Source organism: Sorex araneus, chromosome 2, assembly GCF_027595985.1.
Source record: "Sorex araneus isolate mSorAra2 chromosome 2, mSorAra2.pri, whole genome shotgun sequence".
In the NCBI taxonomy this organism is placed as follows: Eukaryota; Metazoa; Chordata; class Mammalia; order Eulipotyphla; family Soricidae; genus Sorex; species Sorex araneus.
In genome coordinates this window covers 309,023,553-309,084,599 of record NC_073303.1, presented here as the reverse complement: position 1 = coordinate 309,084,599, position 61,047 = coordinate 309,023,553, and the positions used below count along the sequence as shown (strand labels likewise).

The window sequence follows — 61,047 nt, the reverse complement described above, 5'->3', positions numbered from 1 at the left end:
TTTTGGATATATGGCTATGGCATTCACCCATATTCCCAGTATAACTGACGCTTTGGTGCCTCTTCATCCATTACTACCCATTCTTATCTTCCTCCCTTGATTTCTTTCCTTGTCTGTCCTTCTCTCTAAACATTGGGATAAAGGGTGACCTAGGCATCCACCTTCTACTGCAATACATTTCCTCATGCAGTACTCTATAAACCACAGATAAGTGGGATCATGGAGGATGTGCATTATTCTGAAAACTGGGAGGATTAAATATACTGCCCTTCTAGAAGGAGAAAAACCAACCACTCTTCTTTGAGATCACCAATGATATTAAGAGATAATTCTTAAATTTTTTAAAAAACATTAAAAATGATTAAAAAAAAGGAATAAATTACACAACTCCTAATGCAATAATGGACCTAAGCTATTAATTTTACTTGCTGAAAACTGATGGGGAGGTTTGAAATAGATCATATCTGAAAACAATGATTGATCTTAGTATTACAAGAAAATAAAAAGAGGTAAGCAGACATTCTGTATTCCATGAAATATAAATAGGAAGGGTACCACACTGTGAATAAAATATTCTTGCCAAGAAGACAAACAATCTGACGAGGTCCAGTTTTACTCTGACTACAATGGAAAACAGAGGGAAAAGATAACTTGAGATTGTGGCGATGCCTGTCAAAATCATCAAACATTAGAGTATCAGGAAGTCTATAGGATAAATGACAGTTTCTTTTACAAATGCAAAGAAAAAAAGAATACCTATAGATGGAAAGACTCAAGAAACGTACCTGGTGTAGTTGAGGCATCTTGATATATATACATTAACTATATTTTATTTTTTGGTTTCGGGGCCACACATGGCTCTTCTCTCAGAGGGGTTCAGGGGCGCTAGCTATCGAACCCAGGCTGGTCATATGCAAGGCAAGTTCCTTACCTGCTGTACTATTTCTCCAACCCCTGAGATGTATCGGCTATAAAAATGGGCAAAGAAATCTTTAAGAGACTAGCAGGGAAATGTGAATGCTGAAGAGATGGTTGATGGGAAGGGAGCTACTGTTAATTGTTTAAGGTATGACACTGGTGTTGTGCTTCTGAATTACTTAGGACTTGTTGAGAGGGACACACCAAATTGAGGAGAACCCATTTTGTCTGCTTGCCTTGTCCCAAACTGAAATCCCATGGGGTTGACTCTTGTCAAACAGAGTCAGAATCTAGTGTACAGTTGGAAATAACACAGAGACAAGGGTCGGCCTTGAGCTCCTCTGAGGTGGAGAGATAAGGTATCTGCATATCCCTAAACCACAGGACCCAACATTACTGTAAGCATTGGACCCAAACTACGTTAATGAAACTTCAAAAGGTTCCTGCAAAGGAGACCAGTTGGAGAGTGGGAGGAAACCTGTGGTCAGTGGTGGAGGGACGTAGGGTCACGGGAGGTGGGACCATTATACGCCTGAAGAAGAAACATGATTGTTGACATTGAGGCCCCTATGGCTTTCTCTGCATGGGCCCTTGGTTCAGTAGAAGTCCTCAGCACTAAGGAAGATGCAGGACAATTGGCTGGTATGGTCAGTGATCACTGCAGAGTGTGATGTCAGTGAGGGCCAGTGGTAAATTGAAGAGCTCATGCTCTCACACTCTACCCTGAGGTATTCAAACTCAGTGATGGGAGAGACGGAGGGAAAAGGGACAGAGACAGAGAGACAGAGAGACAGAGACCAAGGGATCATATTCTAGCACAGCTCTTTTTTTTTTTTTTTTTTGCTTTTTGGGTCACATCCAGCAATGCACAGGGGTTGCTCCTGGCTTTTGCACCCAGGAATGAACTCCTGGCGGTGCTCAGGGGACCATATGGGATGCTGGGAATCAAACCCAGGTCGGCCATGTACAAGGCAAATGCCCTACCCACTGTGCTATCACTCCAGCCCCTCTAGCACAGCTCTTGAACTCTTTAGCTAAACTCACAGTCCTGGCAGTTGATCAAAAAACCATACTGGAGTGGAATCTGGCCTTTTCTTGTAAGTAGAACTTCTGGCCATATCCATCATCTCTTGGGCAGTCAGGGGAGAACTCTAGCACCTTGTCAGAGAAGATTTTGAAAAGATTATGCTTATCAAATGAACAAAGCCAGTCTGAGTAGGAAATGCACTACCAGAAAAAAAAAAAAAGCAGCAGCAATCCCCGGGAGAGGAGAACCTGACTGTGTTGATTTAGTGATAAGAATCTGTACACGAAGGGTGGCAGCCAGCACAGGAAATCCATTCCTGCAGAGAGCCAGCCGTGCCGCAGTCAGCACTGATAGCCCGTGGCCACATTGATTGGCTCCAAAGGGCATCCCTTCCACAACAGGCAAAGGGCATCAGACTGCCTTCCCGGAAGGCTTTCCTAGGCTCCCAAAGGGATTAAAGTTTGGGGATTAAGGATGAAGAAAGAGGCAGGAAACCACCTTCTCTTCTCCTGCCTGTGACTGACTGACTTTGGTTTGATTTAAAATAATTCTGAAATTCTTCCTAAGCATTAAAGAAATAGTCATGGGAGAAACACTGACACTCCCTTCCCTGCCCACCTGTCCCAAAGAGGGTTTAGAGTGTGTGTGTGAGTACCTTGTTCCTGGATGAAATTATTAACTTATTTGATGGGTTAGCAGGAAGGCTCACTGTCATAACCACTGCATGTAAAGAACAAAGGCTTCTTAAGAATGTCGTGCAAAGACTTATACCATGCCCAGTGGGAAAACACAAACTACCACCAAGTACATGGCCTGCCCAGCTAGGGCAGGTATTATTCAAAGCTCTAAGACCATACTAAGACATGTAGTCAATGTCAATAATTGTGACCTGGACAGACAAAGCTTTATTAATATGGAAAGTGAATACAACTTAGAAAAAATACTGCTAACGACCAAACCCAGGTCCTCAAGCATACAAGGGAGTGCTCTATTGAAGAGTTATATCCTGGCCCCTGAATAGGTTTTAAGAGTGGTCCAAATTTCAGTAGGTGTTCAGGAAGAGAAAGCCTTCCTATCTGATTCTTCCATGGTGTACTAGAAATTTCCAGAGCTTACAAGTCTTTATGTTCTTCAGAGAAACTTCCAGGCTCAATGACTTGAAAGTATCACTCTGTGTGTGTGTGAGTGTGTGAGTGTGTGTGTGTGTGTGTGTGTGTGTGTGTGTGTGTGTGTGTGGTGTATGTGTTGCTGGGTGTTGAACCCAGAGCCCAACAAGGCAAGTGCTCGACCACTAAGCAGTCCCTGGCCTGATTTTAAAGGACACAATCCTGGGTTAAGTCAGAGGTTATATGATGTAAGACTGTCAACTCCAGACAATGTAGGCTGGCTTAGAACAACATTCTGAGCCCATTTGGTAATGTAGAGGTAGGAACAGGGAGAGAACACAGTGAGAGGATGCCACATGGACATCGATGCTATGGAGAAAGCCAAGAAGCTGCTATCAGGCTGTCTGGGAGCCCAGGGCCTTTGAGCTCCCAGTGATAGTTCTCCTCTCATCTGTAAGTAACTTAAAGTAAACAAAAGAGATATCTGTTCCTTAGCCAATTTAATTTTGATTGAATTACATGGACAAGTGAATGAAACTAGTAAGAGGATTACTCCCTCCCACACACCTCTTAGCTCTAAAATTCTCCTATTTCAAGAGGTAGTACAGCAGGTAGGAAGTTTGCCTTGCATGCAGCTGACCTGGGTTCGATCCCCAGCATCCCAGATGGTTCCCCAAGCACCTCTAGGAGTAATTACTGAGTGTAAAGCCAGGAATAGCCTCTGAACATTGCTGGGTGTGACCCAAAAAGCAAAAAAATAAAAATAAAATCCTCCTATTTCAAATACCTTTGTAGTCATCTTCGTATTTACAATGGGGACATTGAACTGGCATCTGTTGAGGTCAGGAATCTACAAACGGTATATGGACCCAATCTCCCAGTTTCTCTTTCTTTTGCCTCAAACTTCTTCTTCCCTTCCTCCTTTCTCATGTCAAGGATGAGATGGAGGCTCTGAGCACAGACGTGAGAAATGAAACCAAACCAGGTTGGAGTCAGCACATGGCTACAGGTGAATGTAGTCTATAAAGTCTGGACTTCTGAAAGGAGTGGGGGGCAGTGTTAATAACGGCCTTTCCATAATATTTATAATACTCAAAGCTGTTGAGACTAGACAGAAATTTCTTTCCTTGGCCCTCACAAATGGAATGTCACATCATCCTCAGCAAATGCCACTCTTCAGAAATCTCTTTTGCTAGGGCTGGAAAGATATCCCAGAGGTCAGGGCCACATGGCTTGCACACACAGGCCCCCACACTCTATCTCTGGCACTGCATGCTCTCCCCACTTTCCCAGTCCTTTTGGAAGTGGCCCTGGTGACCCCCTAGCACTGCCAGGCAAAGCAGAGCATTATATCATCTGGTCCAGTTGGTTGAGTGGCCCAAGAGGGTCTCTGAGTTCTATACCCCAAAATCACTGTATCACTGTATCACAGTCATCCCGTTGTTCATGGATTTGCTTGAGCAGGCGCCAGTAATGTCTCCTTTCCTCCCTGTTGCGTTCAGGGTCAGGGGAATGAGGCCCATTATTATTACTGGTTTTGACATATCGAATGCACCACGGGAAGTTTGCCAGGCTCTGTTGTGTGAGATTCTACATCGCTCTCTTCCGGGAGCTTTGTTGTATAATTTCTGGATCTTGGCTGTTAATCGATTACATGGCACCAGGGGCAGTTTGTGGATGTGACTTCTAAGCTACTGGAAAGCTGGCGATCTGGGTGAAGGAGGCCCATTCCCAATCCGAGCAGGCTTGGAGTTCTCAGTCATGGGTCCCGCATACCTGGGTTCCTCTACTGGTTCCTTCATGCATGAGGCTCGTCCGAGCATGTTGAGAGTGGCCTTGAGCATGGGTGTGGCTGGGTTGTGGAGGTTTTCAGCTGCCAGGGCTCTGCTTGGGGCGGGGAGGGAAACTCAACCCACCCAACCCCCTTCAAGGGGGGCCCGGTGAAGACAGCCTGGCGTGGGGGCAGGAGATTGTACCCCAAAATCACTGTATCACTGTCATCCCGTTCCTCATCGATTTGCTCAAGCGGGCACCAGTAACATCTCCATTGTGAGACTTGTTGTTACTGTGTTTGGCACATCGAATACACCATGGGGAGCTTGTCAGGTTCTGCAGTGTGGGGCAGGATACTCTCGGTAGCTTGCCGGGCTCTCCAAGAGGGGCAGAGGAATCAAACCTGGGTCAGTTGTGTACAAGGCAAATGCCCTACCCGCTGTGCTATCGCTCCAGCCCCAAATAAGTAAATAAAATGATAATAAGTAAAAATCTTTTAGACTAAAGGAAAATGTGATGCCAAAACCCTGTTAAGGAAGGTGTCTCTCCTTGTTTCAAGCAGGAACATTTCTGAGGGTTTGATTTGCTCCAAAGAGAAAAGCCGAGGAGAAGCGACATAGCCTGCCCAGGACCCAGGACTCTGCCAGCCTTCCAGGAGATCAGCTGAACAGTTCTCCTGACAACTGTGCTTTGATAAGAATTAAAGAGCAGCAAGGTTATATCCTGAAGGGCAGAAATTCAGTACAGCCTTACCCACATTCTGACATTTTGATATGTGGTTGATCAAAGAAGCAGATGTTATGATTGGCATCCTCAGAAAGCAGAGAGCCAGATCTGGACAAGTGACACCAGATCTTCCGGTTGAGGTAGAAGTCCCAGAGACTGTCCAACCAAACATGGGGCAACTGGTGGCATGCTACAGGTCTGTGGGACACTTAATTCTAGTGTCTATTTCTTTTGGCACAGTGATCTCTGCCATGTATATTTCATGAAGTAGTCGGGAGTCTACTTAGTGTGGATGACTATTTACAACAAAATACTTTTCTAAAATTTTTTGGCAAGTCATCCTTAGTTTTCCTAAAATTATCCCAGTGCAGTGTTTATTTTATCTATTTTTAAATGTGTATGACATACTGAATGCCTGGCACATGTCCATCCAGGAGAGAGTGACTAAAGATCGGGAGAGAAATATTATATAGAGCTTTATTTGACAAGCTGATTTATTTAAAAATCAACAAAATGGCTAATGGAACCTCAGGGTATTAATTTCACATTTATATTAAACTTTAATGAGCTCATGTGGTTTCTTTAAAATCTATACTACCTGTGTAAAGAAAACCTTTCACTAGAAATCCAGTCTTTTGGGTTTTGGTAACAGACCAATATTTATATTCCATGGAGGCCAATTCTGGTGAGCTCTAAAACCCAAGATACTTAATTTGGTGAGTATAAGATTTTATTATCAACACTTATTTCCCATGCTGTCAATTGAAAGAATACGTTGACAACCCACAGCAGCAAATTTAACTGGTAAATAGTGGAGACATTGATGGATAAAGCAAGAACACTGTCAATATTTTTCTTAGAAAAATAGTCTTTATACCATATTTGCAAATGATCATTGTACAGTTCAAGGTTTTGACATATAACTTTGTGTTTATATGAGAAACAGTATATGTCAATCCCAATGGGCCAATTCTATGTTTTTCTACTAAGCTGTGAAAAGAGAAAATCTAACTGGCCTAATTAGTTAGGTCTGGGTCAGGTCTTTTGCATCCAGCTAAGCCTCGGGTGCTGGGCGCTCTGCTCACATCCCCGCTCCTGGTCCATTCATTCAGCGACACTCTTGGTTTATGGGCTTTCTCTCAGGTCACAGGAAGAGCATCTGAGCAGGGTGGCTTCTGCTGGAAGAGGGTGGCGAGGCTGCTTGGATCATGGTTGATGTGTTTTATTTGAGAAATGTTCAGCTTCTTGTTTTGTGGGCAACAACCACCTACATCTTTGTTATATATTCCTTTGCATTTGTTCACTAGATTGGTTAGCAAGAATTTCTAGAATTTCATATTCTTTGACTCATATTTCTAGAATATTGAGGATACAATTTCGGGGCTGGAGCAATAGTACATCGGGTAGGACATTTGCCTTGCACGCAGCCAACCCGGGTTCGATTCCCAGCATCCTGTATGGTCCCCCAAGCACCGCCAAGAGTAATTCCTGAGTGCATAAACCAGGAGTAAGCCCTGTGTATTGCCGGGTATGACCCCCAAAAAAAGCAAAAAAAAAAAAAAGATACAATTTCTAGTATATTGAGTCGAAGGATATAAAAATAATTTGTAATATCCATCCTGTCATATTTCCCCTTTACTTTTCTCTTAGTATTTTATGTTTCAGCAGAGTCTGGCAAGCTCCCCGTGGCATATTTGATATGCCAGAAACAGTAACAATTGTAGGTCTCATTCCCCTTAGCCTGAAAGAGCCTCCAACACGACACTGCTGGGAAGATGGAGTAAAGAGAGGCTGCTAAAATCTCAGAGATAGGATGAATGGAGACGTTACTGGCACCCGCTCGAGCAAATCGATAAACAACGGGATGACAGTGATACAGTGATTTTATGTTTCACTTACTAGATGCCAAGAATATAATACTCCTGCTTTCCATGTGTGAACATTAATGAGAAATAAAGTTTAGCTTCTCTCTAGTCAATTCACACAAAAAAGAGCTCCTTGATTTATTGAATAACTCCTCTGTTTGTTTACTTTGGTTTGGGGGCCATACCCAACAATGTTCAGGAGTTACTGTTGACTCTATACTCAGGAATTACTCCTGACAGTGCTTGGGGTACTATATGGGATGTCGGAGATGGAACCTGGGGTTCAGCCATGTACAAAGCAAACACTCTACTCACTGTACTATTGCTTCAGCCCCTCTGCTGAAGCAATAACTGTTTATGAGAGAATTTTCATTTTATTTGGGGAACTATGCCTATCTGTAGAATGTTAGTTACTTTAAGTAAAGGTTAAAATGAGGGCTGGGAATGGCGCAAGCACCAGTGTATACTTTGCATTTGCAAGGCCCTGGGCTTGGCCTTCAGTACCACATGTCCCCACCCACTGCCTCAACACTGCTTGGTGTGACGCAGTGACTCCTGAGCACTCCGGCAACTGCAGCTATGGCCTCCACAAAAATTAACTTTTAAAAGAAGAATAGAGTGGTTTGACTGCTCCTAGGAGACTAGAATATAAAAGAGAGAAAGGGAAAAATCTAGGTGCTCTTTTCACTCAGCCTTGCAAAGTGGATAATATGAAGGAGAAAACCCAAACTGCCCTCAGAGTGGTCGGAGAACTGAGCCAGCCTAGAGGGTCCCCGCTGGCCTCCGAGGAAAGAGGCTTTCTGTCTGGTGACAAGCTGAACCTGCTGCCAAGCAGGTGTTGGCCACGATGGAGGCCAGAGAAGTCTCCTCTTGACCTTCTCTTCACTCCTGACTCTCAAGCTCAAGAGGACAGAGACACACCTGAGAATCAATTTAAAATGCAGCTTTCTGCACTCTAAGCCCTGAGATCTAATTTGGTAGTTCTGGGATTCAAGAATTTACCTTTTGGTGGGCGGATTTGGGGCTATTCCTAGTAATGCTCAGAGCTTACCCCTGGTGCTGTGCTAAGGGATCACCCCGGGAGTGCTTAGGGGACCGTGTGGTGCTGGGAATCGAACCAGGGTCAGGCACATGCAAGGCAAGTGCCTTAACCCCTGTACTAACTTTCTGTTCCCCAAGAATCTACTCCTCCTTTTGGGCAACTCTGAGCAGTACTGAGGGATTACTCATGGCTCTGTGCTCAGGAATTATTCCTGGAGGGACTCAGGGAATCATATGGGATGCTGGAGATAGGGACCAGGTTGGCCACGTGCAAGGCATATACCCTACTGTCTATATTATCAAAAATCTACATTTTAAAGATACTCATCAGATGAACTATGGTGCAGTTGCTTAATAAATCCCATATGGAGGAAAAAAAACATTTCGGGCATTTTTGGGGTGGGAGGAAATCACAATGAAGTTTCTTTTAAAAAAATAGACGTCCTATGGGAGAGTAGTGACACCCAGCCCAGTGCAGTGAGTGGCCCGCATCACCGCTGGGTGTGGCTTCCAAACCAAACCAAACGAGCCCAAAAACTTTCTTTTGAAAACACCGATCATGCTACTGTGTTTTAGTAAGTGAGTTCTGAGGCTTGTCAAACAACATTTTTTTTTTTTACAAAAAAATCATCATGATTTACAAAGCAATCCATAGCAGTCTCAGGCATTCAATGGTCCAACCCCAAACTCACCAATAGTGTTGGCGTCCTTCCACCAATGACCCAAGTCAAACAACTTTTTTAGTTCGCTTGTTTTGGGGCCACACCCAATTGTGCTTTGGATTTGCTCTTGACTCTGCTCTCAGTGATCATTCCTGGTGGGGTTTGGGGACCACGTGGGGTGCTGGGGGTTGAATCCAGGTTGGCCGTGTACAAGGCAAGTACTTTGACCACTGTGCTACCACTCTGGCTCCTCCAGCAGCATTTTCTTTTTTTTTTTTGGCCTTTTAGGTCACACCCGGTGATGCGCAGGGGTTACTCTTGGCTCTGTACTCAGGAATTACTCCTTGATGTGGTCGGGGGACCATATGCAATGCTGGGAATCAAACTTGGGTTGGCCGCGTGCAAGGCAAACGCCCTACCCGCTGTGCTATTGCTCCAACCCCCCAACAGCTTTTTCACAAAGGATATTGGGTCCCGTTTATAGAAACAAGAATGATCCTAGGATCAAGGAACTAGCTCAGTGGACTGAAAGCATTCTTTGCCTGTAGGAGGCCAGGATTTAGCCCCTGGCACCACTGGGAGTGACTCCTGAGCACAGAGACAAGAGTAATTCCCAAGCACCACCAGGTGTGGCCCAAAAGACAAAAAGAAAGAATGTTTATATTCCTACTGTCCGTCATTTTTGGGGGTGGCATCTTCCAAGCAGTGCTCAGGAGGCCCAGAGCTTTGAAGGCCCAGATGTGGCGCTATTTGACCCTGTAATGCTAGACATTGCCTCGGCCACCCTGGTGATTGGGGGCATCCAGGGTCATATCCAGCAACGCTCAGGGAGCTCCTAGTACCAGGGATCAAACCACAGTCAGCTGCATTCAAGGCAGAAGGCTTACCCACAGCACTCTCCCTCTATTCCCCCTACTTGCCATCTGTTTTTTTTTTTTTTTTTTGATCACACTGGCACAGGGGTTACTCATGGCTCTGCACTCAGGAATTACTCCCGGCGGTGCTCAGGGGACCATATGAGATGCTGGGAATTGAACCCGGGTTGGCTGCATGCAAGGCAAACGCCCTACCCGCTGTGCTATCGCTCCAGCCAACTATGTGCCATCTTTTTTTTTCTAATTTTTTATTAGCAAATCACCGTGAGTTACAGTTAAAAACTTATGAACTTTCATGTTTGCATTTCAGTCATACAGTGATCGTTCACATCATTCCACCAGTGCCCATTCTCCTCCACCAATGTTCCCAGTATCCCTCCACCACCCCCACCCCACCCTGCCTCTGCAGCGGGGCATTCCCTTTTGTTCTCTCTCCTTTTGGGTGTTGTAGTTTGCAATAGAGGTATTGAGTGGCTTTTATGTTCGGTCTATAGTCTACTTTCTACGTGCCATCTTTTTAACAAACTCATCGAGCCAGGCCAGAATCTTTTATGTATCTCTGAGTTTCTCCTCATCCTTCCCGAGGAAATAACATTTCAGACAAGGGACGGGAAAGGGAGTACTGTGGAGTTCATTTGTCTCTCAACAAGAACAGGATCAGGCTGATGGTATCTGGGTCAAATTAGAAATTGGTTCTTTGCCTTGGAGGTCCAGACCCTTGTTTTGTCAACAGACAAGATGAATCTGGTCTGTGTGTAGGTTCCAAGCTACCAGCCTCACAGTGCACACAATCAGCATGCCATGCATTTGTTAACAATCGCAAAGGAACAGAAACATTTGCACTGGTATGGACCTCTGCCCATGCAAATGGTTTGGGGAGCTCAATCGGAATCGGATCGCTGCTTCAGATGCAAGAGATCAGAGTAAGGGAGCTTCAACACATACTTTTCTTATTGGGTACCTCAAGGCAAATACATATCCACAATGGAAATAACTCTCCCCATCTTGCTGACCAGTTATGTCTTTTGAGAGTTACACCTATTTTGATTTTGTAGATTTCTTATGCAACCATTTAAATTTCACTTTGACCAGAGAACCATTTTTTAAATTTTTTTTAAAGCTGTCTTGGTTGTCACATAGCAGAGAACAATTTTTGGCAGGTAGCTAGTAGGTCTAGCTCGGTAATGCAGGACCTGCCTTTTAGTCCTGAGGCTCCCACTCTGATCCTGGCAACACTCCTTATGGTACCCAGTGAAACACGAAGCGTGATCTCCAGTGCGTTGTAACTAGGCATGTGCAGAGAAAGGATGTAATTAAAGAGTGTGATTCCAACATGCATCAAACCACGTGTAAGCACTGATTATCGCAGCAGCAGACACAACGGAAAAGGAAAGGAAATGGGGGAAATAAAAATAAAAAACAGACTTGGAGAGGCTAGAGAGACTAGGAGGCTGGAGCGCATGCATGCAGGAACACCTGGTGTGATCCCTAGCGCCATGTGGCCTCCAGAGCCCTGTTGGGTATGGCTCGAAAGGATTAAAAAAGAAAAAAAGCCTTGGGAGGAAAAATAAGGGAGACAGGGAAATAAATCTAGGTCCGGTAAAAAAAGTAATTGTCTCTATAAGTGTTTCACAAGCCAAGGGGAAGGGTTTGCCTTAGCTGTGTGATTTTTTGAGCACAACTCTTCTTCCTTTTTTCTTTTGGTTTTTGAGCCATACTCAGCTGTGCACAGCGCTTACTCCTAGCTCTGTGCTCAAGGGTCACTCCTAGTAGTGCTTGGGGATCCAACTAGAATGAACCACATGTAAGGCAAGCACATGTACATTCATAAGCCATTACCTGTACTATCTGTCAGGTCCCTTGAACACAACTCTTTCCTAACTTATTCCTCTGTAAAATGCAGTAATAAAGACCATTGTCTCCAAAGTTTGTGGTGGGGATTAAATTGGTTTTCTTTTTCTTTTCTTTTTGGGTCACACCTGGCGATACACAGGGGTTACTCCTGGCTCTGCACTCAGGAATTACCCCTGGTGGTGCTCGGGGGATGCTGAGAATCGAACCCGGGTCGGTCGTATGCAGGCAAATGCCCTACCCGCTATGCTATCACTCCAGCCCCAAAATTAGTTTTTATATGTGAAGACTTTGAACAGAGTCTAGCAAATACTGTAAACATGTTAATGTTATTATTCTATTCTACCAGCACTGTTTCTTAGACTGTAGATTATGTGCATTAGTGGTGAATTGAAATACAGTACAGAATAAAATAAAATCTCAGCGAGTACTACATGTTATAAGGGTCTTATGATGGGTGTGATAAATATAATACAATGGTTGGTACAAAGCTACCTACTGTATTTCAGAATATACTCTTTTTTGACAGAATTGAATCAGTTCATACAGCTTATCTGAATGAGCAACTGGAAGGGTAAAGAAATGAAAGATGGACGCCCCAGTGAAACTGGCTGTGCCATTGCCCTGGCCCCAAGGGGGAATAGGTTTTAAGCATCTAGTCTTCCTCTAACAGAGGGTGTGAAATTCGAGCTGGTGTATTTTGAAAAAGTTGTAATTAGGGGCCAGAGAGATAGTACAGTGTGTAGGGCATTTGCCTTACCTTGCATTTGCCAACTCAGGTTCAATCCCCAGCATCTCATTTGTTGCCTGAGCACTGTCAGTAAGTCCTGAGCACAGAGCTAGGAGTAATGCCTGAGAATCACTGTGCATGTCCTCCCATCCTTGGCTGCCAGGATCACACATATTATGTTTGAGCTCATGACCACAGGCTTGCAAGCCAGGCTGCTAGTCCCTGGGCCAAGATTTTTTTAAATGCAATCTTATTTGAGGTGTGTGTGTGTGTGTGTGTGTGTGTGTGTGTGTGTGTGGTGCAGGGGGGTGCGGGATGTCCAATTCAGGACTTTACACGTACAATTTATGTGCTCTTTCTGTCCACTGAACGACATCCCTGGCCTTAGCAGTTGGGAGAAAGGGGCCACAAGGAAAAACCTCATCAATGAGGTGAGGGAACTTTGTACTGACAAAGAACACTAAGTAGTACTAAATAAATATAGGAATAAAGTACATTGGAAAGAGGGCAGGTATGAAATAGATTAAAGTGCTATGTAAAAATGAAAGGGCATCATAATTTTGAGAAGTTGAAATAAATGTATAGCTACAGAAAAAAATGGGATGGATAGGAACCTGTTGAGATTTTGTACAACTGAAGGATCATGTAACATTTGACTTCCTCAAAGAAATATTTTAAGTAAGTTTTTTGTTGTTGCTGAGAATCAAAGGGCTAGAACCACTAGGGTATAACTAAATTCTTTTAAAAAAGAGCTGCAGGATTGGGGTGTGGTGAAAGAAGGACTCTCATCCTCATCCACTCCAATTCAACCTTTCTGGAAAACAGTATGGAAATACCTCCATAAACTCCGAACTGAGCTGCCGTATGACACAGCGTTTCTGGGTATCTACTCTCAGGACATTTATTCAAAAAGACATATGTACACCATTATTCATTGCAGCACATTAGCTAAGACATGGAATCAATCTAGGTTTCCAATGATAGATGAATGGATTGTGAAGATATAGCATATTTATAGAAAGCAGCTGTGAGATAAAATCATGCAATTTGCTGCAACATGGAACTGGAAGATACTAAGTTATATGAAATGAGCCAGAAGGATAAACACAGGATGATCTTGCTTATATGTGGTATACAGAATAATGAGATGATGATGATGGGATGCAATGTTTGAAAGGGGGAAGCCTAAATCACCCTTGGCCCCAGATTATAGGGAGAAGGAAAGAAATCAAGGAGGGAAGAAGAGATAGACAGGAAGCAATGCGGAGTGGGGCTCAAGGGGATGCAAGCAGATTGGTGATGTAAAGAAGTGGAAGAGCTAGATATCCAAACCACAGAGCCAACAATGCTGGAAATAAGAGATTCAAACTTCAACAACCAAACTTAAAAATGTGCCTGTCAAGGTAGCAGGCTGGGATGAGAGATAGTCGGTTGGAAGGAACCCGGAAACCCTGGTGGAAGGAGGAAAACATTGGTGGTGGGATTGGTGCTGGAGCAGTTATGTTTGAAGCCCAACTGTGAATAGCTTTGTAAATCATGGAGCTTTTAGAAGCCGGCCTCACATGCTGGGGGAAAAGGCAGGTCAGATAGAGAAGAGACCACCAAGTAAAAGGTGCTAGGAGGGCTCACTTGGGATATGCGGGCTGAAAGTAGATTATAGACCAACATGATGGCCACTTAATACCTCTATTTCTAACCACAACATCAAAAGGAGAGAGAGAGAGAGAGAGAGAGAGAGAGAGAGAGAGAGAGAGAGAGAGAGAGAGAGAGAGAGAGAGAGAGAGAGAGAGAGAGAGAGAGAGAGAGAGAGAGAGAGAGAGAGAGAGAGAGAGAGAGAGAGAGAGAGCAAAAGGGAATGCCCTGCCACAGAGGCGGGATGGGGTGGAAGGGACAGGGTGGGAGGGATGCAGGGACCATCGGTGGTGGAAAATGGGCACTGGTGAAGGGATGGGTACTTGATCATTGTATGACTGAAACACAGCACGAAAGTTGTAAGTCTGTAACTGTACCTCACGGTGATTCACTAATAAAACAATTTAAAAAATCATGGAGATTTATTAAAATTTAACAAGTAGAGTCATACATTTATAGGTTAATTTAAGAAATGTGTAAATCAAGAAAAAACGGAAAAATAGAAAGGGGATCAGATTATAGGAGAACCTAGAAAGTTTTATTCTGATGCCCTTTCTTTGGGATTTGCTGTTTAATTTGACAGTTAACTTTCTGTCCAGTGCTATAGAAACAGAAAAAAAAAAAAGAGTACAGCAGGTAGGACACTTGCCTTGCAAGTGATCAACACAGGTTCAATCCCTAGCACCCCATAAGGTGCCTGGAATTTGCCAGGAGTGATCTTTGAGTGCAGAGCCAGGAATAAGACCTGTTCGACCTGTTCACTGCTAGGTAAGGCCCCCAAACAAAACAACAACAAAAAGAGCAGGTGATATATAAACATAAGACACTGTATGTGTTTAATTAACATTTGACTTTCTCATCCTCTGTAAAAATTAATTAACGCAGTACATATTTTACTCTATTTTTTTCATTTCCTGTCATATTATTTCCTATATTTCATGCCTAGATACTAGGTTATTATCAATATGGATCAGTAAGTGGAGATAAGAGGAAGGCACTTGCTCCAAACCATTTATCAAGCTGAAGGGTGAACTGGTCTTAAATTTATAACCTCTAAATTCATGGTTTCTATTTTTTTTCCAGTCAACCATAATCATTGAAGACATTCTAGGCCACCTAGCAGTCTGGAATTGGATTTTTGATCTGTATTGCTCAATGAAAGAAGAAACAAAGGATAGTGGACCGTGCCCCTTCCTCAATCATTGGGAATTATTTTTTTCCAAATAATTTTTAAGCCATATGCAAAGCAAGTACCTTAACTTCTGTGCTTTCTCTCTGGCTCATTTGGAAATTTTTGTATGCACACGGGCATCCGGACTCTTGCTTAGCTTTACTGGCAACCAAATAGATGAAGTAGGAGACCATTGCTATTAATCTAATGCCTATTTGCTAATCAACACATAGGCTGTCTTTTAAGTACCATTGAAACCCACTATTCATCACTCCACAGCACTTATTTTTCCTAAGGCCTTTATTCAGTGTTCCTTCAGTTGTTTCTCAGATAAAGAACCATAATCATGTTTCAGAATTTTTCTTTAACATATACAATCCTATCTACTGATAGTTCTTGTAAAATCCAAATTTAAGCAAAAAATATGGCTTACAGTGAGAGTCACTAAATTGCAACAGATGTAAATGCATCTCTGTCTAATCTCACTTGTGTTCGAATCCATACCTCTGAGGCCAAGACCTTGGGAATTCAGGGACAAAATGAATTTTAACGTGGTACGTTTTGTTGAATTTAACTTTAACAAATTGGGGAAAAAATGCTCTCAAAGCTCACTTGATTCTGGCAACATTTTTCCTGTCGCTAGTCCTCAAATTATTGCACATAAAATTACAGGCACATAAGATCCTTCCTTAAAAACAGATTCCTGGGGAAACAGAAGAACAGAGAAGAGGGATCTGTTTGCATTTTTCAGAGTCTATTGTTCAATTTATTTAGATCTTTGGGTCTTTGGGTAGACCAGCAAGCACTATATTTTTTATGGCTGAACAAGGGAGTGCTAAACATTTAGCATTGATTGTAGTTTGAAATTACTTTTTAAAAAGATCTGTCATTTTGGTTTCTAAAAATTGTCTCTGCTCCTAGACACAGGAGCCAGGTGCTGGAAGTTGACCGGATGCCAAGTGTCAGGACCGTCCAGTTTCCTACACCAGATCTTCAGCCAGGCCTTCTGAATATTCTAGCAGTAAAAAAAAATCTATCCCCCAGACTCACAGATGCTATTCTCTCCCCACTGGCTCTGCACAGAACATCATTATCTTTGCCTAGCTTCTGTCTCTATGGCAATAACAGATGGGAAGTGCTGCGGAATTATTCATGTTCTGGAAAAGAGGTAGTCAAGGAGAGAGGGTGGGGGGTGGGTGGGTGAGGGGGCGCGACCCAGGAGCGCGGCGGTGGGGGTGTCGTGAAGGGAACTTGGGAGTGGGGAGGAAGGAGAGGTTTGTGCGCTTTCAGGCCCGCTGGGAGGAAAAAAAAAATCTGCGAGCACCGGAGTATTTCTAACCGGCCGGCCGGCTGCAAACGTGGGCTCCCTGGGAGCGACCTCAGAGCTTGAAAAAATCAGGCTCAACTGGGCGCAGAGGGGCCCCGAGGAGAACGCGCGCACAGCCGCGTCCTCTGAATTGCGAGCCCCGCGACGCGGGCCCGGTTTCAGTTCCTGATCCGGCGGCGGGTGGAGCAAAGGGGATTTCTTCGGGTTTCGAAATGTGACGGGGCAGAGCGCGGTCGGGTTCCGGGGGCCGGGGGCGCCCCCTCCGCTCGCCCACGCGCCCCCTCGCACCCCGGGCTCCCCGCCGCCAGACAGCGGCGCCCCCGCCGGCCCCGCGGGGCCCCGTCGAGCGCGGCGTTCCCGCCCCCGAAGGCCGGGCCGGGAGCGCGGCGGGGCCGGGGGCGGCGGGGCCGGGGGCGGCGGGGCCGCGCGGGTCGTGCCCGGCTCGGCCTAGCGCGGGCCGTCCCGCGGCGCGGCGGGCGGCGCGGGGTCAGCCCGGGGCCTGGCCGGCGTCTGGGCGGGGCGGGCGCGGCGCAGCGCCAGCAGCTGGCCGGGCGGCCGGGCGGGAGGCCCCGCGGGGGGCGGGGGGCGGGAGGGGCCCGCGGGCGCGGCCGGCCGGCGGCCTCCGGGGCGGGGCGGCCCAGCTGCGGCCCCGCGGAGGGGGGTCGCCCGCGCCTGACCTCGGGCGGCGGCGCGGGGCCCGCGGGGCCCTGTCTCCGCCCCGCCGGCTGCCGGGGTCGCGCCCAGTGCACGGCGCGGCCGCCCTGCCCCCTCGCTCCGGGCCGGGGCGCCCCCGGGTCTGGCCCGTCCCCGCGGCGCGGCGGGTGGGGCGGGGGCGGGGCGCTGGCGGCCCAGACAGCCGGCTGGGCGACTCGAGGAAGGAAGGAAGGGGGGCGGCGGGGGGTGGGGCGGGAGGGAACATCCTGTCTGCGCCGGGTGCACCGCAGACAGCGCCGCGCGCCAGCCGCCCAGACGGCGCGCGGGGCCCGGAGCGCCAGGCGCGCGCCCGGGGGGGAGGGGCGCGCGCGCCAGCCGGCGGGGCGCGGGCTGAGCCCCGCGGAGCCACAATAGGCCAGACGGCGCGCGCGTCCCCGAGGGCCCCGGGCGCGCGCGGGGCCTCGGCCAGCCGGCCTCCCCGCCCCTCCCCCCGCCCGCCGCCCGCGCTCTGCCCCGGGCGGCCGGAGACGGCGGCGGCGTCTGCGGGAAGCCGAGTGTCTCCGCAGTGACGTGGGCGGGCCGAGGGCTCGGTGACGTCAGAGGCTGTGTGTAGCGATGTGTGTGGGGTTCGGAGTCGCGCCGGCACAGGCTGAGGGAGCGGGCGAGCGGCGCGGCGGCGGCGGCGGCGGCGGCGGGCGCAGGTGCGGCCCCGACTCGCGGCGGGGTGGCGGGGCTGGGAGTTCGGGGGGGACGCGGCGGGAGACCCGGGGGTGCGCGGTCCTCCAGGGCGGCCCGACGGCCGTGCCGGGGCCCCTCGGGGACTAACAAAGCCCGTCGAGCTGCCCGGGGCGCCGAGGCCGGAGTCCGGGGTTCGGGGCGCGGGTCCCGGGTAGGGTCGCCGCCGTGGGAGGCTACGGGCGGGCGTCCCGCCGCGGGTCCCGCCTCGCCGGCCCGGACGACGCTGCACTTGACCGGAGCCGTCGGCCCGGGAGACCCGGACGCCCGTCGCCCCCCCTCCCCCCCGGCCCCTAGTCTGTGCGCCCCGGGGATGCGCGGGGCTCGGGCCGCTCGGCCGGCGCGGGGTCCCGGCTGGGCGCCTCACCTGCGGGACCCCCGCGCCTCCGGCCCCGGGCAGGAGCGGGAGGTGCAGCGCTCAGGAGTGCGAGGGTAACACCCCAAAACTTCCCGGGGAGAGGGTGCGCAGGGGGATTTCCACAGTCCTCGGGGCCCCAGCGGAGGGACCATGTGGGGGGGGTACTCGGCGTTGCCCGGGACTCGGGGTACGCCCGGGGGGCCCCCTTCTTCCAGGTCCCACTGCCCTTCTGCACCCCCCGGGGTGCTCCGACCTTCTGGTCCACTTTCTCCCGCCCACTCGGGTTCGAGATGGGTGGATGCCTTTGCGGGGGCGGAAGGCTTGGGCTTGGGGGGCTCCCCCATCCCAGGTCATGCCTCCTGCCCTTCCGTTGGCCTACGTCGGCTAAGGGGTTCCTGTTGTGGGCCAAAAAAGTCAGTACGCTCCTTGGCTAGTGGCCTTGGTCCTTAACCCTTTGGGGTCTGCTTTAAGGTAAACTGCTGGGACTTTGGAAAGAAAAAATTCTATTTGTTGGACTTCGTTTGGATTTTCTCTCCAGAGGGAAGTGGAAGAAGAATCTTTTCTTTCCCCTTTCTTCCTCCATTTGCATTCTTTGTGAGGTCTGTCTGCCTTGTGCTTTTTGTCCCAGATTAGTCTGGTTCAAGGATGGAGAGTCCCAGGCTTTTGGCTCCCATTAAGCAAAATCGCCAGCCTTTTAAAGGAAAAGTTAATTTTTGTTTACAGCCACTCCAGAAAAATAGATAAATTAATGCACTTAAGATCGCAACTTAGTTACATATGGTAGTTATGTTCACTTGAAGTATCAAATTTTTCTGCATGAAACCGGTTTCTTTTTTTAAATTAGGAGAGAGATAATAGATGGTTTTAGATAAAATGACATAACTGAGAAAGCCTCTGGGTGCGATAGTGTGTTTGAGGTTGTGCCTATGCTGAAATATAGTTCCTTTTAGGTGTTGTCCTTTTTTCTTTCCTTCACCCATTCTTTAAGTGCTTTCCCTTTTAAGTGAAGGTTCTTTTAGTGAACTGGTATTAGATTTAAAGAAATCATTCAAGTGTCACCTTTGGTAAAGTGAACTCAGTTTAAGATTAAGAAACTGGTTTCAGACTGACCTTCTGGCCTCTGGAGCAAATTCAAATTTAACTTCCCATCCCCCTTCTCTTCCAGATTAATTGAAAGAAGAATAAACAGTAATTCTTGAAGATAACAGAGCAATTTTATTTGTATCATTTTCAATTAAGTTCAAGTGGAGTCAAAGAGTTTTATTGGTTTGAAGATTTATAAGCGTTCATTTTATCAACACAGACCAACAGATCATTTTTAGAGACAGTACTTCACTCCCCCACTTTTTTTTTCGCGTCTTCAGTGCCAAAAATTAATTTTGGGTGCAGCATATTGACTTGCTTGTGTCTAATTTTATGACACGAGGAGTTGCATACATATCTCTGTCTTTTGCTTAAAAAACAGATTACATTTACCTAGACATCTTGATTTGAGAAAATTACGAACTTTTAATTTTGTATATAATCTGAAGAATTTTTTAAAAAGCTTTTTCCCAGGCTGACTGTTAAAATTATATTCTTTCTTGCTAGGGGCAAGGAGAAATTTTATAGCATTTGCCCTGAAATTTAGAGTGCAAACAGAACACAGTTACAGCATCTATTGAGTACTTCAGGGAAATTTGGAAAATATTTTTGAAATTTCTTCTTAGGAGAGTTGAGTCACCATAAATATTGGTGTATGTTACTCTCTTTCCTTCAAATGAAGAATTAAGTAACAATGCCAATCTCAGACTTAGTTATTTAACACGATACTTTTTAGCGATGGAAAACCTACAGGCAGGTTTCTCCTCAGTTCAGTGCTCAAGTCAAAAACTGAATGGGATGGAAGATGATGGCAGCCCTCCGGTGAAAAAAATGATGACGGACATTCATGCAAGTGCAAAAACGATGATACACAAAATGCCCACGGTGAAGAAGGAACACTTGGATGAGTATGGGGAAGCGCCCATGGAAACGGACGGAGAGCATATCAAGCGGGCCTGTGCCTCGGTGCCTGAGCCTTTACATTTAAATCCCAGTCTGAAGCACACCCTGGCACAATTTCACTTAAGTAGTCAGAGCTCTCTTGGTGGTCCAGCGGCATTTTCAGCGAGGTATTCCCAAGAAAGCATGTCACCTACTGTCTTTCTGCCTCTTCCGTCTCCTCAGGTCCTTCCTGGCCCACTACTCATTCCTTCTGATAGCTCCACGGAGCTCACACAGACTGTGTTGGAAGGGGAGTCGATTTCTTGTTTTCAGGTCGGAGGAGAAAAGAGACTTTGTTTGCCTCAAGTCTTAAATTCCGTTCTCCGGGAATTTTCACTCCAGCAAATAAATACAGTGTGTGATGAATTGTATATTTATTGTTCAAGGTGTTCCTCAGACCAGCTTCATATCTTAAAGGTCCTGGGAATACTTCCATTCAATGCCCCATCCTGTGGGTTGATCACGTTAACTGATGCACAAAGACTATGTAATGCTTTATTGCGACCACGCACTTTCCCCCAAAATAGTGGCGTACTTCCTGCTAAAAGCTCATTGGCCCAGTTAAAGGAAACTGGCAGTGCCTTTGAAGTGGAACACGAATGCCTTGGCAAGTGTCAGGGTCTATTTGCACCCCAGTTTTATGTTCAGCCCGATGCTCCATGCATTCAGTGTCTGGAGTGTTGTGGAATGTTTGCGCCACAGACATTTGTGATGCATTCCCACAGATCACCTGACAAAAGGACTTGTCACTGGGGCTTTGAATCAGCCAAATGGCATTGCTATCTTCACGTGAACCAAAAATACTTAGGGACACCCGAAGAAAAGAAATTGAAGATCATTTTAGAAGAAATGAAGGAGAAATTTAGCATAAGAAATGGAAAAAGAACTCAGTCTAAGGCAAGTTTTTTTAAAAACAATTTTGAATAATGGTGGTGGTTTGCTATGAAATCAGAAGTTATATTTAGAAGAGAAAATCTGTTAGAAACACGAGTGCTCATGCAACAACAAAAGTGGCCTCTGATACATGTTTGTATTACACATTCTAGGCTATAAGTGCTTTTTAAGGTGTTATCTCACTTGATCTTCTAAATGACCTTGTGGGAGATTATTCCCATTTTACAGATAAAGAAATCGAGGCTGAGAAAGATCAAGTGACTTTATGTAGTTAAGGAGTGAGGATCTGGGGCTTTTTTGACAACTCAACTAATCCTGCTTTTTGGTGACTAAATCTGTTGTTTTCTTAGGACTCAAGATAATTTACACTTTGGTGTTATTTCCACTTGCAAATGGTATAATAGCTAGCCAAAACAATTCTGGTGGGCTCCTAACACTGAAGGTACCTGTAGGATTTCTGATGGTTTTATACTTATATATTCAGATTTGATCATTGAAAACCATGGAAACAAGTGGAAAAGAGATTTATCTGAAGAATTTGTGATTTTATCACCAGAGCTCTTTTATTTTTTAAAGGAAAATTTTAATTATGATGACTAGAGAAAAAAAGGTTATTTTAGACTGAATACTAGTATAGAATACTACCAGACATCTTAAACTTATTTTTTCCCTGTTGTGTTATCTAGCAGGCTTAGCTCTCAGAAAATATCTTTGTTCTAAGGTTTGTTTGCCTGGGTTATAGACAAAGTTTGAGTTGTTAAATATTCATTGTTGATATTGTTTATAAGCATATATTCCTACTTCATTAACACTAAGCGTTCAAAATGTTCCAGGCATTCTTGAGTAGTTTTTCTTGTGTAATTTTGAGTCATACAGTTGGTCATATTTTATCTTAAGAATCTAATTTTCCACTCTTAGTTTTTATTTCTTGAAATTATCTGTGTTCTATTTCACAGAAGAAATGAATCAAATTTATATTAAATGACTGGAGGTTATTCAAAGCTGCATTGGGTGTTGGGTTCAGAACTAAGATTTGGTATCCTCAGGTTTTTGGGGAAATTTATTGTCTTTGGGTCTCACCTGGCAATGCACAGGGGTTACTCCTGGCTCTGCACTCAGGAATCACCCCTCGCGGTGCTCAGGGGACCATATGGGATGCTGGGAATCTAACCCGGGTCGGCAGCGTGCAAGGCAAATGCCCTACCCGCTGTGCTATTGCTCCAGCCCCGGAAATTTATTGATAGTAGTGTTTAGTAAAACCTGTTTGTTATTGAACTTTAAGAAAAAGAATACTTGTATATTCTAATTCAGAGCAGTTTGCTACTTCCTGCTTTCTGAAGGGTCATCTTCTTTGAAACTACCTGTGGCTGTTTTCATTGTTCAGATGCAGTTATTACCGGATTTTGAAGCAAGATTGGCTTCAAGTCAGTATTCAAATTGCTGCACTTGGGGCTGGAACCATAGTCCAGTGGGTAGGGCACAGGCCTTGCATTCGGCCAAGCTGGGTTCAGCCCTCAACATCTTCTGTAGCACCCTGAGCACTGCCAGGGGTGATTTCTGAGTGCAGTCTGGAGTGACCACTAAGCATCACTAAGCATCACGGAGTGTGGCCCCAAAATAAAACAAAACAAAATTGCTGGACTAGTTTACAGCTGGACTGGTTTAGAGAATGTTTAGAGAATACTTGAATTTTCATAATGTGGAATGCCCCTTTTAATAATTAGAATATTTCACCCTACCCTAGTTAGGGTCTCTATGCTTATTCATAGGTTATCATTTTGTTTGCCAGATATTTTTGCTATAGTCTTGTTTCTCTGACATAAATATTTTGGGAATAAAGTGCCTTACATAATGTTCTTGTTCTGTGTTTGTGAGAAAAAAAATTCTAATCTGAGAACCATGAATTTTTTTCACTAAGATGAATTTGCTTAAATGAAACAGAATGTGCTAAGGTTTGGTTAAAATTGAAATCATCCTTCATCTGGATACAGTCCTCAATTGTCTCAAAACTTAATATGAATTCACTTTTTATTTAGGGAGGGTGTGAGATTTTTCACCGTCTTTTTTGCTGCATTTTTTGGTTGTATTTCTCTTGCATTTTAATTTTACTTATATTTTGGTGTTCCAATTTTAGTGAATTTTAAGCTATTTAAGAAAGTTTCCAGCAAACAGACACTTAGAGTTTTGGCATTCAAATGTGATATACATCTATGTCTTATTATACTTGCCACTTAACATTTAAAAAATTTACTCTTCAAAACTTTGTGAGTTAGTTCTCATTTGAAGATCTTTGGACAAGATTTTTCATCAGAGAAACTAGTGCTGGGAGGGTCACATGTTCTTCACTGTGTAACTGATAGTAGAATCAGTTGAATGTAGATCTTCTGACTAAAACTTTAGTAATTTTAACTACTATTCCCCAAAGAAAGCTTTGTAGCAGAAGCTGAAGTTTGGAGTTGCTAGCTTTTCATATCCACTTACTTTTTTATATTTGTTCTTAAATTCTGTATTAATTTGTATATACAGTATTTTCATTGGGAAGGAGGCAAGGAGATAGTCCTTGACTGGGGAACATTTTTATTATTTTTTGAGTCAGTGAATTAGTTGCCAAACCATATAGACTGAGAGAAAGTTTGAAAAAAAAGTACTATATTAAACATGTTAATCTTTTATGCTAAGTATTAATACTCATATAACTTGCTATGTTTACAAAGTTTATGTAGACCAGCTATGGTTTTGGATTTAAAATCAGAAACTCCATAGGCAGTTGTTTGAAACAATTATTATTTTGTTATAACTGTTGAATTCTTTCTTCTGTTCTTTTTTGGTCCATACCCAGTGGTGCTTAGGGTTTATTACTGGCTTTGTGCTCAGGGGCTCCCTGGTGGGCCTGGGGGAATGACTGTGTGTAGGGCCTGGGATTGAATTTGGGACCACTGTGTTCAAGGCAAGTGATCTACCAATAGTACTATCACTCTGACCCTATTGAATTATTTCTAAGAATGGAAATGATAATAGCAATGATCATATTATTTATATAACCAATAGATATATTTAATTTTTGTAGTTCGTAGCTATATTTATATGGGAAAAGTTAAATTTTCTTTTTGACTTTTTTAATTGAATTTCTCTGTTCTTTGTATAAACTAAAGATATAATCTGGCTTTCTTCCTCAGCTCACTATAAAAAACATACTTGATTTTAAATCTCCCTAGGTTGTTTTGCAAAATTGTGTTAATACACTTTCTTCTTACTTATTTGAACTTTTTGTGCTTCTTACTAGAGAATGGCTATTAAATTTTTATTATTTTTAACATGTGATAATTGCTATCACTTGGTAACATGCTTACAATAGTATAATTATCTGTGGCTTTGATGTACAATTACCACATCTTACGACAGCAATGTCCTTATGTTACTTCTGGTCCCTCTTCATTTCCCCCGTAATCCCCCCTTGCTTAGTAATCTCAATCTTGTAATCCAAGGGCATGGGTTTGTCATCATTCACTATTGTCTATTCCCATGTTTTGTTTCTCTGTACAACACGAGTGAGATTATCTGGTATTTGTCTTCCCTCTGACTTATTTCACTTAATGTGATATCCTCTAGTTCCATCCAGTTTGCAGTCAATTACAAGAATTCATCTTTTTTGTTGTTGTTTTTTTTTTCTTCTACTTTTTGTTATTGGGAGCGTTCAGGGTGGTATGGAGTGATAGCACAGCTGGTAGGGCGTTTGTCTTGCATGCAGCCAACCCAGGTTCAATTCCTCAGCCCTTCTCGGAGAGCCCGGCAAGCTACCGAGAGTATCCTGCCTGCACGGCAGAGCCTGGCAAGCTACCCGTGACGTATTCAGTATGCCAAAAACAGTAACAACATGTCTCACAATGGAGATGTTACTGGTGCTTGCTCGAGCAAATTGATGAACAATGGGACGACAGTGCTATTTTTGTTAAGAGCTAGGGACCATGTCTGGTAGTGCTCTGGATCAAAATTTGAACCAGATTTATGGCTGCATCTACTTGCTGGGCAAGCTCCTTAACCTTTACTCTTTCTCCAGCCCAAGATTTCATTTTTTCTTACTAACTTGCATAGTATTGCATTGTATATATATATATGTATATATATATGTGTGTGTGTGTGTGTATAATTGTTATTGAAAATAGTTACTGTAATTTAACTCATGTTATTGTTATTTAAAATAGTTACTGTAACTTAACTGCATACAAATGCAGTAATGTTTCTGAATTTTTCGCATAACTTCAGTGGATATTTGATTTAAATCTAATCATTTATAACGTTGAATCTTACATTTCTATTCTTCTTTGGCTCACCATAAAAAACATACTTGATTTTAGATCTCCCTAGGTTGTTTTGCAAAATTGTGTTAATATACACTCTTTATATTATTTGAACTTTTTGTGCTTCTTACTAGAGAATTATATTTCTATTACAGAAAATGAAATTGTTAAATAAATTAATCTTTGTTGGTAAAATTTGAAGGGTGCTATTAAAGGACTTCAAAGGACTGCAGTGCCCACTCTGCATGGTTTCCTAGCACTGCTGGATACCAAAAAACAAAAACAAAATTATTTTCTGACACATTAGAAAAGCTCATTTGTAGTCTTACTTACAAAGAAAAATAGGGCTGGAGAGATGCGAAACAGGCGGAATGTGTGCCTGGCAAGTGGTGACCTGAGTTAGATCTCTGTCCCTGCCTGGTCCCCTGAGCAGCCCCTGGTCATAGAAATAAGGAGTCGCTCCTGAGCACCACCAGGTCTGTCCTTAAAACCAAGCACTGTAGTACTGTCATCCCATTGCTTATGGATTTGCTCGAGCGGCCACCAGTAACGTCTCCATTGTGAGACTTGTTATTGGTTTTGGCATATCGAATGTGCCATGGGTAGCTTGCCAGGCTCTGCCGTGCGGGCGGGATACTTTCTGTAGCTTGCCAGTCTCTCCAAGACGGACAGAGGAATCGAACCCGGGCTGGCCGCATGCAAGGCAAATGCCCTACCTGCTGTGTTATTGCTCCAGTCTTCCTCAAAACCAAAAGAAAAAAAGAAAGAAATATAGAGGTAATTTTTTACTTTTAAAGCATGTAGCTGACAGGGGCTGGAGCAATAGCACAGCGGGTAGGGCATTTGCCTTGCACGCGGCTGACCCGGGTTAGATTCCCAGCATCCCTTATGGTCCCCCGAGCACCGCCAGGAGTAATTCCTGAGTGCCTGAGCCAGGAGTAACCCCTGTGCATCGCTGGGTGTGACCCAAAAGGCAAAAAAAAAAAAAAGCATGTAGCTGACAATCTATACTTTACTAAGCTAAAGATGGTGGTGTTTACCTTTGTTTCCTTATAATTAAAATTTAAATTTCTGACATAGATACAGCTCTTAGGTAAGAAAATAAGAGTTTTCACTTAGAAAATAGACTAACAATGCAATAGATGATGAGTTTTTTTTCTTTAAGCATGTCAGAACTTTCAAACTATTTTTAGTTTTGCTTTTTTTCTCTCAGTCCCTCATTTCTGCAAAGGTCATTGGAATAATAATAGTTCAGAATTTTCCATACATTTCTTTTTTTATTAATAGTTTATATTTTTAATTAGTCAACGTGAGGGTACAGTTACAGATTTATACATTTTTGTGCTCATGTTTCCCCCATACAAAGTTCGATAACCCATCCCTTCACCAGTGCCCATTCTCCACCACCAGTAATTCCATACATTTCTTGTGTGCCTCTTATACTTTGGTTTAGCAAGAGAGATTTTTGGTACTAACATAAATGAGATCCAGAAATATGTGTGGCTGCCCAGAGTATCAGGACAGAGCATGTTCCTAATAGTTGTGGTAGATATGGTGATAAGTTATTACATTGGTGGTGGTATACTTCATATTTTATGATTAGCATAAATTTTGGTCAAGAAGGTATGATAGGGTCAGAATCAAAACACTAAAAATTTTTTTTAAATTAAATCACAGTGAGATACACAATTACAAAGTTATTTATGATTGGTTTTCAGTCATATAATGTTCCAACACCTGTTCCTTCACCAGTGTACATTTCCTACCACCCAATGTCCCCAGTTTCCCTCAAATGAAGTATTTGTGTATATATGAAAGACTAATAATGTTTTTGTCTAACTTTCTCAAGTTAATAACTCTTAATGAGTTTTCTTGTTTTCTCCTAACCCAATTTAGTGCCTGGAGCCCAGTGTAATTTTTTTAAAGCTAAATTTGAAAAACAAGATTGCATTATATTTTAGAAATTTTAATTTTTAAAGATACAATTTATGGGCTAGAGCAGTAGCACTGTGGGTAGATGTTTGCCTTTCATGGGACTGACCTGAATTTAATCCCTCGCATCCCATTTGGTCCCCAAACACAGCCAGGAGTAATTCCTGAGTGCAAAGCCAGGAGTATCCCCTGAGCATTGCCAGGTGTGTCCCTACCCGCTCCCCCCAAAAAATACAGTTAAGTTTTAAAGATAATTTTCAAATTATTAAATAACTGATTAAGTGAGAACATGGATGTGAAATCACTTTGGAAGTTAGGAGTATAGAAATAGAGGTAGGCATTTAGGAATTTTACCTTATGTGAAGATCATTAAGATAATTTATAGTATTGGGTTCAAATGGATTCCGAACCCTTAGTTATTTGTGCACAATGATGATAGTAGTTTAATATTTATTTACTAAAATGAAGTTTGCAGGAAGAAAGTATGTGAATGTTATGCTGAATTAAAAGGATATTTTAGTGAGATATTTCGAATGGCTTTGGGAATAGTGCCCCCTTATGGTTAGGAAACAAAGAAGCTCCATTCACATTCATATTTTGCCATTCAAATGTAGTTAAATACTTTAAATACTTTAAAATACTTTTTAAAAGACTCTTGAAAAAAATTGCGACGTTTATCCTTTGGATCTGAGAAGGGTGAAAAAATTAAGAAACTTTAAAGCAGCAAAGAAAACAGTGTTGACGTGATCCATTGACTCTCTAAGCAGCCAGTAGTGATTGGCGACCACATGTACCTTAGAGTTGGTGTGGCTGGCAGGACAGGAAAGTCATCACCAACTGGTTGACCTTAACCCTTCCACACTTCTGTGAGTAGAAAGTAACTGGAGCTATTTTGTTCAAGTAAAGAGGAAGATTGGTTGGTAATGACTTGGATCTGTGTTTGTTCCACATGCAGAATTTTGTCTTTATTGGGGGTTCTTATACATAAAGTGTAATTCTATTTTGTTGGGGTTGGGGAAAATTTTTGCTTACAGGCCCTGGGGTGAGGGAGGAGTCAAGAGGTTACTTGTAATTTTGTGGTGCCAGAGGTAGAACCTGAGGGCCTTATGCTTACAAGCAAGATGGGCTGTACTACTAGCTTTGTCCCTTGCATGTGTTTTTATTTGTTTTTCTTTTCTTTTTTTAATTGTAGTTTGTCACCCATGCAGTCTTTTTCATCTGGGTTCCATGAGAGAATTAAGTCCTATAGAAAATGATGTGAGTGGTGGTTATTCCATTTTCCCACGGATGGTGTATAGTATCATTTTAAAAGCTTTGGAGAGATGTTAATTCATTGCATGTAATGAATGCCTTGTGCATTTGGGCTTAATTCTCTTGAGAACCCCTAGTTGAGAAGAGTTAGGAGGGTCATGAAATCAATTTAGTGTGTCACAAGAATTTTGAAAAATGCATGAAATAGACTAAAAAACAGTACATTACAGTAAGGTTAATTATTTACATTTTGATATTTTCAATTCATATTATTGAAAAGCTAAAATTATCCAGGATGATCACGTTTTAAGACATGCTGAATGGGATAGAAAAGCTATATATATATATATATATATATATATACACATACATGTATACAGTGCATATATATATATAAACAGACACACACACATATATAATGCTTATATGGACTAAAACTTTTGACAAACGTTTTCATGAAAATATGTTTATGACATGGGAAATTCCAAGTAATCCTAACATTAAATGAACTTAATGCCACTAAATTTCAGTACAAAATTGTTATTTTGAAAAGTCCCAGGAATTGAACTAAATAAATAGTTTTGTAATAGAAATGTAAGGAGGGAGAGATGGGTCTGGGCGGGAGAGGGGAGGGGAGAGTGGGGGGTGGTGAATGGACCAAAAGAGGATTTTTATCAGTTTTCCTCTCTCAAGTTGTAAAAGGGAGTGATGATATACCACTGACTTAATATGGTTTTATTTCTGCTAAAGATTTAAGATAATAATCACGTTAAGAAAAAATTAGCATTTGCCTTTTCTTTGGTTTTAAGCACTTTCAACCTAAAATTGGCTTTTTTTTGAAATAGGTGGTCTGATCTCTCATGAGTGGCAAGTGCAGACATCATTTACATAGAAAGTCAGTCTTTGATAAGTTAGCAGAGGTGCATCAATTAATATTATTCCAGTTTTTCATTAGGTTGATTAATTCTAATGATTACAATGAAGTGAGGCATAAGATTAAGGCTTTAAAATCTTCTAAGTAGCTATTAGCTACCTAGTAACACTATTCCTATTTCAGTTGTTGAAACACTCATTTACAGCATGTTGGAAGTATGAAGGAAAAACGATCCTTTACTGAGGGATTCAGTTTTCTTTTACTGAGTTGTTGGCAGCTGTCTGGTAGAGTGTCTTTTGTATCCTCCTGAAATCATTTATTGACCACTTGAATGTCTTGTAATATACACAGTAAAAAGGACCTGACAGGTATATTCATTTTTATATACCTAAGCAGTTATAGTTAAGTCATGTGCTTAGTTAAATTGCTAATGATTTAGGTTTGGCATGTGCAAAGAAATCTGTATTTAGTATGCATTTAATTTTATTTCCTGTGTAAGCACCATTAAAAAGATAAACTATTAAATTTATTAACCTATTAGTACTTTATGTGCTTAATTCTTAAAATGAATACCAAATGTAACACTTTTTAATAATACTTTAAAATTCTGTTTTAAAAATAATTTGCCCCACATATTTAAAATACTCATTCTGGTTTGGGGGAGGTTATAAATTCCACGAACATTTTTAGACATTGTTTTGGTTTTTAAATTCATCAATATTTCTTATCTGGGCATAAAAGATAATGATATTAATATGATAGTATAGTTAAAAGCTAAAAACAAAGGCTATTATTGAAGATAAGGAATTCTAAAGGATTTTGATGAATTAAAAAATATATACATATTGGCTTGTTTGTATATATGAAAAGTGCTGACTGGGTGGCATTGCTTTTGTATCTAGAAATTGATGACAAAATGCTTATTTTTGTAAATACAACCATGTTCTCTAAATTATTTGTTAATTATAAAACTGGCAAACATACTACCCAAATATAATGCATCGAAGGTCATGCATTTATCACATAATAAGATAAAATTTAGAGGGGCTTTCATAACAGGTATCTTCATTTTTAATTATTTAAAATAAATTCTGTATATTTTTGAGATTGTTTAAAGTTTACGTTTATAGACATTTGCTGTTTTGAGACAAGAAAGAACCCTTGCAATGGAATAGTATGTCTGAAATATTTCTTACATGTTTTAGATGAGGATGCCATCTGTTCATCTTGTGGTAGATAATGGTGGGAGGTTGGGTGATAAGCATTTAAAGTGTTAGCAATCTAACTTAAGCTACTAAGTGATTTATTTCTTTCCTTTGCCAAGTAATGCATTCTATTTTAATGTTTAAATATGCAAAGGAATAATTACTCTCATATTGAAAGATAATCAAAGTCAATGTTCATATCTTAGTATCAAACTTTTATTCCTCTTCAGTAGCAGGTTATCCCTGTGCCATTTTAATTATATTGTTCTTTTTTGGAAAACCTAATTTGTATGTTGACACAAATGCAGACGAGATGAGAAAATCTGGTGTGCCTATGAATGTTCTGCTGTGTAATATGCTTTTCTTAATTGTTTTTAACATGCAGTTAGAATAATTTGTTGTAGTTCCCCCCCCCCCTTTTTTATCTTGTGTAGTACTGTGCAGTTCTTCATATTATTTGATTTTTGGAGCTGGTCTCTCTAAAACTGTAGACTGTTGGGCTTTTTTTTTTTTTTTTTTTTTGGTGGTGGGGGGATATATCTGGCTGTGCTCAGGGCTTACTCCAGGCGCTGTGCTCAGGGATCACTTCTGGCAGGGCTTGGGGATCCTGTGGGTTCTGGAAATCAAATCAAATCTGGATCTCCTACATGCCAGGCAAGTAAGTGTTCTACCCTCTGTCTTACCTCTCCAGCCCAAAACTCTTGGTCTTCTATGACATGGAGTATATGGATAGAGAATATGAACTATGATCTATGAATTTTGTGTTAACAGAGTAACCTTACTAAAAGCTGAAAAAAATTGACATTCAAAAATCATTCAAATTTTGAGTCTCCTCTGTAGACTAGTATGCATCTTCCCTTCTGAAAATACAAATGTTAAGTAGAGCAATTTTTGATCTCAAGCTGTTCAAACAGGCTCAATAGCCACTAAGGGATTTAAAAAAAATTTTTTTTAAGTTAAAAAAATTATTGAGGGGCCGGAGCGATAGCACAGCGGGTAGGGCGTTTGCCTTGCACGCGGCCGACCTGGGTTCGATCCCCGGCATCCCATATGGTCCCCCAAGCACTGCCAGGAGTAATTCTTGAGTGAAAAGCCAGGAGTAACCCCTGTGCATTGCTGGGTGTGACCCAAAAAGTAAAAAAAAAAAAAAAAAAAAATTATTGAATCACTTTGAATTATAGTTATTCATAGCTTTCAGGTATATAATGCACCAGTCCCTTCACCAGTGTCCACTTCCCTCCAACGGTGTCCCCTGTTTCCCTCTTGCCCCCAGTCTGCTTCTCTTGCAGGCACTTCGCCTCTCCACCATTATCTGGTGTTCACTTCCCTAACTCAGCCCCACACTTCCACCCACATGTGTACTTCCCACTAAAGACAAGTTCTCCTGCTTTTTGTTTCCTCTGCCTTCCGAGCATTGTCCCCTTAAGTTTTTTGTATGTGGCGTTTGAGAGATCATTCTGTGTCTGTCCCTCTCCATCTAACTTCATTTGGATTACTCTCTAGATCTGTCCATGTATCAGCAAATTGCACGACTTCATCTTTTCTTATTGCTGAGTGGTAATCTACTGTGTATATATACACACTATAGGGGTTTTGTTTTTAATTTTTATTTTTAATTTTGGCTTTTTGGGTCACACTCGGCGAAGCTCAGGAGTTACTCCTGGCTCTGCACTCAGAAATTACTCCTGGGGTGCTCGGGGGACCATATGGGATGCTGGGAATCGAACCCAGGTCGGCCGTGTGCAAGGCAAACGCCCTACCTGCTGTACTATTGCTTCAGCCCCACACCATAGTTTCTTTATCCAGTCATTTATTTATTCTTGGACATTTGGATTGTTTCCAGATATTGTGATAGTGCTGTAAGGAACATAGGAATGCAGATCTCTCTCTCTTTTTTTTTTTTGGCAGGATTTTTTGAGTAGGAAATTCAGACATTGAAGTTGGGGTCACTCCTTGGGGAGTCGGGGAGCCAATCCTAGTGATTCTTAGCCCAGTAGTGTGATCTGGGCTCTGGTCCTGGTAGCATTTTGCTCAGAGATCAGCAGAGCTATACCTGTTGGTACCTGGGGCCATTCAGTGCTGACAGCAACCTTGAATGTCGAGCTTGGCTGGGGATGTGTTCCACTCCTGAGTTAATCTTTCGGACCCCTGTAGTAGGGAAAGTTTTTTAGTAACTCGGTCTGTGACTCAGTAGGTTGGTGTGAGAATAGGAAAAAAAAATAATAGAAGGTAGAGAGGTTAAAGTTTAAAATAAGCGATAAACTAATATGCTAAGGTAACATTTGAAGTTTTGAAACATTGTTAAGAACATACACCGAGTTTGGATCATAATTAAAAGTCAAATTTATGTAAACCAAAATAATAGCCTTTCAAAATGAACTAAAATGATAAAAGCTGTCAGGTTTCAAGTCACGATCTTTGAAAAAGTTTAGTATTTGTTGTTCTGATTATTTGAGATCCCAAATATCCATAATTAAAATATTTTAAATAAGTGAATTGAACTCAGTAATTTTATTTGAAAAAACTAGATGATTTATTAGGCATTACATCCAGAATTATTTTGTTACATTAGTTTAATATGGAGCTTTATTTTCAGAATAATGAGTTTAACAAATAACTTTCAGAAAAAAGATTCACCTTATATAAGTTGGCATAATAGTTCATCTTTATTTACATGAATAAAGATGAACTTATATTTATTTTGAATTCTAAATGTCTTAGTTTCCAAACATTCTAAATTGTATATGGTCTGGCTTATAGGTATGTACTGCACCTATATGATTTAGAATGCGATTTAACTATGTCATGTTGATCCAGGACTTAACATCAATTAGTATACTGTATTTTATGATAAGGGTCGGGGACACTGGAGACCTTAAATTATTTGCCCTCACCTTCAGCTTTTCTTGCGTTTTGAGTAAGTACTTATGTTTGCCTTCTGTAATTCTTTTCTCACGTCTAGGGTCTTAGCTGTCACCTTGCAGCTATCATTGTATATTTTTATTTCCAGCAGTTTCCTTTCTGATTTATTGGTAAATCTAAGGTGAATGTTAAGAAACTGTGTAATTAAGTGATTAGTTACACGTGGGGCTGTACAGTCTCTCCAGTTCCAAACTGGATATTTTATGAATTTATTTTGCTTTCACCAAACTGTAAATAACATCTTGAGATGTTTTCATTCCATTTTACTTAGTTTCTGCAACTGTACTATAGGGACATTAAGGCAAATACTTTTTTTAACTTTTGTGGCTGTCATGGAAGTCTGTTTTCTTACTTGTTATTAAATGAGGTTGTCATCTCCCAATACTGATTTCCTGGTTGCAGAACGGAATCAAGCAGGGACAATCCAGTACTTGTGTTTGTACCATCCTTCCTTTATCTCATTCCTACTTACACTCTCCCTCACTCAGCTGGGCCTGTTGCTTACCTGGATGAATCATGTCTGTTGGTCGTGCCCTTCTGCCTTTTCTACTCTGAGTCTTTTTCACCTTTTAAAGTACTTTCTGGATGCTGGATTACAGGGATTAAGGCAGATGCCTTGCATGAGCATTGCTGAGTGTTGCCTGGAGGCTTTCGAGCACCACTGGGTTGGTGCAGGTGGTCCCAAGCACTGTGGGGCCACAGCAGCACCATAGCCTTGGACTCCTACCTGGAACTGCCACCTGATTTGCGTAGAATCCCCAGGGGTGGTCCCTGAGCTCCTGACAGCCACTTAGGAGACTTCCCTCCTCCAAAGTGATTTTTGCCAAAAGAATGGGAATTACTGAACTATAAAATAGGTCTGTGTGTTGGGGCGGGGGAGGGAAGGCAGTGTGTAAGAGCAAATCAAAGGATGTATGAATTTAGAAATAAGTTACTTTCTTTCTCAGTGTTTTTAATTCCTTGCCTTCTTCCCTTCTCCCTTCTCTTTGAGTGATGGTAGGGGTTACACACAGAGCTGGATGTGGTGCTTGCACCCTTGGCCATGGTGTTCAGTAAGGTGTGCACTCCTTTAGTTGGTATGATTGCATGTTGACTCTCCTGGGGTTGTTCTTCCGGCCTGTGTGCTATAGGAGAATCTCAGCTCTCCTGTAAAATGGGGGTAATGATGCTTCTTTAATGAAGTATTCATTGGAATTAAGCAGGGTGTAAAATGTTATTATTAGGTAGATGGGTCATTAAGTAACCACTTAACCTTCTTTCCTTTACCTAACAGTACGGATTCTTCTTCAGGGCTAAGGCTTTTCATATATATGAAGAAATATAATTTACTGATAAATATTGTCAACAGCGTAGTTTCAAATTCAGTTTGACAAAGTGCTGCTATTGCAAGTCAGCTACTTTGCTAGCAGATTAAGTAAAGTTGGAGTTATATATATATTTAACTGCTTGTCGCTTTTGGTATAGTTTATATAGAGTCTTGAATTTTGGGTGACTAAATAGTTAGGGGGAAACAGCTTTATTAGAAGCTTTCTTATTTATTTTAGTTTAAAGGCCATGCCTACCAGGTGGCTTTTGAACAGTACAATTCATTTTTATTTGGAGTTCTCCAGAGGTACCTTGTGCCTTGTCAAGTTCAAACATGAAATTAACTATCACACCTCCTTCACAAATCTTTTCCTTCTGCAATTTTCTATAGATAGATACACCACCAGGATTGGAATTGCAGTCATGGTATCCTGTTATAAAGCAGGAAGGTGATCAGATTTCTCAGACACATTCATTTTTACACCCCAGGTGAGTATTTGCGTCTTGATTTCAGTTCATTGATTCATTCATCAATTTTGTTAGAAAAAGAATAAAAAGAGAATGTGAAGTGAATTGTAAATTGTATTGAGTATTTGAGATAATCTGTTATTGGTGTTTCTATTTCTAGGAATAAAGTGTTCCTGGAGCTAAGAAAGTAGGGTAGCTATAGACTTTCTTTGTATGAATGAGACCCTGGGTTTCATCCCTGTTATCAAACAAAGAAAGAAAAAAAAAAGGTCATTTCTTTTTGCCCCACAGTAAAAAAGTATTGGTTTAATTTAATTTTCTTTCAAGAGGTAAGACATTGAGTTTGGCTTGCAATTTTTATATTTTAAAAAGAAAAAAATAGAAACTTAGATTTAATCATAGTAACATTGACCATTGTAACCGCATTATTTTTGTATTTTTAATAAAGATGTACCTTAGGTTATAAACTATTGAGTCGTAGGTTTATTATCTGTTGCTATAAGTATATCTTCAATATTCTTGCATGGTGGTCAAGAATCTTAATCTTTTTATATTTGCACAGTTTTCTAACATTTTTATTTAGAATATGGGCAATATTAAACTATCATTTTTTATGGAAAAATGAGTTTTTTATTCTCAGTTTGATTGATAAAGAAGAAGAATAATGGATTTTCTATACTTTTTCTATAAAGAAAATGAGATGAAAAGATTATATGAGATTATTAAAATCTTAATATTTAAGATTATTTATGGCTCAACCTGGTAGAACACATGCTTGGGATGTGTCAGACCCAGGTTTTGATCTCTGGCGCCATGTGCTTCTTCAGCATGGGCCTAAGCTTGCTGTGGGTGCCCGAGCGGTGGTACAGTGGGCAGGGTGCTTGTCTTGCACGTGGCTGACCTGGGCTGTATCCCCAGCATTCCACATTGCTCTGAGCACCTCCGGAGTAATTCCTGAGTGTAGAGCCAGATCCAGGAGTTACTCCTGAGCATTGCTGGGCGTGACCCCTGCCTCCTCCCCCCCAAAAAAAGGAAAAAAAACTGGTGGGGTGGCCTGGGTAGCCTTCAGTGGTTGCCTCAGCACCGAACTGTCAGGCTAACACCACTTTCTAAGCCTTTCTTTCCTCATCTCTCCAGTCGCTGGGTTGGCCTCTTTAAATTGGAAGAGTATTTCAGTTATTTGAATAACCAGTTACAAAATAACGGTTGGCTAAAGTCTTTTAGTTAGAGCTTATATAGATATTAGTTGCATCTGATATCATAGTTAAATATTTAATTTAGATGTATTCCTTGAGTCTCTTAGATAACATGCTGAACAATTTTAGGTGAGTCTGAGCATCACCATCATGATCACGAAATCTTGTTAGTCATCGATTTCTCAAGGGGGCTCAGTAACCTCTCCATTCGTCCTTTCCCTGAGATCTTAGAAGTCTCTCTCGACTCGGCCCTCCCAACAATGTCACACTGGAGGCTCTTTCAGGGTCAGGGGAATGAGATCCAGCTTGTTACTGGCTTTAGCATATGAATACACCATGGGAAGCTTGCAAGGCTGTCCCATGTGGGCAGGAAACTCTCAGAAGGATGCCAGTTTCTCCCAGAGGGAGAAGTAGGCTACAAGATATCGCAGGGCCGCTTTGCGGCCATGCACTTCTGGGAGCTTGCTTTTAAGTCTCTGGATGTTGTCCCTTGATGGGATTACAAACACCTGGGTTCCTCTGCCGGTACCTTCATGCATGAGGCCTGTCTGGACCTGTGGAGAGGGGCCTCGAGCATGGCTGTGGCTAGGTTCCAGTGGTCTTTGGCCACCGGGAGCTCTGCTCGGGGCGGGGAGGGAAGCTGGAGCCCATCCCCTCCAAGGGGCCCGGGGAAGACAGCCAGGCGTGCGGGCAAGAGACTCTCTGAGCATGATTGGTAGTTATCCCTTCATTCTTAGTTTTGCACAATTAATTATTGCTGTTTTATCAAATAAGTAAGAACTTTGCATCATACCTTAATGTCTTATGTGTCTTATTTCTTCTTGCCTTCCTTTGTTTTCAGCTACTACTTATACATGTGTGATAAAGTGGTTGCCCCAAATGTGTCACTCACTTCTGCTGCATCTCAGTGTAAAGAGGTCACAAAGCCAGAGGCAAGTAGATCTACACCAAGACATTCGGAGAAGCCTCACAGTAGTGGGAAACATCAGAAAACAGTGTCTTATCCAGACGTCTCACTTGAGGAACAGGAGAAAATGGATTTAAAAACAAGTAGAGAATTATGTAGTCGTTTAAAAGGTAAATATTCAGAAATTATCTTTTTAAAAACAAATGTTGTTATGTATTGTAAAGGTATTTAGTATTTAGTATAATTTTTTCTATTAATGAAGATTTTACTTAGGGAAAAAACCCATCTTTCAAAACTCCTGCATTGTTACTTTGAGCCTTAAGTGCTATAATTTTCTAGAAGGGTGTTAGCCCTGGAGGCTAAAGAGATATTAATGTATAGACTGCATGCCTTTAGAGTGTACCTTGATTCTTACCTTACTTTCATAACCTTCCTGCCCTTTTTCACCTGTCAGATTTCTTTAGTAGGTTCTTATTTTTCTTTCTGTCTTGCTGTGAACTGAGAAGCTTTTTTTTTTCTCTGTTTTGGGTCACACCTGGCAATGCACAGGAGCCACTCCTGGCTGTGCACTTTGGAATTACCCCTGGTGGTGCTCAGGGGACCATATGGGATGCTAGGAATCGAACCCGGGTTGGCCACGTGCAAGGCAAACGTCCTACCCGCTGTGCTATCTCTCCAGCCCCCTGAGAAGCCATTTTTATCAATAATACTAAGGGTAGTTAGGTATAGGATTTAGGGGACACGGACTATGCAAGGACTGAATTTCACAGCTGTGGGGGTCAGGCAGATGGTATAAGTTCAGAATGCTGGCTGGACACCTTACACAAAGGAGCTGCTTAGTATGGTGCCTTTTAAATAGTGTGTACCAGATAAGACCTCTCTACCCAGTGTTGCTTGTGTTAGCCTCCATGGAGCAGCAGAGCTTTGCTTACTGGCAGGCAGTGTTTGAGGAGTCAGCAATTAGGAGTTCTATAGTTATTTAATTCTTTTATATACAATTTTGCTTCTTGAGGGTTTTCTTTTTTTTATAATTTTATTTTTATAAAGTTGTTTATAATAATTTATTACATTCAGTATTCCAGCACCAGTCCCACCACCATTACACCTTCCCACCACCATTAATTCAAATTTTCCCACCACCACTCAAGCCTGCTCCAAAGGCAAATACTAAATAATTTATTTTGTATTGCTTATTAGGAATAATCTGCTAAAAATTATCCAAAAAGGTTTCCTCAGAGGAAAGTGTATGAAAATTGTTGTATCTCACCTTGGAGCCATTAAACCCTTGTATATGAGATTACTAACATGTGTTAGTAATGTGTGTGTGTATTTACATATATACATTTATGTATATATTATATATAAGACATTATATATAATATATACATATATATATTTTAATTTATTTTATTGAATCACCATGTGGAAAGTTGCAAAGTTCTCAGGCTTATGTCTCAGTTATACAATGCTCAAACACCTGTCCTTTCATCAGTGCCCATATTCCACCACCAAAAAAAAAAAAAACACAAACCCCAGTATACGTCCCACCCCCCACCCCTCAAACCCCCCCCTGCATAACTGATAAATTTCACTTCCTTTTCTCTTTACCTTGATTACATTCCATATTTCAACACAAAACTCACTATTGTTGTTGGAGTTTCAACACAGAACTCACTATTCTTGTTGGAATTTATCCCCCAAGAATACGGCCCTATCGACAGGGAAATATTTGATAATTAGTTTTCCACTGATGAGAATGAAGACATAACAAGTCACGCGCCGCACGGTTTACAATTTCTGTATTTTAGTAATTAAGTCCAGGGAGATTTAAGTTGGAAATTGAATCATTTCCCTTCCTGGAGCAGCATGGAGCAAAAGCTTAGCTCACAGTCTGGATACATGGTTGCAAGCACTCGCTGGAACCCCAAGTCATATAGCTGGCTCTGGATCCTGCTCGTGCAGCAGCCAAGCGGCTGTGCAAAGGCATGGCCACCCGGGTCGAATCTCGGCAGAGCTCGAGCCGGCTCTGGCCCTGGCCCGAGACTGCCCAGGTGTCCCCATACATACATATTTTTAAAATCAAGATCTGTTGCCTTTTACTTTACACCCCATCAAATGTGTTGTGCTACTTTAGGTACATCGGTAGCATAGGTATGAGATGTTGCTCCAGGAATTCTAAAATTTTAAACAGGTTGCTATAGCTGGAGATAAATACTGAACTGGATGGTGCCTTTGGGACCCAGAGGCATCTCTGCAGCTTGTTGCTCTCTTCTGAGATTGATCTGTGAGTCTCTGGATCATGGCCAGAGGTGCCAGGGGCAGTTCGAGGGTGTGACTGCCAGGCTCCTGGAAGAACAGAGAGATGTGGGGAGGTCACCCATTCTCTTGGGGGTTTTCTGTACTTTAAATTTTTTTAATTGTAGTTTAGTAACTATTACAAAACGTTCATGGTTTCCTTGAAGTTGCTGCAGCTCAGCACCACCAACGTGTCCTTAAGCCTCACCAGTGCCCTTACATTGCTTCTAAGCCTGCCTCTTCATTTCTCTTATCCCCCGAAAAAAATGCACTTTCCAAGATTTTTTATATCTCTATTTCTTACTTTAAATATGGTGAACTGTTAATTAGTAATTTCCTGTTAAAATTTATTGTTAAAATTCTCAGGTTAATTCTTGTGACTTCAACTTTTTTGACATAATTTATATACCATCTAATTTAGTATTTTAAGGTGTACAATTTAGTAAATTTCACAGAGTTGTACAACAATCACAACCATATAATTCTAGAACATTTTCACGACTCCCCACAAAACATTATAATCAATTAGGTTTACCTTTTTTTTTTGGCTTTTGGGTCACACCTGGCAATGCTCAGGGGTTACTCCTGGCTCTACACTCAGGAATTACTCCTGGCAGTGCTCAGGGGACCATACAGAATGCCAGAGATCGAACTCAAATCGGCACGTGTAAGGCAAATGCCCTATCTGGTGTACTATCACCCTGGCCCCAGAATGACTCTGAGTATTTTTTTCCCCCCTCTTTTTGGGTTTTGGGGCCATACCTCACTGCTAGTGGCTGCTGCTTTTGGTGTTTGGGGATTTCTCCTGGCAGTTCTTGGGACGAGGCAGAACTGGGGATTGAACCTCAGCTGAGGGCCTTCTCCACGCTAAGCTTGCTCACTAGCCCACTGAGTTGTAGCTCTGGCCTTTTATTTTCTGTTTGCAGATTTATTTACCTATTCTGGATATTGCATGTAAGAGGGATTATATAATATGCAACCATTTCTTGTCTGACTTCTTTGTTACTTTCAGTCTATGTTATAGCATTTATTAGTATTATTTTTTATGGTTTAGTAGGCTATTGGATATGTCTCCTTTTGTTTATACATGTATCAGTTAATACCCACTTTTTGGCTATTATGAATAATGGTACTTTGAACACTTACAAGTTTTAATTTACTTTGGAAATTAATTTTCCAAATTAGCTGTATTCCCACCAGTTTATGAAGGTTCCATTTTATATCCTTCCTTCAACACTTTTATTGTGTATCTTTCATAACCCCATCTTGTGGTTGTAAAGTGGTATAATTTGGATTTTGATTGGCATTTCTACAGTGACTAAAGATGTATGTTTTGTGTATGTTGAACATTGCAAATCTTTCTTGGAGAAGTACCTACTCAGATTCTTTGTTTTATAAAGGTTAGGTTATTAAACTCATTCTTTTTTGGTGGTGGTGGTGGGGTTTGGGGTTATATCCAGCATTGCCTAGGGATTATTCCTGATGGTGCTCAGGGAACCATACACGTGTGGTGTCATAAATCAAACCCTAGTTGACTGCATGCAAGGCAAGCAAGCACCTTACTTTACTTACATCTCTGGCCCCAATCTTATTCTTGATATGTTGATACAATGGTCTCAACACTATCTGTTCAAAAGACTATTCTCTCTTAATTGGAATGTCTTAGCACCCTTGTTGAAACTTAATGCTCATAAAAGATTGGGTTTAGGCCTGGGAAGACGGCTCAAGCAAGAGACGAGAGCACATATTTCGCATGTTTTGCATGTAGGTTCAATCCCTAACATTGCATAGTTCTCCAGGTACCTCTGGAGAATACCTCTGGGAATACTCTATAAACATTCCTTGGGATGGCTCAGAAAGGAACAACTAAGAAAATATATAAAAAAGTTTGGGTGTATTCCTGGAATTAGTCTTTATGCTAGTACACATACAATGTTTTTGGATGTTTGTTTTTTGAGTCACACTGTTTTTGGGGGGCCTCTCCTGCTCTGTGATGAAGTATCATCCTGGGTAGGGCTTGGTGGACCATATCTGGTGCTGGGACTTGTTTGTGGCAAGGCCAGTGTTCTATCCGCTGTACTGTCTCTCCAGCCCAATAGAGTCTTAATTTTGTAGCTTTTTAGTAAGTTTTGAAATTAGGAATTGTGAGACCTCCAACTTTGTTGTTCTTTTTTAAGATTGGATTCCTTACTATTTTGTATCCCTTCCCGACCAGCTTGCCAATTTATGCCACAAATGAGGATTTTGGTAGATATTGCATTAATTTGTGATTGTTACAAGATTATTACCACCATTTTAGAATCTTTGGGCTGATATAACAAAAATACTACAGGTTGGGTGATTTATAAAACAAACATTTATTTCTCATACTTCTAGGGGTTGGACCGTAGCAATAGCACAGCGGGTAGCGTGTTTGCTTTGCATGTGGCCGACCCGGGTTCGATTCCTCTGTCCCTCTCCGAGAGCCCGGCAAGCTACCGAGAGTATCTCATCCGCATGACAGAGCCTGACAAGCTCCCCATGGCATATTCGATATGCCAAAAACAGTAACAACAAGTCTCACGATGAAGACGTTACTGGTGCCCGTTCGAGCAAATCGATGAACAATGGGAGGACAGTGCTACAGTGCTACTTCTAGGGGCTGGAAAGCCCAAGATCAAGAAAGCATGTTTAGTTCCTAGGAGGAGACTGCCTCTTAGTTTATAATGGCTATTTTCTCAGGTGTCCGCCACATCTCTGATTGATAGGACTAGAGAGATCTCCTGGGTGTTTGTTTTACCCACTATATCCCACTATAGGGGCTTTGCTCTCATGAGTTAATTGAACTCTAAGACCCTATCTCCTAATTATCACATTTGGGTTAAGTTTTAAAAGTAGAAGTTTGAAATGAACTCAGTAACAATCAGTGGAAAACATAATTTTAGCAGTTTATAAGGTTTTCAGCCCATGGACATGGGCTACCTTTATAAAAGTCCTACTTTAATTAAATTCCTATAGGTGTTCTTAATTTTTTTAAATTTCACTTTGAATGCCATCGTTTTTAAATTTCAGATATTGATTGTCTTTGTGACTTTTTAACAGTGAATTTTACTTTGTTTGCTTCCCAAAGATCCATCCATCTCAAATACTTCTACTGGTAAAAAGAAACCTGAGTCTGTTAGTTGCAACATAGTCAGAGATTCAAGCAAGATGGAAATTGTCCATGAAGCTCCAGCTTCAACTTCACATCTTGTCAAAGATATTATTTGTGAGGATGATAAAGGAAAAATCATGGAGGAAGTAATGAGAACTTATGTAAAACAACAAGAAAAACTGACCTCTATTTTGCAGAAAAAACAACAACTTCAGATGGTAAAGTTCTTATATAATGTTAGTCAAATTATCCCTGTTCTCTTTCTCTCCCCCTGTATGGGGTTTCTCCTGCCCTAGAACTTAAATCTCTGTCTCTTTCTCTTTCTTTCTCTTTCGCTTCCTTCTTCCACCTTTCCTTTCCTCCTTCCCTCTCTGTCTCCCTCTCCCTCACCTGGGGGGTTAGTGCTTGCTCCTCGCAGTGGTCAGGGGACCATGTTGTGCTGGTATCAGGCCAAGGACCTCTGCGCACAAACCATGTACTCCAGCCCTTTAGGTTATTTCCCTGACTTTCCAAAGTCAGTATCAAATGCTGCAAGTGTACTTAGGATTATTCAGAATTTTATACTGATGGTTTCTAGAGACTATGAGAGAAGTTGAGATGACAGCTAAATTCTAAATAACTTTTTATTTTTTAGGTTTTGGGGATCAAACCGTAGACTGAATATAGGCAAGTCAGGAACCCTACCACTAAATCACATACTCAGTCCCTGAATCAACATTTTTTTTTTTCCCCACTTTTGGGGTCACACCCGGTGATGCACAGGGGTTACTCCTGCTCTGCACTCAGGAATCACTCCTGGCGGTGCTCAGGGGACCATGTGGTATGCTGGGAATCAAACCCGGGTTGACCGCGTGCAAGACAAACGCCCTACCCGCTGTGCTATTGCTCCAGCCCCTGAATCAACATTTTTAACATGATGGAAAATAAGTAAAAGTTGTTTTGTGTTTCTTTTCATGCCAGGAAGTTGAAATGCTGAGTAGCTCCAAAGCTATGAAGGAACTCACCGAGGAACAGCAGAACCTACAGAAAGAGCTTGAATCTTTGCAAAATGAACATGCTCAAAGAATGGAAGAATTTTATGTTGAACAGAAGGATCTAGAGAAAAAGTTAGAGCAGGTTATGAAGCAAAAATGTACATGTGACTCAAATGTAGAAAAAGACAAAGAGGCTGAATATGCAGCACAGGTAAGAAATACTGTTTCTGTGATGTTATCTCTCTAAGATGAAAATTAAAGCTGTTACCCTCTTAAGAAAGTATTTTTTTTGGTCAGGGTCATTTCATTCTGCTCTCTCATTAAATATAACTTTATAGTACCCAAAATGACCTTTTGATCTTGAACATGTTACCATAGACAGCCAGACTAAACTGCTAATTTCCAGCGATCTGTCAAAAGTTACATTACTTTAACTTATATGGACTTTGGAAATAACAATGTCTGTTGCCTTTGTGTTCAAAAGCACTGGAATGAAAATGAATAGTAACTCACAGCTTGGAAAAGATGAACCAATAACTCACATGATGAGCAGACTGATAGAGGCATATTAAAATGTAGGGTGCAATGAAAGTGTTAGATACAGAATGATCTCACTCATGTGTGTGACTTAAAGATACACAGCAAGGTAGCAGCAGAGGACAAAGGCAACATGACAGAACAGATGCAGAAAGGAGGAGCAGTGGGTCCTTGGAGGAGAAAGGGGGGACACTGCTGATAGGTGTGGTGTTGAAGTGATGTGCACAGGAAGCCAACATTAACAATATTGTAAATTACAGTACCTCAATCAGTAATTTCCTTAAAAGTTAAAACTCTTTAGATGTTGGTTCTCTTGAACCTTTGTTTTTTACCCAATTTAACGCCATATAAAATGCTGGATTAATAATAGTTTTAAGGTATTTAAGATGGTGTGCATGAAATAGTTCGTTTTGTAAAAAGTAACAGAATATTGTCCCAATGCGGAGATTAACTGGGAAACCAAAGCTTCATGAAAACTGACAGTGTTTTTCTACCCCGCAGCTGGCTGAGCTGAGACAGAGACTGGACCACGCTGAGGCCGACAGGCAGGAGCTCCAGGACGAGCTGCGGCAGGAGCGGGAGGCAAGACAGAAGCTGGAGCTGATGATAAAAGAGCTGAAGCTGCAAATTTTGAAATCATCAAAGATGGCTAAAGAATAGGACCTTTTAAGGAGATACATTTGTGTATTCTGAACAGGGTTTATTTTTGTTTTTTTCCTTTGGTAATTGAATTCTGAACAATTTCCGGGCACAAAAATAACTCGACAGTCTGTCAATTTGTAGATCAGAGAAAATGAAGAATTATATATTGGTACATGACTTTTTACATTTTCCAAATGAATGAAAATGTATGTTTGTTTGTATTTCCCCCCCATCCAACTTAGTAACAATACTATGCGGTTTCAGTGAGTAAATAATCTGCCTATATTTCTAATGCAAATATACCTACCACTTGTATACTTTTTAAAATCTTCATTGCATGATGGAAAAAAGTTGTCAATATTATTCATATTCCAGACACAGTTTTAGGTACATCGCAATATTTAAATATATAATCACCTAAGGATCAAACCTTCAATTTTAATCATCAACACAGTATCCCTTTATAAAATTGATGCAGTATTCTCATTATTATATACAAGATATGCCTTTGTTTTGTTCAGGTTGTGGGATAAATTTTCAAAATAGTATTTTTTTTTCTTAATGTCTTTTTAAGACACTTGTCAAAAGAGAAATTTCACAGATAAAGTTATAGTACATCCAATGAGCATATTGAGGAAGGATGGCATTCATGATTATTAACTGCTGCTAAACAGTAGAAGCAGAATAATTTGTTTTTCAGTTCAAATGTGATTTTATTTAGAATTTTTTTTTATGCAGTCATATGAGAAGAAATGAGATAAAGTAATTTCTAACCTACTTTGTTAGTAATGGCATGGGAATATTAACGTTCTTGAGTAAAAACCAGTGCCATTGATGCGTGTCAATTTCTACACAATCCATAATCCTCCTGTACAGTTTTTATATGTAGTTATGTATGTCTTACTGAAATTTATGTAAAGGATTTGTTTTCTTTAATGTATTTGTTTTACTTTACATTGTAAAATATTAAACACCTTCAAGATTATTTTGAAACTTTCATATGTTTAAATGTTAAGTTTTATCGAACTTTGCACAAATGGACCATTTTCAGTTACTACTTAATATCAAGATCATAAATTTATAGCCAACTGATAGTAGATGATAGGCTAATATAGAGAAGTGTAGTTTTTTGTTTCTGAATGGTTTTTAGCTAATTTTTAGGAGATAATGGAATTCCAGCTGGCAAGGGGCAACATTGTCTGCACTTTTCTGTTTGTTTTGTTTTGCACAGAAATTTTTGTCATTCTTACTGGCAAAATTTCATATTTGTTAACTCTTGGCTTAAAAGATATTAGGTAAAAATTTTGATATGGATCTTTTTAAAGAAAATTTCCCCAACTACCATTAATTAACAATGTCTTGTGATTTTGTGTTTTCTCATGTTCTTCTGTAAGGTACTATGTGGAATTACTTGAGCTAAATTTATTTTTAAAAGATAAATTAGCTAGGGTTAAGGTTATACTGTTATACTCCCAGCATAGAAGATAGATACTATGGTGGTATAGAAAACTGCAAAAAAAAAAAAAAGCTTTTCATTTAACTTGTTTTCATATTTTTTTTACTGGTACTTAAATATCATAAAATAATTTTTGTACTTCCCAAAGTATAGTTTTTTTTTCCAGAGTATGATCTAAAGGTGTGTTTTCTATCTTCAGTATAGATTTTAGCTATTAGTCTTGTGGTTTAATTTGCTGATTCTTGGGATTTCCACAAGGCGCACAATGTTAAAATGGCATCCAGGAATAAATTTTTTCAATGTTATCTCCATCCAATATCTTTTACTTAGGTCTGGAGAATGAAATACCAGCCATTTAGTGATAAATTTTCATTGTAGTTATCAGTTAGTTGTGTAACAGTTAAGGTCGTTGTGTTTTTTTCCCCTTTGGAGACAAAGTCAAGCCCCTTTAATATATTTCCCACCCCCCAATTAACTCAAAAACGTTTCTGCATATGTTATTTAATATATGCTGAACCTACTTAAGTCTCAACCCACAGCTTCGAAAGTAAATTGCTTAATCTTTGAAATCCGTTACTAAACACTTTTAAAGGTGTTGAACATTAAACATTAAAGTGATCATTAATTCTTAATTTAGATTTGAATAAATAATATTTTTTTCTAGTCCTTCACATAATGAAAAATTTCCAATAAAAGTATAGTCTTATTTTCCAGAAGATTCATTGTTGTGCCATAATTTTCTGCCTAACATCCTGTAAAGGTTTTTAGTCAATTGTAAATATTATAGCTATCCTAGTTAAAAGTAATTTTAAGTTAATCTGCACCGTATAGCTTAAAAATAGAGATTTTTTTAAAGTGACCTCTGCTAAAGTATCTTATTCATATAAACTTCTTCTATTATTTGCATGCTCATTATGTGTGTTGGTTGCTAGCTTAATATTTGTTTGGTGTTTTTGTGTACCAATTTATTAGGCAGATTCTTCCTCAGACTTCATAATGCTCTCTTTAGTAGAAATATAAACATGCTTTACTTAAAAGAGCTTCATTAAGGAAATGCCTATGAAAAAGGCTAGAGCATCTTAGAAGGAAGAAAAACTACCAGACTATTTGCTTATTAGGTAATGGGTGATGTTTAATTTTGATGCTAATAGTTTCTATAGTCTAAACTTTGAGATAAAGTACCAAATGTGTAAAGATGAGGAAGTTCTAAACCACCCTGATTTTACAAATGCAACTTGTACACTATGAAAAAAATTTGATCAACAATATAAATTTGACTTGTGCTTTAGTTTTGTAAGGCATATTCTTTTGCTTGAATTTCTGTGTCCCTAAGGATGTTTTATGCTTCTTAAACTAACTTTATAACATACTTAATATATTACACGTTTAGGTATAAAATCATTTGTACATATTAAATTAAAAACCAGTTACTAAAGTCAATGGAATGAATTGAGTACAATATTTGTAGGTTATTCACAGGTTTTAGTAGCCATCACAGAACAAACAGGCCATTCATTTGCACGTCTGTGATTCTGTTTGAAAGTAAAATGTTTGAAAGAAAACTCATGAAAAGCAGCTCAGAGTATTTCCCTAAAATTAACTGTAAGCAGGTGCTGAAGATTTTGGGTCAGCTTCAAACATTTTCTTCTCAATGAGAAGATATGTTTTGATTACTTAGGGAAGAATCCTCATTTTTATTGCTTTTAGGCATTTAATCCATACTATAGGACATTAAACATTAATAAAAAGTTGTGCTCATACTGTACATCTATTTCTGTGCTTGGAACTACTTGTTAATAGTTTTTATTGAAGCTGTCAGCAATAAGGGACACATTACTGCTGTATTATATATTGTGGGATTTAATAATTTAAACAGTTTAAATTTTATTCTAGCATAGGATACCCTAATCTTTTCCCTTATTGGAAGAAAGTCATATGGGTATTCAGATTACTATCTTATTTAAAAGGACAGTCTCTATCTCCTTCTCTGTCTCTTTCTCTCTCAGATCTTTTCATATAAATGGACTCTAAATTACATAATTCAATTTGGAGCCTGTTTCTGCAGTAATAGAATTAAATATCATATATAGTGTTACTCTTTTTGAATTAGTGCTCAAATATAAAAGCAAATTTAAAAATCATGCCCAGAAAACAACATAACTTAGTTAAATATAAAATTAATAGTTTTTTTTTGTCAATATAGATACCTCACTTGAAAATAAAGCACAGCAGACTTAATTACTTAAAGTGATTCTATTTAAAACTCCTACTAAAGGACTGCTAAATTTCTGGAGAATTATAGTTTGAAAAATAAATATACTTGCTTTTAACTATCCTATTAGGAGTATTTGTTTAGCCTGATAAATTTAGGCCAGCTACATTAGTCTTAAATTATTTCTGAATTTATAATCTGTGAAGGCAAATTAGAATGAATAAATGAAATATCTGTTTAGCAACTGTTAAGCTGTTAAATACTTTGGCCATAATTCCATTACAATTTTTTGCCAATGATGTACAGTTTTATGGTTAAAATTGCTGTGGTTAGTTGCATTACATGACACAAAACTGTCCTCTACCTCACGTAAAATAAATATTTTATATGGTTTTACTATAAGACAAGACTCATCTATCTGGTCACTTAGTTTACAAATTTTGAATTTATATTTATTGAAACATGACATACTGTGCTCTTAGCTTATACCTCAATTGTATTTTGTGCTGTTTTCCATTTTCATGCCATGTAAATAACTTGTATAGATGGTGGATTAAATTCCAAATAAAAACTTTTAATGCCAATGAAATTGAGTGAAGCCATCTCAGTACCCTATATGAACTTAATTTTCTTTTTCTGAAGATTGACATTTTCTCCTTTTATTCTCTTAGACTGCTTTTTTTTTTTTGTTAAAGATTGAGCATTTGACAGATAGAATATGGTAACTCTGGAAATCAGACTTTCTCTCTTCCCTAAAGCTCCTGATTTAATTGTTGAAGACTATGATAATCCTTTTGTCTTCATTTACAAAGACTATTGCTTATTGTGTGTGGTCACTGAAGTGTCTTTTTTTTTTTTTTAGTTCATGTTCTTTTTCTCTCCCAGTTTTTTTCCCAGTCAATCTTTTGACAGATTATCTAGGATGCCAGCTGTTAAAAAAAAAATACCAAGTGACAACAATAAAAAATTAATTTTTAAAAGTAGAAAAGCAAAAAAGCCCAACCGCTTCTGTCTCTGTAGCTTGACTGTTGGGGATGTCCTTAAACACTTCGGTGCTCTAATCTTGGGAGTTAAGTGAAAGTGAAAGCTAAGGCCTTCTCAGGTCTTTCATAGGCAAGCACCGTGTCTGGACATGTTTGCAGTTTACTAAATTCCTCTGCATGTGGCTACTTTTGAGTACTTTAATTTCCCCACGACTGGCGTCTCTTCCAACCCTTAGTTTATTGATAGTTTCTGCTTTTAATCTCTTGTCCCAGGCATCTGTGAGTTTAGTCTTACCGGCATCTTTACAAGCTGTGTGCCCACTGCTCTTTCCACCTAACTTTCAAGTTACGCAATTGAAAATCCTGGACTTGTATCAGTATTTGAGGTCTTTCTGAGGCAAGTCAGAACAAATGCACAGAACTCGTTTTCAAATGAGTCCTGTTGCTTCAGGATCAAGACTTGCTGCTAGGCGGGGAAAGAAAAGGAGTAAAAAATGACCCAAACTTTGCTGTCATTTGAAGATAGCTTTTTCTCGAGTTGCTATAAACCTTTGTCTATTTTCCAGAGCTTTAATAAAGATAGTTCAAAGTTGTTTAGAATAATTTTTTTATTGGAAAATGAGAAGAACTTCCTAGTTCATTTTGTTTATGGCACCTTTTTAGTTTTTCAATAACACTGATCTTGCAAGTGACGTGCCATAGCTTCTGCTATATGTTGTTCAAACAGACTCATCTTGAAACAATGTGAAGTGCACTCTACAGAAACACCCACCCTCTTCCCGCCCCACCCCCCACCCCAATAATCTTGGTTGAAACCATTGTTTCATAAGGGGAGAAGTTTCACTCCCATAACAATGATTACTGTTTGCTCTGGTCTGACACTGCTAGATACCAGACTGACTGGAATGAGTCAGGCACAGCTTCTGTCTTGAACTTAGAGACGCAAGAACAGATCGTTTCCAAGTACCTTGGCTAGGAAACGTGGAATAGCACTGTAGCACTGTCGTCCTGTTGTTCATTGATTTGCTCGAGCAGGCACCAGTAACATCTCCATTGTGAAACTTGTTACTGTTTTTTTGGCATATCAAATATGCCATGGGTAGCTTGCCAGGCTTTTCCTTCTGGGCAGGATATTCAGTAGCTTGCTGGGCTCTCCGAGAGGAACAGAGGAATTGAACCCGGGTTGGCCACATGCAAGGCAAATGGTCTACCTGCTGTGCTATCCCTCCAGTCCAGGGAAACGTGAATAATTCTCAAACGAAGGCAAGGAGTGTTCCAAATAACACTGACATAGAGCTTTAGATGGTATTAGTGTTGGGAAGCTGTGTGCATTGGATGCATTCTAAGTAGAAAGTGACATGAACATAGATTAGAGGCTAATAATAATAATGAGAGGCTGTTTTGAGACAATGATCTATACAGTTAAAATGCAAGTAAATGGGTAATTAAAAATTTTAAATTAACCATGTTTTAAAAAGTTATTGATTGTTGGATTTTAGGCATACCGTGTTTTTATATCAATCCCACAACCAGTGTCAATGTGCCTTCACCATGCTCCTTCCCATGCTCCCCTGCCCACATCCCACAGGCACAGGTAAAAGGTCATGGCTGTAGTTTAGATCTCATGTTTTCAGTGTTGTTGAGTCTGCTTTGGATGTATAGCTATGTCACTCTCTCATGCTTTGATGAAAGTACGCGCCAGGAACCCTTCATAGAAACTTCACAGGCAGAGCCAGGAAAGTCCTGTCTGAAATTATTGGACTAACTAGTTTTCCTTATCTGGAAAGTAATTGGGTGGAGGTCATTTCCTACAGAATGAATGAAGGGCAGGTCTAAAGGACAGGGCATGAGTTCTCTCTGGAACTGCCAAGGAATTCACTGTGATGGGTGCGACATTGCCTGGGGTGGGAACTGTACACCTTGAGTCTGGGGGTGTCAGAAGGTGTGCCCTGTGTTCTAAGGGACCTGCTTGATCTTGTACCCTAAGGAGTTTGGGTTGTGTCTTGACAATGAAGAGAACTAGGGAGGCCATGCCATAGTTTTCAGGTGCTCACAGTGTAGGGACATGCGTACTCTCCACACCCTGAGATATGTATCACAGTGACTTAGAGAAATTTTAAACTTTTAACCTTTTAACATTTTAAATTAAAATTTCTCACGAAACTCATAAAATTAGATATAGCCTATAGAATTAAAAAAAATAATCTCTTATTCCAAAGGAATTGCTTCTTAACATTTACTGTATTTTCCAAGAAAAATTACATATTAGAAAGCAACTCCCAGGGTAGTTGTTTAATTTAGCAATTTGTATTTTGGAAATTTGTAAAAAAATCACCTTAACTAAAACTTTGAAAAAAATATCAATGGAAAAGATCACAGTAATGTTCGTAGATAACAATTAAAAGCAGAATCAGGACTGGGGGGATAGCTCAAAGGTCTGGAGCACATGATCGGCAAGTGGAAGTCTGGAGTTTGACTTCCAGCCCCACATGGCCCGTGGGCACTGCACTAGAAATTACCCTGAACCACTGCCACCTATGACCAGCTCACTCCCCAAGCAAAAGAAAACAAAACAAAAAACTTAAAAGAGTAGATAGAAAGATGCACATTTTAAAATTCTCTTAATTTGCACTGCCAAATTACTCTTAAAAAGACATGCTTCAGTTATGCTATTAAGTATTTTGTAATGTTTACTTTTTGGTAGTTATTTTATCGAATCATCTTTGGCAGCATTAGTTAGTGGTTGTGAGAGCCCTCCAGTGGCCAAGCTAATTTCTGCAAAAATGTCAGTGGTATTAAAAGGGAATTGCATCTATCCAGTTGTTCAGTCTTAATAACAAAAACAGGTTATTATACATATATATGACAGTGATACAGTGATATATATCTCTATGTATATGTATTATACATAGAGTTGTTCATTGATTTGCGCGAGCGGGCGCCAGTCACGTCTCCTTAGTCCCAGCCCTGAGATTTTAGCAGCCTCTCCTTACTCGTCCTTCTAAATGGTGCCGTATTGGAGGCTCTTTCAGGGTCGGAGCATGAGAATATAATAACAAATAAAACAATAAGACTTGTTAAGAGGCCTTATCTTGTCACTGGAAAAGAGATGCCATTTGCTTCCCTTTCAACTTCTTGTTCATCAGCCACAAGATTATCAAGTGGAAATTCACCACTGTGCAATAAAAAATGAGATTATGTTGGTTTCAAGAGGGTTTATAGACATCTGATTAGCTTTTTGAAATAAAGTTAATCTTTGCTGGGTACTTAAGTATATGTGAAGTGCTGTTCTAAGCATATTACATATTGCTGCAGACCTAATTCCAGGGCTATTATTATTATTATTATTTCTAAAACCATTTACTAGTAGGAAGTAGAATCTTTGCTAAACACAGTCACTTAATAGAAAAGGTTAGAAAACTTCCCCAAGATCCAACAAATAGTAATGGGCCAAGATTCTCGCCGAGTATCTTATTCAGTTACTATAGTCTTTAGGTCTCACCCAGTGGTGCTAGGGAACCACTTATGACTCTCGCTCAGAGGCTGCTCTTGGGAAGCTTCTGGAACTCTGCAGCACAGGGAATTGAACCTGGGTTCCCCACATGCAAAGCCTGTGCTTGGTCTTTTAAACGATCTCTCTGGCCCTCCAACCCAGTGCTGTTAACAATCCTGCTTCAATGTCTCCTTTGGAGCTCAGTGTCCAAGAGTGTTTCCGTGAAAAGTGATGTCATAAAGTAGAAATTTATGTACAAAACAAGAAAAAAAGAATATGTTCAAGACAATTTTTAAATAGAATTGAATTTAATAAATTTATTAATTTATTATCATAATTTATGATTTTATATTTTATATGCCCAAAACAGTAACAAGAAGTCACAATGAAAACGTTACTGGTGCCCGCTTGAGCAAATCGATGAGCAATGGGATCACAGTGACAGTGATACAGTGATTGAATAATCAATAGGACATGTGACAGTTTTGAACACTTTTAAATTGATATATTTTAAATAAAAGATAAAGTTTGACAAATTGCTTTGTATTTTAACATTTTAGGTAGCTCAACAGAATCACTTGCTCTTAATTTCTTCTTTTTTAAAAATCTTTTTGGGTCATACTTGGCAATGCACAGGGGTTACTCCTGGCTCTGCATTCAGGAATTACTCCTGGCGGTACTCGGGGGACTATATGGGATGCTGGAAATCAAACCCGGGTCAACCATGTGCAAAGCAAATGCTCTCCCCGCTGTGTATAACTCCAGCCCCATTTCTTCCATTTTTGTTTGATTTTGGAAGACCCCTGGAATTTCTCAGAACTTTCTTTCAATTTTGTGCTCAAGAATCACTTTTGGAGCATCTCAGGGGACCATATGTGGTGCCAGCGACAGAACACAGGTCAGTCGCTGGCAAGGCAAGTGCCTTAAGCTCTGTACCACCTCTCTAAGAGAGTACTACCCTCTTAATTTCTAAGAGAATTTAGTGGCTTGACTTTCTAAATTTCTTATTTCCCCCTTCTGCCTTTACATAGTTGATTGCTGGTTCTTGAGGACAAATGCCTTAGCCACTGTACTATCTCTCCAGCCCCCAGTGAATTCTTCTCTTTGGGAAGGCACTTTGAGTTTAGCATCACTAGGTAATTACTGTCCTGCTTGATTGCTGAAAAGTCCATGTTTTTTTCCGTTGGTGAAGGCTCCTCTCCAGGAGGGGGCAGGTATATCCCTGAGCTCACACAGGGCCCATCTGCCTCTGGCTCACCCCTGCATCACTTTTTTTTTCTTTTTGGGTCATACCTGGCCATGCACAGTGGTTACTCCTGGCTTTGCACTCAGGAATTACTCCTGGCGGTGTTTGGGGGCCCATATGGGATGCCGGGAATGGAACCCGGGTCATCTGCATACAAGGCAAATGCCCTATCCACTGCACTATCGCTCTGGCCCCCACTGATGACTTCTAATCTCCCAGCCTCTAATCTCCAATGCGATGGTGTTTGTAGGTGAAACGTTTGAAAAACGATATCAATTTATAAAAAATCAATTTTAAAAAGAGGGAAAAAATATGGAGCCACTGAAAATGTTACAAAAAGAGAGAGTGACTGTTATCCCCAGGACCAGGTGAGATCCTGTCTCGAAAACCGGGAACCAGGAGAAGGACCTGACAAGATGGGGACTCTGCCACCTCCCATCCCCCAAGCCCTGCAGCCTCCAGAGCTGTGAGAAGTGTTCTAGCTGTCCGAGAACAGATCCTGAGGGTTGGCCAGAAAACTAAGTTTTCTAAGTGGGGTGAGAAAGGAGAGTGAAAGGGAACCGGAGATAACCATGGAGGGATGCTGACGTTCTGGGTGTGGGTGTGGGTTAGCAACACGTTATGCCTCAAATAATGTGAACACCATAGAAAATAGTGATGCCTAACTTAAAGGCTACTACTTCTACTCTTTTGGTTTATAATATAAGCACTGTTCCCTTCTCCCCCTTCTCCCCCCATCTCCCTCCCTTAATCTCCCCCCAGCAGGGATTAAGAGGGTAGCCCAACAAAACCTGGAAACTTGCAAATTCAGTCTGTGTTTGGAGCATTCTTCAACTCAGTTCTACTCACGACATGTATTAAATGACTTTGGGTTTGCCAGGCACTGTGGTCCTTTTAGGATTCAGAATTTCACAAAATAGAAACAATCCCTTGTAACTCATATTATATATTTTAAATCTTATGCTTTAAAATCAGGTTAAACTTATTTTATTCTGCTTTAGTGTAATATTAAACGAAAATTCATCTTGGAGTACAACATTTCTCAAACGGTGCATGAAATTTTTTTTATTACTACAGAGTGAATTGCAGTAGAGGAATTTATTTTTTAAAGGAAGGTCCATGAGGCCAGAGAGAGTACAGTGGAGAGGGGGCTTGGTTTACATGTGGCCAACTTGGGTTTGATCCCTGGCATCATCCCACATGGTCCCTGGAGCACCCCCTGCAGTGATTCCTGAGTACAGAGCCAGGAGTAATCCCTGAGCATCACCGGGTATGGCCCCCAAAACAAAAAATTTAAAAAGGGAGATCTGATGGAAAGAAAGTGATCCGGGCCAGAGAGATAATGCAGCGGGTCAGGCGCTTGCCTTGCATAAAGCAGACTGCTCCCTCAGCAGAGCCAGGAGTAAGCTCTGAGCACCGCAAGATCTTGTCCTACCCCACCTCCCCCAAACTACAGACCTAATAGTACTTTATTTGAGGGGTTAGGAGGATAGTTCAAAGGGCTGGAACATAATGCAGAGAACCTGAATTTGATCCTCAACATTGCATGATTCCCCGAGCACTGTAGGGTATCCTATTGGTCCCTGAGCACTCCTTAGGCAGAGAAGTGCTTCATCACTGGCCTGATAACTGAACTGTCAGGCCTGTACATCCAGGCTGAGTATCACCCGGGGTGTGGCTGCAGTTCCCCAAACACAACTGGGAAGACACCCCACCAAAGTAACTTCTGGTGCTAAGGTTTGAACTCAGGACTTCACACACACAAGGCAAGTGATCTGCCACTGAGCTATATTCTAGCCTAAGTTCTATTTGTTTGTTAATTTTGTTGGGCACGGGGTGTGCTGAAGATTAAACTCAGAACCTCACATGTGCAAGGGAAGTGTTATACTGTTATATATAGACTGACATCCCTGGTCCTCAAGTAGTTTGTTTTTTAAGTGAATGATATCACCTAAATAATTTCATACATACCCAATATTTTACTGCTTGGCTTCCTGAAGAGTTAATTCATTTATATTACATGAAGCATGTTTGCACAGATAGATATAGAGATAAATTATAATTGCATCACATTTTTGTGAAATTATTGTGGAAAATTGCAATTAAGCTTGTTTATCTAAGTTATAGATTCCTTCCCCTCGCACTGGGCTGTCTTCACCGGGGTCCCTCAGAGGGGGGAGGGTTGAGTCTTCCTCCCCGCCCCAAGCAGAGCCCTGGCAGCCGAAAACCTCCAGAACCTAACCACAGCCATGCTCAAGGCCACTCTCCACATACTCTCCACAAAGCTCCCGGAAGAGAGCAACGCAGAATCTCCTGGAGATTGGGAGCACCTGTAAGGGTGATTAGACACTACCCCAAAAGCCTCTGTCCCTCTTGGAGAGCCTGGCAAGCTACTGAGGGTATCCCGCCCGCAGGGCAGAGCCTGGCAAGATCCTCGTAGCGTATTCGATATGCCAAAAACAGTAACAATAATGGGCCTCATTCCCCCGACCCTGAACGCGACAGGGATGAATGGAGACGTTACTGGTGCCTGCTAGAGCAAATCGATGAACAATGGGACGAAAAGTGATACAAGTGATAGGCTACATAGGATAGAATTTTGGGGGGGACTCTCAGGGTGGGGGACCATATACAGTTCTGGGGAATTGAACCCCTGGCCTTCAACATATATATAGCATGTGCTCAGCCTATTGATTTTTTTTTTTTTCCCCAAACCAGTTTTGCAGTGGTAAAAATAGCCACTAGTAGTCGCTGCCAGTCCACTCCGTTAGCACAGGCTTCTCTGCAGGGAAGCTTTCAAAGCTGCCTGCTTGCAAATGCATTTCCAGTGCCATAGGCAATTTTACTCGAACAGAGCCACAGATTAGCTTGACTGTTTTTCGGTTTAAATGACAGAAAAATTGCTAATCAAACCCCTTCTTTTGTGCAGCACAGATCTGGGTTTTATGGCATTTGGCTGAATCTCTAATTCAGTCTCTCAACCTTTTTCTTTCTTTTTTTTGAGTGTGGCCTCCTTCTGATCTTGTGTCCTTTTGGTGGCCCTCCTGTTCTACTGGCTGCCCCCCATCTCATGATGTGACCTATCCACTGGTGCCATTTTCACCTATACCTTCCTTGGAAAGTCCTGAGAGCTTCTTGGTACCCATATTGGTCCTGGCTGAGAAATACAGCCCCTTTCCACCCCTTTAAATACCTTTGTATGGGAGTAAGATTAAGAAATTTATATGCAAGTTATAGGAGCAATTTTATAAGTTTCATAATGGAAAAACTATCAGGGTTGGAAACCTGAAATCAGTAAATCTTAATGGTTCTGCTCCAGTCTGTTGAAATGGGAGGCGATGATGTGACAAAGTTCTCTGAGGGAACATGAATTGAAAGGATTTTAGAAGATCTGGGGACTCATCATTGACAATGATTTAGGGTTGGATCCTGAGAGACTCTCTCAGGGATTCTGTAAATCTAGGTGCCAGTTTATTAAGTCACGCCAAATTTCTAGTCATAGAAGGACTCAGTGAGTAGACTCCCAGTCAAGGATTAAAGGGGTTGATTTTAGGAAAATAAAATCTTATCCCTCAGAAAAGGGATAAGAGTTTCTGCAGTTTACAGAGATCCTCGCCGGAGAAACCAGCTCCTCAGAGCCTGTGTCTTTCTATGATCTCTTTTGGATGGCAGAAGATTCTCCATCTCTGTCTCTTGGCTCCCAATTCTCTATGCTCCCATAGCACCTGCCTTCCCCGGCCCCCACCCCACCCCCCACAGTGGAAACTTTCTGTGTTGATGGAAAATTTGTTTAAGAAGTCCTGTTCTGCCACCATTGGACATAGTCTATCATTTATCTGAGCTGTGATTTTTCAAACATTCAGGTTACCATTCCTCTCCCAATCATTTTACATCTAATTATTTTAGCTTTAATATTGATCAGAGGCAACTCATATTTCTAACTGATCAATACTTTCTATTAATTCTACCAGAAGCTGACATGTATGGATGCTTATTGTGCTGGGTGCTGGGCTATGCACTTTATTATTATTATTTGCTTTTTTGGGTCACACCCAGCATGCTCAGGGGTTACTCCTGGCTTTATGCTCAGGAATTACTCCTGGCGGTGCTCGGGGGACCATATGGGATGCTGGAAATCGAACCGGGGTTGGACGCATGCAAGGCAAACACCCTACCCACTGTGCTATCACTCCAGCCCCTGCACTTTAAATAAGTTATCTAATTTAATTCTCACAATACCTGCCTGGGGAAGCTCCTATTCTCATGTGGTGGATGAAGATCTGGAGATGCATGTCTGTTAAGGGAAAGCCAGTGAAGAAAGCAGAATATGGACTCAGGAGTTCCTATGCCTATAGCTGAACTTAACAACTCATTCTACCATTTAGTTATTATTTATCTATTTATTTATTTAAATTTTTATAAAGTTGCTTATGATTTATTACATTCAATATTCCAACACCAATCTCAACACCAGTACACTTTCCCACCACCATTATTTCCAATTTTTCCCAGCCAACTCTCAAGCCTGCCCCTAGAGAAGGCCCTGAATTGATTATTTTATATTGCTGGTTACAATTTGTTTAAAAAACATTTTCTTAAAAGAAGGTGTGTGAATATTGTATCTCACCATGAAGCCATTAAATCCTTATAGAAGAGATTACTAACATGTTACCAGTTAAACCTTGTGTGTTTCTATTTTCTTAATCAAGATTGGTTGTCTTTTACTTTACATTTCCTCCAATGTGGTGTGTTATTCCTGGTTTAACAGTGGTGTAGAATTTGAGATGTTGCTTCAGGAATTCAAAAATTTTGAATGCGATAATACAGCTGGAGTTGAGTTTTTTTTTGTTTGTTTGTTTTTATTTTTGCTTTATGGGTCACATCCACACATGCACAGGGGTTACTCCTGGCTCTGCACTCAGGAATAACTCCTGGTGGTGTTTGGGGGACCATGTGGGATACTGGGAATTGAACCTGAGTCAGCCGCGTGCAAAGCAAACGCCCTACCCGCTGTGCTATCACTTCAACCCCTGGAGTTAAGCTTTTAACTGGATTCTATCAGTTAGTTCTTGAGTTCAGAAATCTGACTTGTCAAATACTTCTGTATGTATGACCTGGGCACTTCTGAATTAAAATGAATTGCATTTTTATGCTTATAATGTCAAATGCAATATAGAATCATAAGAGTGCAGATTTCAATGAATTAATGTTGCTTGGGTTTTATATTTTATGTTGTATTTAATGCAAATACTATTTTAACTTTTCTTTTGGTGTTGGAGATCAAACTCAGAGCCTCATATAAGCAAAATATGTACTCTACCTCTATCCTACACCCTTAATAACAAAGCTTTTTCTTGTCGTTGTAAGGAAATATAAGAAAATTAGAGAGGTCAGTAGATCTTCTGATAAAATGCTGTCAAATGAAGCAGCTCAATAAAAAAGCAACATGGTACTATAAAATTATTTACCTAAGTCAATCTTATGCAAATACACAGAGAATAAATGAGAATGTAAAAGCCTGATTTTAAATTCATTAACAGTACCTCAGGTATATTGAGAGCCTTTACTGCAGCAGACAATGTTCTCTTTGATTGGCAAAACTATCAAGAAACCTCTGAGGTTGGGCTGGTTGGGCACTGGGCTGGATCCCCAGCATGGCACTGCAGGACTGACTCCTGGACACACAGCCAAGAGTGAGCCTGAGGCACCTCTGGGTGTGCCACTGCACCAAAACCATACCAAAGAAACCTCTGGGGTAGACACTTTATGGTGGGGCCTCTCACACAGTGCTCAGGACCGAAGAGTTCAGGACTAGGACCTGGGAGTCAGACACCAATCTGGCCCTGCAATGCGGAGGGCCACCAGGATCATACTGGTGATACTTAGAGGGCCATGCAGTGCCCGGGATCTAACTGGGGTCCCCAAAATGCAAAACATGACCCATGTGTGTTTTGTTTCTTTGTTTGTTTTTCACTTTTTGGGTCACACCCAGTATGCTCAGCGGTTACTCCTGACTCTGCACTCAGGAATTACTACTGGTGGTGCTCAGGGGACCCTATGGGATGCTGGGAATTGAACCCAGGTCGGCCGCGTGCAAGGCAAACTCTCTACCCACTGTGCTATCGCTCCAGCCCTCCATGTGGAATTTTTACACCCATCCCCACTCCCTGTATTAGTTTTTATTGCCTCTGCTCCTTTGTTGGGGATCTCATACATGCAAGTCATGTATGTGACCACAGAGCCACTTCTTTGATCCTGAGCAACACATTTACTCATGTAGAAATCAAACTCAGAAACAGGAGGTACCTGGGCTACTAAGTCGTGGAGTCAGGACTTGAGGCCTCGTCT

The 61,047-nt window shown here is 41.1% G+C and overlaps 1 protein-coding gene across 1 annotated transcript; it reads left to right on the top strand.

Moving 5' to 3' along the window:
• The first annotated feature begins 17,817 nt into the window (after positions 1 to 17,817).
• Positions 17,818 to 48,001, top strand: SKIL (SKI like proto-oncogene). Its single transcript, XM_055127349.1, has 7 exons — positions 17,818 to 18,059; positions 19,617 to 21,373; positions 35,549 to 35,646; positions 37,663 to 37,898; positions 43,133 to 43,374; positions 44,117 to 44,341; positions 45,169 to 48,001. Exons 2-7 carry the CDS (start codon positions 20,273 to 20,275, stop codon positions 45,325 to 45,327), a joined length of 2,061 nt encoding a protein of 686 aa, XP_054983324.1. The 5' UTR covers positions 17,818 to 18,059; positions 19,617 to 20,272; the 3' UTR covers positions 45,328 to 48,001.
• Positions 48,002 to 61,047: the final 13,046 nt, after the last annotated feature.

Excerpts from the sequence above, each read along its gene's own strand:
- SKIL (XM_055127349.1), top strand. The coding sequence starts at position 20,273 with ATGGAAAACCTACAGGCAGGTTTCTCCTCAGTTCAGTGCTCAAGTCAA. Across the intron at positions 35,647-37,662 it reads CATTCATTTTTACACCCCAG|CTACTACTTATACATGTGTG; the intron begins GTGAGTATTTGC and ends CTTTGTTTTCAG. Across the intron at positions 37,899-43,132 it reads ATTATGTAGTCGTTTAAAAG|ATCCATCCATCTCAAATACT; the intron begins GTAAATATTCAG and ends TGCTTCCCAAAG.